The 72,089-nt window shown below is 46.9% G+C and overlaps 3 protein-coding genes across 3 annotated transcripts; 2 read left to right on the top strand and 1 right to left on the bottom strand.

Moving 5' to 3' along the window:
• Positions 1-39,013: 39,013 nt before the first annotated feature.
• On the top strand, positions 39,014-44,797 carry LOC109747804 (uncharacterized). The gene is made up of 2 exons (XM_020306826.4): positions 39,014-41,908; positions 44,065-44,797. The coding sequence occupies exons 1-2, from the start codon at positions 39,262-39,264 to the stop codon at positions 44,463-44,465; spliced, it is 3,048 nt and encodes a 1,015-aa protein (XP_020162415.1). The 5' UTR covers positions 39,014-39,261; the 3' UTR covers positions 44,466-44,797.
• A 3,362-nt stretch (positions 44,798-48,159) lies between these two features.
• LOC109747803 (mitochondrial import inner membrane translocase subunit TIM17-2-like) lies at positions 48,160-48,576 on the bottom strand. The gene has a single exon (XM_020306825.1). The coding sequence runs from the start codon at positions 48,574-48,576 to the stop codon at positions 48,160-48,162; it is 417 nt and encodes a 138-aa protein (XP_020162414.1).
• A 6,928-nt stretch (positions 48,577-55,504) lies between these two features.
• On the top strand, positions 55,505-57,033 carry LOC109747805 (probable carboxylesterase 18). The gene has a single exon (XM_020306827.4). The coding sequence runs from the start codon at positions 55,694-55,696 to the stop codon at positions 56,798-56,800; it is 1,107 nt and encodes a 368-aa protein (XP_020162416.1). The 5' UTR covers positions 55,505-55,693; the 3' UTR covers positions 56,801-57,033.
• Positions 57,034-72,089: the final 15,056 nt, after the last annotated feature.

The following is a 72,089-nucleotide window of genomic DNA, read 5'->3' as shown; positions in this document are numbered from 1 at the left end:
TTTGCTTGGAGCGTCTTGTATGATTTGAGTCTTTGCTTTTTATTTTACCACAATCATCCTTGCTGTACACACCTTTTGGGAGAGACACGCATGAATCCGAATTTATTAGAATACTCTATGTGCTTCACTTATACCTTTTAAGCAAGATAATTTTGCTCTAGTACTTCACTAATATCTTTTTAGAGCACGGTGATGTTTTTATTTTATAGAAATTATTGATCTCTCATTCTTCACTTATATTATTTTGAGAGTCTTTTAGAACAGCATGGTAATTTGCTTTGGCTATAAAACTAGTCCTAATATGATGGGCATCCAAGATGGGTATAATAAAAACTTTCATATAAAGTGCATTGAATACTATGAGAAGTTTGATTCCTTATGATAGTTTTGAGATATGAAGATGGTGATATTAGAGTCATGCTAGTTGAGTAGTTGTGAATTTGAGAGATACTTGTGTTAAAGTTTGTGATTCCCGTAGCATGCACGTATGGTGAACCGTTATGTGATGAAGTCGAAGCATGATTTATTTTTTGATTGTCTTCCTTATGAGTGGCAGTCGGGGACGAGCGATGGTCTTTTCCTACCAATCTATCCCCCTAGGAGCATGTGTGTAGTACTTCATTTTGATAACTAATAGATTTTTGCAATAAGTATGTGATTTCTTTATGACTAATGTTGAGTCCATGGATTATACACACTCTCACCCTTCCACCGTTGCTAGCCTATCTAGTACCGCGCAACTTTCGCCGGTACCATAAACCCACCATTTACCTTCCTCAAAACAGCCACCATACCTACCTATTATGGCATTTCCATAGCCATTCCGAGAGATATTGCCATGCAACTTTCCACCGTTCTATTTATTATGACACGCTTCATCATTGACATATTGCTTTGCGTGATCATGTAGTTGACATCGTATTTGTGGCAAAGCCACAGTTCATAATTTTTCATACATGTCACTCTTGATTCATTGCACATCCCGGTACACCGCCGGAGACATTCACATAGAGTCATATTTTTGTTCTAAGTATTGAGTTGTAAGCAAACAAAAGTGTGATGGTCATCATTATTAGAGCATTGTCCCATGTGAGGAAAGGATGATGGAGACTATGATTCCCCCACAAATCGGGATGAGATTCCGGACGGAAAAAAAAGAGGCCACATATAAAAAAAAGCCCAAACAAAAAAATTTGAGAGAAAAAGAGAGAAGGGGCTATGCTACTATCCTTTTACCACACTTGTGCTTCAAAGTAGCACCATGATCTTCATGATAGAGAGTCTCCTATGTTGTCACTTTCATATACTAGTGGGAATCTTTCATTATAGAACTTGGCTTGTATATTCCAATGATGGGCTTCCTCAAAATTCCCTAGGTTTTCGTGAGCAAGCGAGTTGGATGCACACCCACTTAGTTTCATTTTGAGCTTTCATACACTTATAGCTCTAGTGCATCCGTGCATGGCAATACCTACTCACTCACATAGATATCTATTGATGGGCATCTCCATAGCCCATTGATACGCCTAGTTGATGTGAGACTATCTTCTCCTTTTTGTCTTCTCCACAGCCACCATTCTATTCCACCTATAGTGTTATGTCCATGGCTCACGCTCATGTATTGCGTGAAGATTGAAAAAGTTTGAGAACATTAAAAGTATGAAACAATTGCTTGGCTTGTCATCGGGGTTGTGCATGATTTAAATATTTTGTGTGATGAAGATAGAGTATAGCGAGACTATATGATTTTGTCGGGATAACTTTCTTTGGCCATGTTATTTTGAGAAGACATGATTGCTTTATTAGTATGCTTGAAGTATTATTATTTTTATGTCAATATTAAACTTTTGTTTTGAATCTTTCGGATCTGAACATTCATGCCACAATAAAGAAAATTACATTGATAATTATGATAGGTAGCATTCCACATCGAAAATTCTGTTTTTATCATTTACCTACTCGAGGACGAGCAGGAATTAAGCTTGCGGATGCTTGATACGTCTCCAACGTATCTATAATTTTTTATTGTTCCATGCTATTATATTATCTGTTTTGGATGTTTAATGGGCTTTAATATGCTCTTTTATATTATTTTTGGGACTAACCTATTAACTGGAGGCCCAGTGCCAGTTTCTGTTTTCTTTTGCCTATTTTAGAGTTTCGCAGAAAAGGAATACCAAACAGAGACCAAACGGAAAGAAACCTTCGCGATGATCTTTCTTGGACCGAAAGCAATCCAGAAGACTTGGAGTTGAAGTCTGGAACTCTACGAGGCGGCCACGAGGCAGGAGGGCGCGCCCAGGGGGGTAGGCGTGCCCCCACCCTCGTGGGCCCCTTGTAGATCCACCGACGTACTTCTTTCGCCTATATATACTCTTATACCCTAGAGAGATCAGAGAGAGTCACGAAACCACTTTCTGCAACCTTCTGTACCCGTGAGATCCCATCTTGGGGCCTTTTCCGGCGATCTACTGGAGGGGGAATCAATCACGGAGGGCTTCTACATCAACACCATTGCCTCTCCGATGAAGCGTGAGTAGTTTACCACAGACCTTCGGGTCCATAGTTATTAGCTAGATGGCTTCGTCTCTCTCTTTGATTCTCAATACAAAGTTCTCCTCGATGTTCTTAGAGATCTATTCGATGTAATACTCTTTTTGCGGTGTGTTTGCTGAGATCCGATGAATTGTGGATTTATGAACAAGATTATCTATGAATATTATTTGGTTCTTCTCTGAATTCTTATATGCATGATTTGATATCTTTGCAAGTCTCTTCGAATTATCGGTTTAGTTTGGCCTACTAGATTGATCTTTCTTGCAATGGGAGAAGTGCTTAGCTTTGGGTTCAATCTTGCGGTGTCCTTTCCCAGTGACAGTAGGGGCAGCAAGGCACGTATTGTATTGTTGCCATCGGGGATAAAAAGATCGGGTTTATATCATATTGCTTGAGTTTATCCCTCTACATCATGTCATCTTGCTTAATGCGTTACTCTGTTCTGACGAACTTAATACTCTAGATGCATGCTGGATAGCGGTCGATGTGTGGAGTAATAGTAGTAGATGCAAAATCATTTCAATCTACTTGACACGGACGTGATGCCTATATTCATGATCATTGCCTTAGATATCTTCATAACTATGCGCTTTTCTATCATGCTCGGCAGTAATTTGTTCACCCACTGTAATGCATGCTATCTATAGGGAAGCCACTAGTGAAACCTATGGCCCCCGGGTCTCTTTCTTATTATATTGCATCTCTTTTATTTACATCGCATCTCGTTTACTATTTTGCAATCTTTACTTTCCAATCTATACAACAAAAATACCGAACATATTTACTTTACTATCTTTATTAGATCTCACTTTTGCGAGTGACCGTGAAGGGATTGAAAACCCCTTTATCGCGTTGGTTGCAAGGTTCTTGATTGTTTGTGCAGGTATTAGGTGACTTGTGCGTTGTCTCCTACTGGATTGGTACCTTGGTTCTCAAAACTAAGGGAAATACTTACGCTACTTTGCTGCATCACCCTTTCCTCTTCAAGGGAAAACCAACGCGTGCTCAAGAGGTAGCAATGACTTGTGCTATAATATGTAGAAAATATCGAGTGCCCTGGATTTGTTAGAAAGATAATTAAACGACATTTCGAGTTGACTTTAAGTCTTTCGGGGCTCCATACATGACAGTCAAAAAATCAGTGAGGGAGAGTCTCCACCATATATGAGAGAAGAAGAATGTCGATTGTTGTCGTGGGGGTCGCTTCTCCTTCTTCTCCTTGTGCTAGACCTTTGTTGTGCACTAGGGGAAGGAGGAGTAGCGACCATCATCGACGATCGAAAAATCTGAGAGGGGGTGTCCGCCATATATGAGAGAGGAAGGAGAATCGCGACAGACCAATAATCAACCTGTGATGAATAATAATGATCTAATTTAGTTTTTGTAGTACATATATTGAATTTTAGAAGTTTAATCTTTGCATTATGAACATAGGAAATGTCTGACGACTACAATAGGCTCCCGGAGTGCAACTGGTGCGGCGATGACCGGGGTCTATGCGATAGGCCTCACCTGGTAGAAGGTTGGCGCTTCAGAATTAAGCTCCACGAGACCTTCGATGTTGAAATGGTACGCAACGACGACAAGTGTTTTTTTGTAATTAAGCACGACTTCTGCTTCTTCAACGTGTAATTTTCGTCTTTTACAATTCGACTAGCTTATCCCATGCCATGCAAGATGCTATCTCTTGGAGAGGCTGGATTTTGAAGATCATAAAATTATGGAAACAAAGATAGTTAACCTAAGGACCCATCATGGATATGATTTTGCTATAAATTTATACAATTCTGAGAGCGTATCCCATTTTGGTTGCCCGAATTGGGAAGCACTTTGCAAGACATATGATTTTCATGAGGGTATGCTTGTCACCGTGGATCTTTGTGATCCTGACATCGATGAAGAGAATATGGACATTTGGGTCCTTGTTGATACGCTTTCAATTCTACCGCTATGTGAGTTTCTCAAACATATTTATTAAGCAATTTATATTGTTTATTTCAAAATAGTTAACAGCTTATTTCCATTGACAGCATATTTTCATTCTTCAAAAAATGTAAGGAAGATGGAGAAAGATCATCTTATCTTATTTATTATTGATGTTGAGAATTACAATATCAATTATCAAACTCCTGCACATTATGGTCAATACGTGCCACTAGTGCACGTGCTGACCTACGGTAACATCCATGGAGATGGCATGGTAAGATTTTTTACTATTACGACATCCGTGCATATTTTGCATATATTCTTCTAAAGCTAAACTACATTGCTAACTACGATATTATTATTTTGTTTTTCAACAGAAAATCCCGAAGGATTGTGTGCCTGATCTGATGTTTCCGAAGGTCAGCTTGATGTTATTAGCTTACGGCCATATCTGCCTAGGCCTTGCAACAGTTCATACCGGATTTCTAAAACAGATCAAGACATGACAATCAAAGAATGGAAAAATGTATGAACAATCATAGGGAGCTACTTGGAAGCAACATCGTGTGAAGCGCAAGAATTGGAGACAGGATAGTCTCCATTCTCCATAATGGAGAGTCAGGGCCTATCTTGTTTTATGCTATTTTACCTTAGAGAGGGTAGTAGGTCCTATGAGAGAGGAGTAAGTCGTAGGTACAATGTGTTATCACGTCCTACAATGTGTTAGCGTTGATGATGATGCGGAGGAGGAGTTGTGATTATGACTAGTGACCAAGTTGTTATTCGATGTGCACCACATGTTGCCTCCACTTGAATCTAATCCATGTTCATTTCCCCCACTGATATATATATATATAATAACAAATCATGGTCATAAAATCATATGATGAAAGTACTATATATAAAACCTATACAAATACTGTTGGGGAACGTAGTAATTTCAAAAAAATTCCTACGCACACACAAGATCATGGTGATGCATAGCAACGAGAGAGGAGAGTGTGTCCACGTACCCTCGTAGACCGAAAGCGGAAGCGTTAGCACAACGCGGTTGATGTAGTCGTACGTCCTCACGATTCGACCGATCAAGTACCGAACGCACGGCACCTCCGAGTTCAGCACACGTTCAACTCGATGACGACCCTCGAACTCCGATCCAGCCGAGCTTTGAGGGAGAGTTCCGTCAGCACGACGACGTGGTGGCGATGAAGATGTTCTACCGATGCAGGGCTTCGCCTAAGCACCGCTACGATATGACCGAGGTGGATTATGGTGGAGGGGGGCACCGCACACAGCTAAGAGATCCAAGGGATCAATTGTTCTGTCTACGGGGTGCCCCCCTCCTCCGTATATAAAGGGGGGAGGAGGAGAGGGCCGGCCAAGGGGGTGGCGCGCCCTAGGAGGGGGAAACCTACTCCAAGTAGGTTTGCCCCTCCCTTTCCTAGTCCAAGAAGGAGGGGGGAAGGAAGGAGTGGGAGAGGGGAAAGGCAAGGGGGGCGCCGCCGCCCCCCCCCTTCCTTGTCCTATTCGGACTCAAGGGGAGGGGGCGCGCCTCTTGCCCTGGCTGGCCCCTCTATCTCTCCACAAGGGCCCAACAAGGCCCATTAGTTCCCGGGGGGTTCCGGTAACCCCCGGTACTCCGATAAATGTCTGAAACCTCCCGAAACTTTTCCGGTGTCCAAACATAGTCGTCCAAACTATCGATCTTTACGTCTCGACCATTTTGAGACTCCTCGTCATGTCCGAGATCACATCTGGGACTCCGAACAACCTTCGGTACATCAAAACACATAAACTCATAATATAACCGTCATCGAACTTTAAGCGTAAGGACCCTACGGGTTCGAGAACTATGTAGACATGACCGAGACACGTCTCCGGTCAATAACCAATAGCGGAACCTGGATGCTCATATTGGCTCCCACATATTCTACGAAGATCTTTATCGGTCAAACCGCATAACAACATACGTTGTTCCCTTTGTCATCGGTATGTTACTTGCCCAAGATTCGATCGTCGGTATCTCAATACCTAGTTCAATCTCGTTACCGACAAGTCTCTTTACTCGTTCTGTAATACATCATCCCGCAACTAACTCATTAGTTGCAATGCTTGCAAGGCTTAAGTGATGTGCATTACTGAGTGGGCCTAGAGATACCTCTCCGACAATCGGTGTGACAAATCCTAATCTCGAAATACGCCAACCCAACAAGTACCTTCGGAGACACCTGTAGAGCACCTTTATAATCACCCGGTTACGTTGTGACGTTTGGTAGCACACAGAGTGTTCCTCCGGTAAACGGGAGTTGCATAATCTCATAGTCATAGGAACATGTATAAGTCATGAAGAAAGCAATAGCAACATACTAAACAATCAAGTGCTAAGCTAACGGAATGGGTCAAGTCAATCACATCGTTCTCCTAATGATGTGATCCCGTTAATCAAATGACAACTCTTTGTCTATGGCTAGGAAACATAACCATCTTTGATCAACGAGCTAGTCAAGTAGAGGCATACTAGTGACACTCTGTTTGTCTATGTATTCACACATGTATCATGTTTCCGGTTAATACAATTATAGCATGAATAATAAACATTTATCATGATATAAGGAAATAAATAATAACTTTATTATTGCCTCTAGGGCATATTTCCTTCAATCTCCCACTTGCACTAGAGTCAATAATCTAGTTCATATCACCATGTGATTCAACACCAATAGTTCACATCACCATGTGATGAACACCCATAGTTCACATCGTCATGTGACCAACACCCAAAGGGTTTACTAGAGTCAATAATCTAGTTCACATCGCTATGCGATTAACACCCAAAGAGTACTAAGGTGTGATCATGTTTTGCTTGTGAGAGAAGTTTAGTCAACGGGTCCGCCAAATTCAGATCCGTATGTATCTTGCAAACTTCTATGTCTACAATGCTCTGCACGGAGCTACTTTAGCTAATTGCTCCCACTTTCATATGTATCCAGATTGAGACTTAGAGTCATCTGGATCAGTGTCAAAACTTGCATCGACGTAACCCTTTACGACGAACCTTTTGTCACTTCCATAATCAAGAAACATATCCTTATTCCATTAAGGATAATTTTGACCGTTGTCCAGTGATCTACTCCTAGATCACTATTGTACCCTCTTGCCAAACTCATGGTGAGCTACACAATAGGTCCGGTATACAGCATAGCATACTTTATAGAACCTATGACTGTGGCATAAAGAATGACTTTTCATTCTCTTTCTATTTTCTGCTGTGGTCGGGTTTTGAGTCTTTACTCAATTTCACACCTTGTAACACAGGCAAGAACTCTTTCTTTGACTGTTCCATTTTGAACTACTTCAAAATCTTGTCAAGGTATGTACTCATTGAAAAAAACTATCAAGCGTCTTGATCTATCTCTGTAGATCTTGATGCTCAATATGTAAGCAGCTTCACCGAAGTCTTTATTTGAAAAACTCCTTTCAAATACTCCTTTATGCTTTCCAGAAAATTCTACATTATTTCCGATCAACAATATGTCATTCACATATACTTATCAGAAATGTTTTAGTGCTCCCAGTCACTTTCTTGTAAATACAGGCTTCACCGCAAGTCTGTATAAAACTATATGCTTTGATCAACTCATCAAAGCATATATTCCAACTCCGAGATGCTTGCACCAGTCCATAGATGGAACGCTGGAGGTTGCACATTTTGTTAGCACCTTTAGGATTGACAAAACCTTCTGGTTGCATCATATACAACTCTTCTTTAATAAATCCATTAAGGATTGCAGTTTTGTTATCCATTTGCCAGATTTCATAAAATGCGGCAATTGCCAACATGATTCGGACAGACTTTAAGCATCGCTACGAGTGAGAAAATCTTATTGTAGTCAACACCTTGAACTTTGTCAAAACCTATTTTTCGACTACTCTAGCTTTGTAGACAGTAACATTACCGTCAGCGTTAGTCTTCTTCTTGAAGATCCATTTATTTTCGATGGCCTGCCGATCATCGGGCAAGTCAACCAAAGTCCACACTTTGTTCTGATACATGGATCCCATCTCAGATTTCATGGCCTCAAGCCATTTTGCGGAATCTGGGCTCACCGTCGCTTCTTCATAGTTCGTAGGTTCGTCATGGTCTAGTAACATAACCTCCAGAACAGGATTACCGTACCACTCTGGTGCGGATCTTACTCTGGTTGACCTACGTGGTTCAGTAACAACTTGATCTGAAGTTTCATGATCATCATCGTTAACTTCCTCACTAATTGGTATAGACGTCACAGGAACCGGTATCGGTGATGAACTACTTTCCAATAAGGGAGCAGGTACATTTGCATCATCAAGTTCTACTTTCCTCCCACTCACTTCTTTCGAGAGAAACTCCTTCTCTAGAAAGGATCCATTCTTGGCACCGAATGTCTTGCCTTCGGATCTGTGATAGAAGGTGTACCCAACAGTTTCCTTTGGGTATCCTATGAAGACACATTTCTCTGACTTGGGTTCGAGCTTATCAGGTTGAAGCTTTTTCACATAAGCATCGCAACCCCAAACTTTAAGAAACGACAACTTTGGTTTCTTGCCAAACCACAGTTCATAAGGCGTCGTCTCAACGGATTTTGATGGTGCCCTATTTAACGTGAATGCGGCCGTCTCTAAAGCATAACCCCAAAACGATAGCGGTAAATCAGTAACAGACATCATAGATCGCACCACCATATCAAGTAAAGTACGATTACGACGTTCGGACACACCATTACGTTGTGGTGTTTCGGGTGGCGTGAGTTGCGAAACTATTCCGCATTGTTTCAAATGTAGACCAAACTTAGAAATTTTATTTTCTTGTTACGATGATTTTCAACTTCACTCTAAAATTCTTTGAACTTTTCAAATGTTTTAGACTTATGTTTCATTAAGTAGATATACCCATATCTGCTCAAATCATCTGTGAAGGTCAGAAAATAACGATACCCTCCGCGAGCCTCAACACTCATCGGACCGCATACATCATTATGTATTATTTCCAATAAGGCAGTTGCTCGCTCCATTGTTCCGGAGAACGGAGTCTTAGTCATCTTGCCCATGAGGCATGGTTCGCAAGCATCAACTGATTCATAATCAAGTGATTCCAAAAGCCAATCAGCATGGATTTTCTTCATGCGCTTTACACCAATATGACCTAAACGGCAGTGCCACAAATAAGTTGCACTATCATTATTAACTTTGCATCTTTTGGCTTCAATATTATGAATATGTGTATCACTACGATTGAGATCCAACAAACCATTTTCATTGGGTGTATGACCATAGAAGGTTTCATTCATGTAACAGAACAACAATTATTCTCTAAGTTAAATGAATAACGGTATTGCAATAAACATGATAAAATCATATTCATGCTCAACGCAAACACCAAATAACACTTATTTAGGTTCAACACTAATCCCGAAAGTATAGGGAGTGTGCGATGATGATCATATCAATCTTGGAACTACTTCCAACACACATCGTCACTTCACCCTTAACTAGTTTCTGTTCATTCTGCAACTCCCGTTTCGAGTTACTACTTTTAGCAACTGAACAAGTATCAAATACCGCGGGGTTGCTATAAACACTAGTAAAGTACACATCAATAACATGTATATCAAATATACATTTGTTTACTTTGCCATCCTTCTTATCCGCCAAATATCTAGGGCAGTTCCACTTCTAGTGACCAGTCCCTTTGCAGTAGAAGCACTTAGTCTCAGGCTTAGGTCCAGACTTGGGCTTCTTCGCTTGAGCAGCAACTCGCTTGCCGTTCTTCTTGAAGTTCCCCTTCTTCCCTTTACCCTTTTCTTGAAACTAGTGGTCTTGTCAACCATCAACACTTGATGTTTTTCTTGATTTCTACCTTCGTCGATTTCAGCATCACGAAGAGCTTCGGAATCGTTTCCGTTATCCCTTGCATATTATAGTTCATCACGAAGTTCTAGTAACTTGGTGATGGTGACTAGAGAATTCTGTCAATCACTATTTTATCTGGAAGATTAACTCCCACTTGATTCAAGCGATTGTAGTACCCAGACAATCGGAGCACATGCTCACTGCTTGAGCTATTCTCCTCCATCTTTTAGCTATAGAACTTGTTGGAGACTTCATATCTCTCAACTCGGGTATTTGCTTGAAATATTAACTTCAACTCCTGGAACATCTCATATGGTCCATGACATTCAAAACGTCTTTGAAGTCCCGATTCTAAGCCGTTTAAGCATGGTGCACTAAACTATCAAGTAGTTATCATATTGAGCTAGCCAAACATTCATAACGTCTGCATCTGCTCCTGCAATAGGTCTGTCACCTAGCGGTGCATCAAGGACATAATTCTTCTGTGCAGCAATGAGGATAATCCTCAGATCATGGATCCAATCCGCATCATTGCTACTAACATTTTTCAACATAGTTTTTCTCTAGGAACACAATAAACGGGGGCCAACATCGCGAGCTATTGATCTACAACATAGATATGCTAATACTACCAGGACTAAGTTCATGATAAATTAAAGTTCAATTAATCATATTACTTAAGAACTTCCACTTAGATAGACATCCCTCTAATCATCTAAGTGATCACGTGATCCAAATCAACTAAACCATGTCCGATCATCACGTGAGATGGAGTAGTTTTCAATGGTGAACATCACTATGTTGATCATATCTTCTATATTATTCACGCTCGACCTTTCGGTCTCGGTGTTCCCAGGCCATATTTGCATATGCTAGGCTCGTCAAGTTTAACCTGAGTATTCTGCGCGTGCAAAAACTGGCTTGCACCTGTTGTAGATGGACGTAGAGCTTATCACACCCGATCATCACGTGGTGTCTGGGCACGACGAACTTTGGCAATGGTGCATACTCAGGGAGAACACTTTTATCTTGAAATTTAGTGAGAGGTCATCTTATAATGCTACCGTCAAACTAAGCAAAAAAGATGTATAAGATAAACATCACACGTAATCAAAAAAATATGTGACATGATATGGCCATCATCATCTTGTGCCTTTGATCTCCATCTCCAAAGCATCATCATGATTTACATCGTCATCGGCATGACACCATGATCTCCATCATCTTGATCTATATCAATGTGTTGTCACATGGTCGTCTCGCCAACTATTGCTCTTGCGACTATTGCTATCGCATAGTGATAAAGTCAAGCAATTATTTGGCGCTTGCATCTTATCCAATAAAGAGACAACCATAAGGCTTCTGCCAGTTGCCGATAACTTAAACAAAACATGATCATCTTATACAACAACTTATATCTCATCACATCTTGACCATATCACATCACAACATGCCCTGCAAAAACAAGTTAGACGTCCTCTACTTTGTTGTTGCAAGTTTTACGTGGCTGCTACGGGCTGAGCAAGAACTGTTCTTACCTACGCATCAAAACCACAACGATAGTTCGTCAAGTTAGTGTTGTTTTAACCTTCTCAAGGACCGGGCGTAGCCACACTCGGTTCAACTAAAGTTGGAGAAACTGACACCCGCCAGCCACCTGTGTGCAAAGCACGTCGGTAGAACCAGTCTCGCGTAAGCGTATGCGTAATGTCGGTCCGGGCCGCTTCATCCAACAATACCGCCGAACCAAAGTGTGACATGCTGGTAAGCAGTATGACTTGTATCACCCACAACTCACTTGTGTTCTACTCGTGCATATAACATCTACGCATAAAACCTGGCTCGGATGCCAGTGTTGGGGAACGTAGTAATTTCAAAAAAATTCCTACGCACACGCAAGATCATGGTGATGTATAGCAACGAGAGGGGAGAGTGTGTCCACGTACCCTCGTAGACCGAAAGCGGAAGCGTTAGCACAACGCGGTTGATGTCACTACAAAAAAATACACTTCCGTGATGATACGTGTTTGTCACAGTAGGTCGCATTTTTTGTCATGCATGTACATCCATGATGATTTTATGACAGAATCAAGATAGTCATACATGTGCTGTCGTAGAAGTGTTCCATGACATTACCAAAATTATCATCACGGAAGTGTCCACTTCCATGACGATAAATCGCGCGTCACAGAAGTGCTTTCGTCAAGGGTGACCGACACGTGGCATCTACCGTAACGGAACGTCGTTAAGCTATCGGGTCGGGTTTTGGATCCGATAACCCGTTAACAGCCCCGACCAATGGGGATTTTCCACGTGTAAAATCATCATTGGCTGGAGGAAACACGTGTCGGCTCACCGTTGGGACAGATGTCATCCGCTCATTGGACCGAAGGCGCCTATGATACGGCGACACGTGGCACGGCCCAACAGAGGCCCATTCCTGTGAAAAGGCCGGCCCGCTTGACTTGGTCAAAAGGTGGCGGGCCGGCCCACAGAAAGCCTGTTAACGGCATGTTCGCATATAGCCCATTTACAGCCCGCTAACCCAGGGCCCGTTACGCCCTATCCGAATTAGGCCCAGTAGCGTTATCTGGGCCGTCCAATATGATTCAGCCCGTTTTAACTTCCGGCCCATGTGTGGCCCATGACTTCTTTCGGCCCATATGAGGACCTTTGTAACTCTTGGCCCATTAACGGCCCGTGGTGAAACTGGCCCGTAATGAACAGTGTATCACTTTATACCCATTAACGGCCCATTATTCCATTGGGCCGTTTCCAGCCCAAGTTATCTTTCGGCCTTCTCAGGGCCCATTGATTCTTGGGCTCATTTGCAGCATTCGGTTACATACGGCCCGTTACTGTCATTTTCTGCTTGTGGGCCAAATTCAGCCCGTCGTTGCAGTCGGCCCGTTTGCGGACCGTTAATACGTTGGGCCGTTTTCATGTCAAAAAAAACTTGTTGGGCTGTTTTCATAGAGTTATCAAATACGGCCTATTAACGGCCCATTATGGTCCACGAATAGTATGGCCCATGATTGGCGAAATGATGATACGCCCCGTAGAAGGCCCATGGATCCTACGGCCCGTATGAGGCCCATGGATAGTACGGCCCGTAGAAGGCCCATGGATCGTACGGCCCATAGAAGGCCCATGGACCCTACGGCCCGTAGAAGGCCCATGGACCCTAAGGCCCGTATAGAAGGCCGATGGATCCTACGGCCGGACGAAGGCCCATGGATCATACGGCCTGCAGGAGGCCCATGGTTGCAACAGTCCATGTGTTGCCATGATTATTGTGGCCTAGTTACCAAAAATAGGCTATTGTGGCCACTAGAAAAAAACAGAAAAAGAACTGCAGTGACTACAAGCAAACAACTAAACAAGACAATAAGGAAATAAATAAGCAAGCAATTAACGCTAGCCTATTACCGCTATTACACATATTACATCCACTGGGCATCAAAGTTCGCCACCAGTGCAAATATAGGGAACAAAGCAGCACATTACATACACTGGCCGTCAAAATTGGCCACCAGTGCAAATAAACGCGGCAGCAAAACAAGAGCATAACTGAAACAACTTCAGAACAGCTCAAGAAACGTTATCCTGGGTATCTACCATGCTGGCAATAAGCTTAGCAAGCTGATTAGCTTTGTCCTGTTTGGCGCTAAAATCCTCCAACGCTTGTTGTTGCACCAGAAAGTATGCATCTGAATGCTCCAGGGACTTCCGCAGTCCTTCCGCTTCTTGTCGCAGCACAGCTGATCGATGTCTTTCAGCTTGTAGTTGAGACTCAAGAAACCGAACTGATTCAGACAGTGAGTTTGAATAGCTTGTGCAAGCGGTAGTGGCCAATAACTCGAACACTAAACCAAGACAGGACTTTGGGGTTGTCTCGCTGTCGTCAAGATAGTCTTCCTTAGCTATTTTATTAGCTTTGTTGGAGACCAACAAGGATGTGTCACTATCCTAAACCTTATCTGCATTACTTCCTTTACCATTGCTTAATAAGGCACTCTTCCCCAATATTCTGTCAGCATTCTAAAAGAAGAAACAAGCAGACACATAACAAGTTTAGCATGTACTAGTATATGAAACTCATTTCGGTGAACCAGTTCATTAGTAAGGTGGACAGGATTAAACTACCAAGTCTTCTATTGCCAAGTACTAGTACATAATAAAAGCATCAAACAAACATATATCTATGTCCTATGGTCACTGCATTGTCTTGCCAAATCAAAATAGAGACACGGTTCAAATCATATCAGTTCAAGACAAAGCAGCAGTGAAAGAATACAAAGCATGGGAAACTACATGGCACAACAAGATTTCAGATGGGTACACGGGTCTACATGCACAACAACACTATTGGCTCTGTTGTGATGCTAGTAATGTGCATGATATGAAAGTCAACTGTATACACAATTGAAATTGAAATCAACAGAGCTATTGATAAGAGCAAACCTGTTAAAGAAACATGCGTGAACATACCTGCTGTGCCATTGGAGTTTTGATTGGATCCTTCAATTTAAAAATAAGTTTATATGAGTAAATACAGTGATACAAGAGCAAAGCAATCATAGTTAAAAAAGGCGCGCCTAAGCGCGCCTAGGCTCTAGGCGTTGGCAAAACGCATTGCGCATAACTACGCATAATCTGTGCATAACTGCGCATAAGCATGCGCTTTGGTCAGTAAAGCGCAAGGCGGTGGCAAAACGCACAATTAATGCCTAGCGCTTTTTTGAACTATGATAGCAATGGAATCTTAAATTAGAATAGTTGTTCTTCAGGTTTAGGCACTTGTTCTACATGAACAGAGTACAATAAGACGCAAGAATATAATACTTAAAAATAGAAAATGAGCTCATAGACCTTACCACATTCTTGGTTCGGGACCAGTACAGAACAAGGCGTTCCCAGTCATCGTCCAGTAAATGTGTCTCAGGAGAACGTAAGGGAATTTGATGAGTTTCTTTGCCGGTGAAGTACGTTTTCTTCAGGTAATTCCGATACTGCCACCAAGCATTCTTGAAGATAGCAGAGGTATTAGCACAGGTTACCTCATCATGAGTTTCCAAATCGGTCCTTCTCTATACAGAAAAATGGGAAAATTTGCTGTATTATAACCATCATGGAGGTAGGATGTATGGGACGAAGCAAAGTAATTGCCATGAATAACATTACTTACACATAACTCCTGGACAAACACCTGCAACTGGCATTTTCCTTCATCTTCAGTATAATATTTCCAAGATGGGAAGATACGCACATACGAGTTAACAACATCAAATGCGATAGATGCTAAACTACGACTAGCTGGTTGTGCTTCCTCCACAGGAATAGGCGTACTAACTGGTGGAGTTGGGGTTCGCCGTGATAGTACTGGCCCTTTGGGCACTGGAGCTGCCTTACTAACTGCTCTTGTTTGGGAGCTCTGTGGTGGAGATGGTGTTGTGTCAACAGGAACCGGGTTACTATCGGCTGGGGTTGGGGTTAGATTGGGTGAAGCTGGTTCTCTGTCCATCGCAGTAGGGGTACAATCTGCGAGAGTTTGGGTTATGTGTGGTAGGGCTGGTTCTTGTGCATGTACAATCGGGGTGCTATCTCCACCAAGAGGTAGCATTGTTTTATTAGAAGACCGTGTTTTTAGTTCGCTAGATACTGGCATCACCCGCTCCAATTGAAATGGCTGATAAAGAGGAAACATAGTTGAATGTGCAGACATTGTATGAGAGACAGATGCAATAGATAGTGTGGAAAAAAGAGGGCATGAAATAGTTGACATGTATATTGTTTAACTAAAACGGATAGCATGACATAATTTCACATATATGATGTCTATCTAAACTGGATAGCATAGCATAACATAATTCAAAGATATGATGAATAACTAAACAGGATTGCATGACATAATTCACCTACATGTTATCTAAGTAATCAGGATCGCATCATTTAATTCACATATGTGATTTATATGCTAAACAGAGGGCATTAGATATGATGTCTGAACTAAGAACATGGTGTTGAATATTGTGTATATGATGTCTAAACTATGCAATGCAAGACACCATATGCATGATAGGACTGGTCATCTATCTCTGAATCCATCTCTGAGGAGCTATCAGGACCCAACAAGAGATCTGCTTCGACAGGTAGCACTGTCTGCTCTGAAGGCCTTGTTTTCACTCCAGATTTTTCCATCTCCCACCCAAATGGCTGATTCACAGGAAGAGTAGTTTAATGTACAAACATTGTCGACAAATGGAAATGTAATGAAGAAAAGGATGGGCAAGATATCATTCAAATATATGATGCCTGGTTAAACAGGATGGCATTGCACATTTCACATATATTATGGCTGGCTAAAAGACACGAGACTGCATAATTCCCATATATGATATAGAAACTAAACAGGTGGCATTACAGAACATGTCTAAACTAAGCAGATGACATATATGATGTCAAAAGTAGGCACTGCAAGGCAACATATGCACGATATGACTAACATCATCATGCCAAGGTAGAGCAAACACCTTGGGGGTAACTAGGAGTGGTCAGCGGCGTCTGAATCCGCCTCAGAACAGATATCTTCCTCTGGATTACAATCTGGAGAGGGGTGGGGAGGGTTTGCCATTGAACCCACCATGGAGCAATGTCTGCATGACATTGTATTGCCGTGCAAAACTCTTCTCTTTTTCTCTACATGTTCAGCATGACTGTGTACAATATCTGACATGCATACGAAAAAAATATGGTGAGATTATGTAAGGAGAGCGTGCAGAAATTTAGAGTGATGGTAACAACCAGTGGATCGACGTTTTTCTGTTGAACCAAAATAGCCCTAATGGATCGACGTGAATGTATAGTAATAAGTGATGCAACAAGTGTACAACCTCTTTGCCGTAGCCGTGTCGACCTCAGCATCATTGAGTTGGTCGCTGAAGCAGTTGAGGCAGAGGTGGCTGTCGGAGGTGTGGAGGAAGATCTGAGTAATTTGTAGACGGCGTCCAGGGCACTGCTCTGTTGTGATGGATCGTTCTGTCGTTGGAGCAGCTCCGGTGAGCCGTAAGACGTCAAGGCTGAAGCAGCACAAGACAGACATCGTCAATCTCAAGTGGGATTCTAATAGCATCTCCAATAGATGATGTAAAATGGATGTAAAATTAACATCACCAAAAATCACCTGACTACAACAGATGAGGTAAAAACTGTTGACTGAACTTAACTGTCGAAACTGAAATTTACTGTGGAATCTGAATGCTACTGTCGAAACTGAACGCAATGGTAGCAGAGAGGCACTTGATATGTAGTTTAGGGAGGGCCTGCGGTTCATCTTCAACCTGCACCCCCTAAGCCGCCAGCCACCACTGGCCGAACCCCCGGCCCCAGCGCCGCCTCGCCGCCCTGAAACAACTCACCACCACCACCCCGGCCAGCCCTCTAGGCCCCCCGCCCCCACCCTGAACCCTAAGATAGATAGTGGGGTACCTCTCCGGCGAGCCCCCATCCCCGCTACGGGTGGTTCTTCCTGAACTCCGGCGAGCCCCCCAACCCCTGAAAATCGACTGACCCAAAAGTCGATTCAGTCGACTGAAGTGTGGCTTAATGGGAGCAGAGCAGCAGCACGAGCGAGGGGGAGAGCAGCAGCAGCAGCTGGGCGAGCGAGCGATCGAGCGAGAGCCGGAGCAGCAGCAGTAGATCCGGCTGGTATGGACGCCGCCGCCGAAGGGGCCTCGCACTGGGGGAGAGCCGCCGTGGAGATGTCGCCCGCGGCGCCGGCTTCAAGGTAGCCGCTCCATGGGGGTGCGGGATGGAGCACCGTCGGCGCCGGGAGGTTGAGTTAAGGAGAAGGTGCGATGCGATGAGTGTACAACCTCTTTGGTGGCGTCGAGTAGGCCTCGGCTTCGTCCAAGGAGTCGGTGAGGATGCTGCGGTTCCGGTGGAGCAGGTTAAGGCGGCGCTGTGGGGATGGAGCAGCCGCGATAGACGAGGCGATCGTCGGAGCAGCTCCTTGGAGGTGGAGGACGGGGCGGCTGAACCGGCGGGACAGCGAGATGGACGACGGATCCTCATCCGGGGAGATGGACGAGGGACGTCGAGCTGTTGCGGTGGACGACGTCATCGGGGAAGAGGCTCCGGCTGGGCAGCGGTGACGTGGCGAACAAAGGAGGGTGGGGTTTCGCGGCTGGAGCGGAGAGGTTATGGCGGCCTGGGATTTCGAATGGCGAAAAGGGGGCGATGGGAGGGGGTGAAGCATGACTTAGGGATGCGCTTGTCCAAAATGTAGGGTGTGTTACAAAAGTACCCCCCACCGATTTGAACTAGCAGCCCTTTCGGCTCAGGGTTAGAAGGGGGATTTCGCGTGTCGGGATTTGGCAGCTGGAGGGAGTTTTCGTGCGCGTTGTAATTTCGGGATAGCAAGGCGCGGGTTCTGAAGGCGCGCTAGTTTTGGGAGCACGATATCTGAATTTTCGGGATATAACAAGACGCGGGTTGAATTTTAGGGACAAGCCTAACGTGTAGTAATATTGTACTTGTACGTACCAAATCAATTCACACTTCCCTCAACCAAAAAAAAAACGAAAAAATAAAACTATTCACACCACACAAAGAGAGAGTCTTGCCCCGTTTTACTATACAAATGATATTCAAAGCTACTCCCTCCTTCCATCTATATAGGGCCTAATGCGTTTTTCGATGCTAACTTTGACCAAATATTAGAGCAATGATATATGACATGCAACTTACACAAAGCACACCATTAAATTCGTCTGTGAAAGGTTCTTTCAATGATATAATTTTCACATTGTGCATGTCATGTACTATTAATCTTGTCAATAGTCAAAGGCGGTCTTAAAAATCTCATTACGCCCTATATAGATGGAAGGAGGGAGTATGAATCCATGTTCTGTCCGATTAAATTTTTTCGCTTGCTGTATAATGCATGTAACCTACTCATACCAACATTTTAGTGCATTCCAAATGTCTATACTACCGCTGCAATTCGAACTAAATTTGAATTCGTTTCTGTATTTCAATAAGAATCTACAATCATGATTGTTGCCAACTTCAACCATCATAGTTTCCTTGCTATCCGCCAGATATAAATCGGACGGCCTATAATGCAGGATGGCAGGCACACCATCATCAACAACTCCGTTTTTTATAAGAGTAGAGATAAAATATATTAAATGTAGTATAACATGTTCATAACCACACCATGTGTACCACCGTTATATATATTCACACATGCGTCGGTTTGAAACACTATGATAAATTCTTCAAATATCCGAATTCGCTTTTTATAATGAAGTATATATGATCTCTATTCGTCTTTTACACCCACACAACCCTCTTATCTTTGTAGCTAGCGCTAACTTTCTCTTGTGCATGCACACGCCCGCATCCCTCTCACCCTCCCTCGGCATTCTCTAGCTCCATCGCGCAAATTCGTCTTTTCAATTTAGGTCGTTCACCCACGGTGTGTGTAGGCCCCCCAGCTCCTTCTTTACGGCACACATCGATCCATATGCCTCTCTAGCCAGGTGTGCCTAGCACAAACACAAGCTTCCCCTCTTCTCTTGTCACCGTCCATGCCTCACTCCCACCACTCTTTTCATCGTTCTCGTACTCGCACACTCCTCCCCCTTGATATAGTATGCCTCTCGTACCACCTCCAACATGCATCCCTCTCTCTCTATCCTTCTCCTCGTGCCTCATTTGCTTCTAACACACACATGCATGTATACCGATCGATCTCCCAACATATACCTAGATCAACTTTAACTACCCCCCCCCATCGATCGACATACCTCACAAGTTATGTCTCTCCTTTCTCTAACAAAGGGCGATTGATCTTCCTATGTAGTTACGTCTGCTTACCACAGCCACATCGCCCCCCCCCTCATCATTCGTGCATGCCTCCTGACCCGTCTCTCACACGCACGTGCACAGACAACAAGCAGCCATCTCCTCTCTTATTGATATTGCGGGCGTGCCCTCCATTTGTCTAGCAAGCCTATCCCACCATTTGTTAGAAGCAACTCCACTACCACCCCCTCCAACACTCTAGCTCTGTGTCTCTCCCAACCTTATTCCTCTCCTGCACATATGCATGGATGCCGATCGATCTCCCTTAATACATGAGGCAGATCGATCTCCTTAATACATGAGGTAGGCCTCTCTCCTCCTCCACACATATACCAGCCATTGTACCTCTATAGTTAATTGGGCCTCCCTCTTCCCCCACCACACACCGATAGTCGAGCGCTGCAGGTAGGTATCCATGCCACAGAGACAAACTGCACATGTCCCATCTCACGTTCCAGTAGGCCAGCCACTCTATATCTTTGACGTGGGCACACACAAATTCGATGGCACTCTTTATCGATCGCGCGCACACACACACATCATCCCTCTCTTTGATTCTATGGACACCTCAAGCCGATGATACCTCCACACTCTTCTCGTGGATCGCCCCCTCTATATATATGTTATATCCAGGACTCTATTTCACACACATTGCATATGTTACATTTTTTGATTGACCCCCCCCCCCAAAAAAAACTCTCAAGAACCCACACACTATATTTCTCTAGGTTTGTATCTCTCTCACACAACCCCACGTAGGTGGTGTACGTATACAAGAAGAGAATAGGTGCACCGTGCACGTACTCACGCTTCGTGCCCAGCCACACCCGCGCGGGTACACGGTGGAGCTCATTTCTTTACGAAATGGCAGCCCACGTGCTAATTTGAACGCCTGTAGCGGTTGTTTACCTAGGGAGGTCGTGTACCACGCATGCACGAAAGAAAGTTCGACTTGACGCGTTGCCGCGTTATTTTTAAATAAAGTTATAGCGCTCAATGGCACGTACACAGAATATAAAACAATTTTTATGGAGAAAAAGGTAGTCCGCTCACTATATACAATGGAGCCTGCCTGCCTGGTTTGTCGCTCTTCAGAGTATCTCACAAGGCTGCGGTGGCCTCTCTCTCTCACCGTTGGTCACTGATCCGACCGCATCCCGTCCGCCGGGGGAAAGGGAGTGCGGTGGCCTCTCTCTCTCTCACCGTTGGTCACTGATCCGGCCGCATCCCATCCGCCGGGGGAAAGGGAGGAAGTGCATCGTTTATCCGTTTGACGGCGCCGAGGCAGCACGTCCCGATCTGCGGTACACGCCGTTCTCTCTGACCAAGCTCCGGCGCGGCAGGGCCTACGCCACCTGCTCGCAGATTCCGCCCGCCGCCGCTCACCTAGTTACATCCCGACGACCTCCAGGTATCCCCTCCGGCCTTGCTCCACTGCCCGTCTTCCCACGTCGCTGCATGTGGATCTTCCATAGTTCTTTGCCCAAAACGTAGCTCGTCCGGCGTACTTTCCATATTGCATTCTTGTCCTCTCACCGTTTTAGACAAACACAACCGTGTTGTTATCTTCCCTAAGGACAAGGAATATGCTTCTTTTTTGTCGTCGCATGTGTCATCAACTGTTATTGGCCAGTAATTGTTTCCTTTCTACTCGTTGCTATTGCGACCTTTTGGTGAACTACACAAATCACTTTTTTCTTAGGAGTGTTTTGTGCAGTTTTACTAAAATGTCACACGGGCAACGTCTCTACATTTCAGTGCGACGGCACAAAGGGAGATTGGTTTTGCTCTATCCTCCTCATCCAACTCCGAGCCTAATCTTCTCCAACTAGTTAGTCTTAAGACAGACTGCAAAGGTGACCGGCTTCTATTTGTGTGTTTATTGTCTCATCAGCAGTCCTCTATTATCGTAATCACACTTAATATCTTTGGAACAGGGACGCTCAACTCTATTTTAGTGGAACTGCACAAAATGATCGGAATGTTGCATGCTCCAGACAGCTACTTTTTTCCCAACATGCCTTGTTGATTTAAAAAGAGCTGGGGGGACGTTGCTGCCAATGAAAGCATGGATAAATTTTAATTTAACACCTTCTCACAACTCTGTCTTCAGTTGTGATGTAATTATTAGCTCTGATCTGCTAATAATTGACATGCATTAGCAAGGAAGTTAGTTTTTTATTGTTTCCGAAAGAGCATCGATGGCAAGACACGCGAAACAAAAGCTGAAAGCTCACACCATTGTACAATTTCATGTCGCTGGAAAATTATTTGTATAGTACGTCAATTATGTAAACAAATGATGGAAGCTTGATAGCATTGCCAGAAGCCTCTTCATCATCCGGGTCCATGTGCCATGCACAAAATTATACTCCTTCGTTCCTAAATATTTGTCTTTTTACAAATTTCAAACGGGCATATTTTAGAGTGTAGATTCACTCATTTTGCTTCGTATGTGTACTCCCTCCGTTCCTAAATATTCTATTCGTCTTTCTAGAGATTTCAACAAGTGACTACATACGGAGCAAAAAGAGTGAATCTACACTCTAAAATATGTCTATATACATCCGTATGTGCCAGTCCATTTGAAATCTCTAAAAAGACAAATATTTGAGTAGTCACTCGTTGAAATCTCTAGAAAGACAAATACTCCGGAGTATATTTAAGAACCGAGGGGGTAGTGCACAACCGCATGGGAGACTCAGCCCGGTCGTTGCACCGCATACTAGTGAGTAATGAGCAGTTAAATCATAGGCCCCACCTTTCCCACTGTAAGTTGCTCTGAAGAAGCAACCATCAATACGCTCTTCTTTGAATCTGCTCATACTACTCCATCCGTCACTATTTATACATCGCGCTTCAGAAAAAAAGAAAAAAATCTGTGGGACCAAGGCGACTAGCGATCGGCCTGAAAAATAGCATTGGTAGTTATAGCACGACATCTATTACTAGAGGGAATAATGCGTACACACATGCATGCAGTGCTTCCACCCCGGGTACACACATGCATGCACTTACTCCACTTCGTAGTAGTACAGTACATGGAGAGAAAATTGTGGACTTGATTGCGGTTACCACGCCCTAATTAATTGAGCATTAAACCAAACGCGTCTAAAGTCTCTCTGGTGGTGGACATGCATTGAGAGAAATGCATCATAATGAAGCGCGCCCTGTAAAATGTGACGGAGGGAGGAGTAGTATGAAGGTGCAAAACCAAGTACGCGTATGGCCAGTCGGTCAACGCACCTCCTCTTGGCATATCACTGACATGTGGGACAGGAGTGTGAGCAAACCGATATCAGTTGACGGCAAAGAGCCAACCCGCCATTCCTTGAGAGAGACGACGAGCGAGAACACACAGACGGGCTCGCACGGAGGCCAAGATATATTCGAGCATGGTTGGTTGATCGATATCATTCATTACATGTTGGGCTGTCGTTTTCCGCCCTTCTACGGAATAAACGTGTACTTTATCAGAGATAAAAAATAAGAGTACAGACGCTCCACCATGCGGTTCTAGTAGTAGTACTACTCGTACTACTGCCCTTGGCTCTTCGCCTCTTCGTGAAGTCAAACAATGATGGTACTCCGCATGTTGGGTACTACAGTGTATGCCTCTGACAATCTGACACCGAATGGACTGACGCATGTCCACCGAGGGTAGGTTGCATTAGTCAAAAGGCGTAAGCGAGCTTCACCTTGTCCTGCAAGCTTCTCCTCGTTCTGCGAGTTGACGGGACACACCAAAAAGTAGTGCTAGTCCATACTCCCTCCTTTTCGGTTAATATGGCTTAATCTTTTTTGCGGGTAAATGAGAGAGCTTTATTCATATATAAGCATTCTTAGGACGATCAGCCAAGACACTGGTCACTAGGAAGCGAGGTACCCCGCAAAAAAAGAAGTAGGAAGCGAGGTGTTTCATCAAGCCAGCTCTCGGCCACATTCAAAGTGCAGCAAGCACGGTTCGCACGAAGATGCGCCGCAAGGTTTGCTGACCTGTTTACATGCTGAATAACAAAAAAAGAGGAAATATTACCGAGCGCTACTATTTGTAACAGGATATGAGCCGGAATTAAGCGAGAATTGTGGCGAGTGTTCCATGCAATCAACTTCCATTATCACATGCGAAAACCCTCGAAGAGAACCAAATGTGTTGAAGATTGCTTTATCACATTTTAAAATTATAATAAGAATGCAGACGCTCCTCCATCCGGTTTCTAGTACTAGTATAGTACGTACCTTTATAGACTATAGTAGTAGTACTAGTAAACTTTGCGCTTGGCTGTTCGCCTATTCGGGAAGTCGAACAATAATAGCACTAGTAGTATAGTGTATGCTTCTGGCAATCTGACACCGAATTAACTGTTGCACGTCCACCGCCTGAGCGAGGGAGAGCTTGCATTAGTCAAAAGTTTCTCCTTGTCCTGCGAGCCACCGCGCGCAAGCTTCTCCCGTCCTGCAACCTTCTCCTCGTTCGGCAAGTTGACGGGACACAGCAAAGTAATGCTAGTCCATACTGCCTCCTCTCCGGTTAATATGGCTTAATTTCAAACGAGATAAATACACTGTCTGTCACTGTATATTTGTAAAAATACGGTCAGTGGACTTCATAATACGCTCATTGCGCTCAATATATATTTTTTTCTGGTGTTTATACGGTCACTAGCTCACCCTGACTGAGTATGTGTGTGCATGCACGTGTAGGTTGAGCACTTGAGCATGACCGTGTGTGTTCCGTCGTGTGCTCTGACATGCATGCATTAGGGCGTCGCGCGCGTTTTTGCGTCCATGTGTACGTGTGACTGTTGCATACACGTAGGGGGAGTACGTGTAGGGGCCACTAAGGAGCAGTCAAATCACACAGTAAGTTAGTCGGAAGAAGCAACCATCATTTCACTCTTGAATGACACGTACGCAATATAAAATGGTTGATATGGAGAGAAAAAGAAAACCACTATATATACACTAGCAGGAGCCTAAGCTACAAGCCTGCTTGCTTAGGTTGCTCTCTTCACAAGCATAGAATGACAGGCCTGATCCTGCAGCTGGGGGAAGGGAACAATGTTCTGCATAGACGCGGTCGACATCGGCGAGGGAGAAAACCCACAGTCGGTGCGTCCCAATCGGGGGTCACCGCGGTATGGGTCGATGCCGCGTCCCAACCGCCCTTCTAGCTACAGCCCGACGTCCCAGGTAGTCCATCTTCCTTTTGGAGCCGGCTTGCTCCACTGCCGTAGCTCCATCTCCATGTCAATCTTTCTCTACTTCTACCGGCTTCTACTTGTGATGAGTTTATGTCTCATGAACTAGTGCCAGTACTATTATTCTAATCACACTTCTTCAATATCTTTGCCATCAGGGATGCTCAGGTCGATTTTAGTGGAACTGCACAAAAGCATCGTATGATCCGAGGGTGCCAGCCGTCTTTCCTTCGACAGGTTCTACCTGGCCAGGAAATTAAATCATGTTTAGGGTTTAAGGTTTAAGTCGTAGTGACCCCATCAGTAGTTTTTCTTTCGTACACGCTCTCACAACTTTTTCCTTTAGTTGTGAAGTAAATATTGGCTATTATCTGTGAATCATTGAGATGCATCAGCATGCGTGTTAGTTTTCCTTTGTATTTGATGGAATTTTGTAACGGGGCAACCTTGGAATAGGAATGAAAATGGAGTGTGAAGTTTCCGTTTTTCCGGAGAAAAAATGGAAACGGAGAGAAACCAACGTTTCGTTTCGTTGGATCGCGCCATCGAGCAAAACCAACATTTAAATCACGTCTGTCGTGTTCGTGTCTCACCCTCCTCCACGGCTCGACCCCACACGGTCGCTCGGCATGCCACTCACTGCAAACCGAGTATACGATAACTTTCCCGCCTGCTTGTCGATGGATCGCGCCATGGAGTACTAGCACTACTGGAAGAGATTGACGAGTTGGGGGACGACAGCTAGCTATAGCACGGACTCCCAAGAACTTTTTACATGCATGTTGTAGCCGGCTATTGCGACCTTTGAACGCAGAGCAGCCGCGTGCACCCGAAAGCGGCGCGGGCGACGCTCTCTCGGCCGGCGCGCCGCTTCAATGCCGGCGCCAGGGAGAGGTCGCGTCCGCTCTGGCCGGGCATGAATGCGGCACTGACCGTTTCAGGTGGGAAGCACACGCGGGTGATGAAGAGGGTTCGGGTTGGTCAGGACCGGCCGTGGTAGCGGTCCGGACGTGCGCAAACAAGAGATGTTGTACGTTAATATTGTTGCGTATATAATTAACAACGTAAATAATGTGCCAGTTGGATGATGGGAGATGGAGATGGAAATGGAATTTTACGTAAACACAGATATGCATGATTATGTCTATGTGTGTGTGCGCGACGACTCTCGCGACCTGGAAGCGGGGGCGTGTTTTTGATCGAGTTTTCTTTCTTGGTACGTTAGAAAATCAGTTTGTCTAATTCACATCTAGATGTTATTTAAGGATATCACATCTAAGCTCCCACAAGTATATAATGTAGCAACAAGAAACAAAAAAAACTAGGAAAAAAAATAGACCACAAACAGAGTGGACATCAACTTAGATGTGACATAACTATGTCACATCTAGATGTGTCCTAGATAGACCCTTAAAAAATGGTCCGCCAGTTTTCGTTTCTTTTTTCTGGGAACGCGCGTATTCTATTTAAAACCACTGCTATGGAGAGATTTTTTTACTCCATTATAGCCTCTTGTTTGATAGAGTTTCTCGCGTCTCACTCTCTCACCCTCTCCATATATGTTACACGCTGGAGGCTCAGCGTTCATTTGCTAGGGTTTGCTATATTCGCAGTCTCTCACCCTCTCTTCACCAGATCTAAACAAGACTGCGTTGGCCTCTTGTCTCTCTCTCCCCCCTCACAACTGGTGAAGGAGGCGTCCGTATCCCGTCGCACCGGGAAGGGGAGGAGGTGCAGCGTTCACTCTATCGCCTTCGGCGAGGGAGGCAATCCACTGCCGGCTGCGATGTTCTCTTTCACCCAGCGCCTGTGCGGGAGGGCCACCGACCCCTTCTTCCTCGCTGCCGGTGGGCAGATCCGGCCTCCCACTGCACGCCTTGCCACATCCCGACGACCCTAAGGTATAAGTTTCTTTGAAACCGTCGTTGCTCTAGCTGCATGTGGATCTTTTTCGATCTGTAGTCGAATCTAGGTCTTGGTTCAAAGAGGAAAGAAGGGTGCGGTGGGCTGGAGCAAGAATCTAGGACGTGCTTCAATGAGGAAAGGAGGGGCGGAAAGTAGTATAGACTGGCTATCCAGTCGCTTTGTAGGTCGAAAAGGGAAAAAGGGGGTAACCCACTACACACATCTGTAAGGAACCGATCTCTTTGTTGAAAAGGGAAAGAAACTTGGGGGTCGGGTAGTTTGTGCAGGACTAGATTTGCTGCCCTCACATAGGAAGAAGGTTCAAAGAGAACAAATATGGGACCAGCGCATATATGTTGCTTGGCTACATACTCTGCATCACCCATTTATACGTGTGGACGCACATGGTGCTGGCATGTCCCATACAACTATTTTGCTGTTGTTAATCTAAGAATGCCGCCGGAAAATTGAAGCAATGCCACTGTTAAAAGTAAATTACATTTTTTTAACGAATGTTGTTTCAAGAGAATGTCTCTGTTAATATGAATCAATGCAACCGTTTTAGAAATGCTACTGTCCTACTTTGTTTTCCATCCAAGATAAGTTAGATGCTTCTTTCTGTCACCGTTTGTTTCATCCTCCTTTATCGGCAAGTAATTGTTTCCTTTTTGCCTTTGTTAAAACAGGGTTATCGATTCAACTTGTTGCTATTGCAACATTTTGCTTCACTACTCGAAACACTTATGTTTTAAGAGTGTTTTGTGCAGTTCAACTTGAATGTCACACCGGTGACTTTGCTTAATTTTGGTGGAACTGCACAAAAGGAGATCGAGATTTGTTCCAGTCTTCGTGGCGAGTTGTTTCAAATCTTGGTCTCAACCACATGATGTGCAGTGTGCTTTGAGATGTTGTGCTACTTGTTTTGGTACTGTTTTAAATAAATGTTGAATTGAAGCTATTGTATTGCTGTCTTTTCCCATTAAGTAGTGAACAAAAATGGGAACAACCCAGACATGATGCTTGTTGCTTTGTTACAACAAATTCAGCATCACCCCCTTTATAAGCCAGTAATTGATGCCACTCTCAGAATTAACTACTAAATCTTATTTCAAAACTGCAACACTTGTTAGGGATTGGCGGGATTACCATTTTTGTGGCCGCATGTTTCATCCTCCTTTATTAGCCAGTAATTGATTCCTTTTTTGCCTCTGTTTAAACAGGGATATCTATTCAACTTGTTGCTATTGCGACATTTTGCTTCGCTACGCGAAACACTTTGCTTGATTTCAGTGCAACTGCACAAAACGAGATTGGATTTCCTATTCGTGTTGGCAGATTCGTATTTTATCTTGTCCGTCTCATGAAAGGTCAGTACAGGCCTTCATCCACATGATTGTGCAGTGTGCTTTGAGATGTTGTGCTAATTGTATTGGTACTGTTTTAAATAAATGTTGAATTGAAGCTATTGTATTGCTGTCTTTTCCCATTAAGTAGTGAACAAAAATGGGACCAACCCAGACATGATGCTTGTTGCTTTGTTACAACAAACTCTGCATCACCCCCTTTATAAGTAGATGGAAGCACATACTGTTGTTGGGGCCACTCTCCCCTGGAACTGTTTATGCTTTTCGTTAATCTAATGCCGCTGGTAAAATTAAGCAATGCCACTCTCAGAATTAATTAACTACTGAATCTTAGTTCAAAACTGCAACACTTGCTAGGAATGGTACTATCCTGCTTTGTAGTTCTTTCTACATGTTTAACCAAGGTATTGTTAAGATAATGTCTCTGTTAAAATGAATCAGTTGCATTGTTTTAGGAATGGTACTTTTCTGCTTTGTCGTTCTTTATACATGTTGAAACAAGGCATTGTTAAGATAATGTCTCAGTCAATATGAATGAATCACACTGATGGAGAATTGCTACTCTCCTGCTTTGTTTCCCATTAAGATATAGTAGATCAGTAGATGCTTTTCTTCTGGGGGTACAAGTCATCAACTGTTATTTCTCAGTAATTGTTTCCCTTATACCTATTGTTGCTTACAAGGATATCAAAATTAAAGCTCGGTTTTATTCCGACTTCGATTTTAGTTGAACTGCACAAAAGGAGCCAATGTGTCCAAGGCAAACTGCTGCATTACTGGGTCGAGTTGGTCGTTCCACTTTGCAGAAAGAAGCAGTCACTGTTTGCGCTACATTACAGAAGGAATGACCGAGAAGCTTTACAGAGTATTATTAGACAACGGTGACATGACTAGTCTGCAGAGACCATTGGCAATTTAACAACACGTGGAGTGCCCTGGGCAAAAAGTGCCCAAACAAGTACAAGAAGCTACGACAGGACTCCACGATCATAGGCATTACATATTTTGAATGGGAAAAGCTTGTCAAAGTTTAATCATTGATGTTAGCAAGAAGACGTTAGTTTAATATATTGGAATTGGAAAACCTTGTCAAAATTTGGTCATTGATGTTAGCCAGAAGACATGCATTTGATATTTTTGAGTGGGACGCCCTTGCTGTGAGCAGCGTCGAGTGTTTTTTCCTATTCCTGTGTTTAGTTTAGAAGTAAATAGTTACTCTGCTGAGATATTCCTGTGTTAAGAGTTTGTTCTGAATATTTTCTATGTAATGCCAGGCCTTGTGTTTGATTGCAAAGTTGAGCTTGGAATGTTGTGGCATACGGCATCACGAGCTGTTCACCGTGCCTCCTGAGAATAATGCTTCCTATTGTTTTGCATGTCGATCTAATGCCAGTGATTTGCTTGTTAAGAAGATCATCCTCTTCTGTTGTTTCCGTGCTTAAGAAGTTCATCGTCTGATGTTTCATTCATAGCCTATACGACAAGTCGAGTAGGTTAGACGTGAAACCATATGATCTTCCGACCAACTCATGATATTAGGCCGTGATTGGATCATCGTTTTCCAACCAAAACCGCTTGTAAAACTGACGCTTGTAAATTAAAGCAGATGGTCTCAGGCGAAGGCACTTGGTTGGTCAATTTCGACTAGTAAAATATCAGAAGTACTTCACACACGATAAAAACGCTAAACGACACTCGGACGATTGCTAATCCAGCCGTTAGCTGCTGTTTCAGCCTTGCCCATGGATGGCATGATACGCACGTCATGCATGTATCGTCTAGTAATGTCGTCCATATAGCAGTGCTCGTAAAATATACACTAGTCTCTCAAATTACACGCGTAACCCGCCGGTTTTACTTACAGACCTCGGGCCCTCGGTTTCATTACGCCTGTATTTTACGCGTTGTTTCCGATGACGAGTAAATTACACTTGTATGTTAATACAGGTTTGAAATAAACCAGACCTCCCAAGCGCGGCCTTACCGTTTCATGCCGTCTTAGTTTCTCGAAGGTGCTCATAGGTGTCCGATGATCCTGGCTTCCTGAATGAGCAGCGGGCGCTGTACCAGACCATCCGTAGGGCCCGCGAGGCCTTCTCCGTTGTCCTTCGAGTTGTTGCGCTCGCCGTGGCGCCGAGCATTATTAACATCGTCAATGAACATGAGGATTCAGGAGATGGCTTTATTTTGACTGGATGACACTAGGGAGCCACTAGGGTCATAGCCGTGCGTACGCAAGTGCCTCCTTATTATGTACAACTATATTTTTTTTTGCTTTCTCCTGGTTTCCTGACGTCACGGTCCCACACCATTGTCAACCTATGTAGTCAATATAAACGAGAGAATTGCACAAGGTGCGGCCGACAGCTGGACCAAGCAGCTCGAGCAGTATTTGTGTTTTTGAGGCGTGAGCACTGCAGAGTTTTTCTTGGCGATGATTTCGTTGTTGTTCAGAGGAGAGCATGGTATTAACTGGGCGGGCTGTGGCCCGTCTAGCCCAGGCCAGATATCCAGCCCAGATACTAATTTTTTCAAGATGAAAATGGCTAGCCCAGCTATACGTCTTTTTGAGGAATACCCAGGCAAGGTCAACTTGTTATTCTCCGCCCCGCTGGGCTGCAAATCTTTCCTAGCAGGGTTGCATTAGGCTTAACAGGAAAATGGGTTTTAAAAAATAATAAATGGGATGTAATTATAAAAACTGGGCAGTAACTATAAAAAATGCACCAAACACGAAATTAGTTTATAAAATATTATTTATGGATTTTGAAAATCTTAAATTTTCATTGTTGCGCGTGCAATGTTTCGTTGGGTTTTTACGTAATACAAATTTATATTTAATCTGACTAGAAATTTCGGGATAAAAATATTTCGGATCCCATCAAAATGTGGGAAATTTTATTGAATTCTGTCTTCAACGGTTGGTTGAAATTATTAATCGTTGTCCTAGCTAGAAAATGGGTTGTACTTTTAACAAACTGTAAATGGGTTGTTGTAAATTCCATTATAATTCAAAAATGGGCTGTACATTCTTACAAAACGCAAATGGGCTATAAGTTCTCTGCCACGCACTTGTGGGCCTACTAAGTGACGCGTCCCTAAAAAAAATAAGTTGACCCGTATGCAAGGCTTTGTCAACTTATTATAGTCAACACACGGTTCTAGCAGCAGTGGCCATTGGATGTCTATCCAACGGATGTCGTGCTTCTTCTTCAATCTCGGACATTCTTAGCTTCGGCCGCCCAAAAAATGATTCCTCCCCCTGACATCTGGGGCGCACCGTTTCGGAGGCTGACCTGTGGGCCTACTAAGTTGGAGCGTACCAAGGGCTTTGTCAACTTAGTCAATATAAACGATTCTAGCTTCAGTGACCGTACGATGTCCATCCAACGGTCGTAGTGCTTCTTCAACCTCTCGTCTTCTTGGTCCAGCCGCCCAAAGCAGCGTCGGTCGTGCCGCCTGCTCCTGCCTCCCGTGGCCGGCTGTGCTGCCACGGAGGCCTCACCGCCCCCATACTACTCCCACCGCTGGCCAGGCCATCCCTCCACTCACCCACACCCCCTGTTATTCTGCGGCGACGGCAACCTCACACCGCAGCCGAACCAGTGAACCCTCATACTCCTCTCCGCGCGGGCTTCCACTGTTGTGTCTTCCCCGGCTCTGCGTCGTCCCCTTCCTAGGCCTCGCCATCGTCCACCGCCCTGCTGCTCTCGGCACGGCGTGGTCAACATGGTCAACGACCGACTTCCATCGGAAGAGTACTGTACGTGCAGAGGCTGACAGCTGGGTCCACGGCGGCCGCAAGGAAGTGCCTCCTTATTACGCGCAAAATAATTATTCCTCCACCTGACAGCGGGGCCCACTGGACGGGCCACCTTATTTCGCAAAAAAAACGTTTCCCCCCTGACTGCTGGGACCCACCGGACGGGCCACCGTATTTCGCGAAAAAACGTTCCCCCCGCTGTCAGCTCGGACCCACCGGAAGTGCCTCCTTATTACGCACAAAAAAATGAATACTCCCCCTGCTAGCTGGGACCCACCTTGGTGGGAGGCTGACTTGTGGGCCTACTAAGTTGACGGGGACGGAGGGCTTTGTCAACTTAGTCAATATGAACGATTCTAGCTCCAGTGACCGTACGATGTCCATCCAACGGCCGTAGTGCTTCTTCAACCTCTGGTCTTCTTGCTCCAGCCGCCCAAAGCAGCGCCGGTCGTGCCGCCTGCTCCTGCCTCCCGTGGTTGGCTGTGCTGCCGCGGAGGCCTCACCGCCCCCTACTATTCCCACTGCTGGACAGGCCCTGCGGCGACGACAGCCTCACACCGCAGCCGAACAAGTGAACCCTCATACTCCTCTCCACATGGGCATCCACTGCCGCGTCTTTACCGGCTCCGCGTCGTCCCCTTCCTAGGCCTCGCCGTCGTCCACCGCCCTGGTGCTCTCGGCGCGGCGTGGTCAACGTGGTCAAGGAACGACTTCCATCGGACGTGGACTGTACGTGGAGAGGCTGACAGCTGGGTCCACGGCGGCAGCAAGGAAGTGCCTCCTTATTACGCGGAAAATAATGATTCCTCCACCTGACTGCAGGGACCCACCGGACGGGCCACCGTATTTTGCGAAATAAACGTTTCCCCCTGACTGCTGGGACCCACCAGCTACACCTTCGCACGCAAGGAAGTGCGTCCGAAAAAAAAAACGATTCACCCCCCTGACTGCTGGGACCCACCAGCTACATCTTCGCACGCAAGGAAGTGCGTCCGGGCAAAAAAACCAAAACGATTCGCCCCCCTGACTGCTGGGACCCACCAGCTACATCTTCACAGGCAAGGAAATGCCTGACAGTCGGGACCCACCTGGTCGAAGCGTACGTAGCATTGTCATTCTGGTCGCGAACGTGTACATACATATATACTGGTCGATGTAGAGGCGCGCACGTGTCGTAGTAGAGGCGCGCACGTAGCATGTACACGTACGTACAGCGGCCAGGGTGCAAGAAAGAAAATACGGCGACGTACGTACATACGGGCAGGGTCTCGAACGCCTACTCACGCATACGTACGGCGAGGGCTCGTGTACATGGCTGGGTCGGAACGGAGAAACAGCGTCGTTGTCGTGTCCATGGGGAGGCAACGGAATGTGTCGTGTTCATGGGGAGGCAACGGAATGCATCGTGTTCATGGGGAGGGGTGTGGCGTACCGCAAAACGGAGGAAACGGACCTCCTACGGTCGAAACGGAGGTCCTGTTGATCGGGAGGAGTGTGGCGTACCGCAAAACGGAGGAAACGGACCTCCTATGGTCGAAACGGGGGTCCTGTGATCGGGAGGGGTGTGGCGTACCGCAAAACGGAGGAAACGGACCTCCTACGGTCGAAACGGGGGTCCTGTTGACCGGGAGGGGTGCGGCGTACCGCAAAACGGACGAAACGGATCTCCTAGTCGAAACGGGGGTCCTGTTGATCGGGAGGGGTGTGGCGTACCGCAAAACGGACGAAACGGACCTCCTACGGTCGAAACGGGGGTCCTGTTCATCGGGAGGGGTGTGGCGTACCGCAAAACGGGACTCGACAGGATATTGTTCATCTCCACCGTCGACCTCCTCCAGCCTCCACGGGCTACCGTCGACCTCCTCCAGCCTCCACGGGCTCCTGTTCATCCAGCCTCCACCGCGCGCTACTCCACCGGCTACTGTTCAACCACCCCGCCACGGGCACCCCTCCATCGTCTACTATTCATCCAGCCCTCCACACCACGGGGTCCTGTTCAACCACCCCTCCACGGGCACCCCTCCATGGTCTACTGTTCATCCAGCCCTCCACACACGGGGTCCTGTTCATCAAGAGGCAACGCCACCGCTCACTGTTCATCCAACCCCCCCCCCCCCCCCGCAACGCTCACTGTTCATCCAATCGATCGGCTTCAGTTAGCAGCAGTAGCGAAGGAATCGCTCAATCCGGTTCAGTTAATAGCCATCGATCGATCGCTCGGGTTCAGTAACGCGTAGTCTGCAGTGCAATCACTCGGGTTCAGTTAGAGCCCAACGCCTCGCTCGGGTTCAGTTAGAGCCAACGCCTCGCACACACGCGCGTACGTGTACGAGAGAAACACGCATCGCTCGGCCCCCGACCTCCCACCGTAACCGGGAACTCCCCGAAATTTTCCTCCCCCTCGCTTCTACCACGGCTTTTTCCGTCATGGACGGCCCAAAGAATGTCATGCAGCTGCGTCTCCGGCCCGCCCAGGACGAAAAGCCCATTTGCTGTCATGATTTTTTGTCATAGAAGTAGGAGCCCACCACATCTATGATGATACCGGGTTTTGTCACAATTATTGTCATAGAAGTGTCATATGTATGACAGAAAAAAAATTCGTTCGGCCCAAAATGTCACGGATGTGTCTTTTTTTTTTGTAGTGTGTAGTCGTACGTCTTCACGATCCGCCCGATCAAGTACCGAACGCACGACACCTCCGATTTCAGCACACGTTCAACTCGATGACGTCCCTCGGACTCCGATCCAGCCGAGCTTTGAGGGAGAGTTCCGTCAGCACGACGGCGTGGTGATGATGATGATGTTCTACCGACGCAGGGCTTCGCCTAAGCACCGCTACGATATGACCGAGGTGGATTATGGTGGAGGGGGGCACCGCACACGGCTAAGAGTTCCAAGGGATCAATTGTTGTGTCTATGGGGTGCCCCCCTCCTCCATATATAAAGGGGGGAGGAGGAGAGGGCCGGCCAAGGGGGTGGCGCGCCCTAGGAGGGGGAAACCTACTCCAAGTAGGTTTTCCCCTCCCTTTCCTAGTCCAAGAAGGAGGGGGGAGGATGGAGTGGGAGAGGGGAAAGGCAAGGGGGCACCGCCCCCCCCCCTTCCTTGTTCTATTCGGACTCAAGGGGAGGGGGCGCGCCTCTTGCGCTAGCCAGCCCCTCTCTCTCCACTAGGGCCCAACAAGGCCCATTAGTTCCCCCCGGAGGGGGTCCGGTAACCCCCAGTACTCCGATAAATGTCCGAAACCTTCCGGAACTTTTCCGGTGTCCAAACATAGTTGTCCAATATATCGATCTTTACGTCTCGACCATTTCGAGACTCCTCGTCATGTCCGAGATCACATCCGGGACTCCGAACAACCTTCGGTACATCAAAACACATAAACTCATAATATAACCATCATCGAACTTTAAGCGTGCGGACCCTACTGGTTCGAGAACTATGTAGACATGACCGAGACACGTCTCCGGTCAATAACCAATAACGGAACCTGGATGCTCATATTGGCTCCCACATATTCTACGAAGATCTTTATCGGTCAAACCGCATAACAACATACGTTGTTCCCTTTGTCATCGGTATGTTACTTGCCCGAGATTCGATCATCGGTATCTCAATACCTAATTCAATCTCGTTACCGGCAAGTCCCTTTACTCGTTTTGTAATACATCATCCCGCAACTAACTCATTAGTTGCAATGCTTGCAAGGCTTAAGTGATGTGCATTACCGAGTGGGCCCAAAGATACCTCTCCGACAATCGGAGTGACAAATCCTAATCTCGAAATACGCCAACCCAACAAGTACCTTCGGAGACACCTATAGAGCACCTTTATAATCACCCAGTTACGTTGTGACATTTGGTAGCACACAAAGTGTTCCTCCGGTAAACGGGAGTTGCATAATCTCATAGTCATAGGAACATGTATAAGTCATGAAGAAAGCAACAGCAACATACTAAACGATCAAGTGCTAAGCTAACGGAATGGGTCAAGTCAATCACATCATTCTCCTAATGATGTGATCTCGTTAATCAAATGGCAACTCTTTGTGTATGGCTAGGAAACATAACCATCTTTGATCAACGAGCTAGTCAAGTAGAGGCATACAAGTGACACTCTGTTTGTCTATGTATTCACACATGTATCATGTTTTCGGTTAATACAATTCTAGCATGAATAATAAACATTTATCATGATATAAGGAAATAAATAATAACTTTATTATTGCCTCTAGGGCATATTTCCTTCAAATACAGCGACAATAAGCTGCATTTTTAAAAATATAGGAAAATTTAGCAGTAGCGCTTTTCATAAGAAACACTACTGCTACTTACTATTATGAGTAGCGTTGGTTCCATTCGAGCGCTACTAGGGATGGCAATGGGACAATCCCCTATGGGGATACCTACAACATACCCATCCCCATGTATTCCCTATCATCCCATCCCCATCCCATTTACATGACTGAGGATGAAATTTCCCCATACCCATGCCTCACTGGGGAACGGGGCCCCATTAGGTTCCCCATCCGCATAAACAAATACTCATATACATAATATGACACCCTATAATCAACATACAGAAATGGTGTTTCCATGTCCTGCTAATGCATATCTAGGTCGTACTGACTTCTTGGTTATGGTGGCAGCTGAGGTGAGGACGTGAGATAGGTTTAAGGTTTTTTTCAGAGTTTTTTTTGTTTTCGCAAGTTTGTTTGTGAATATTTTAAGGTTGACCGCAGTGTCACAGCTACTAACCGGGTCCCCGATGGGTATTGGGTCTGGGGAATAGGATATCGGCCCCATCCCCGTTGTACCCTATGGGGAATAAATTAGTTTGGTAAATATCCCCATGGGGATGTTTTTCGTCCATCCCCACCCCCTAATAGATGAAATCCCCATGGGTTTGGCGGGTATGGGGCCCCGTTGCCATCCCTAAGCGCTACTGCTAATTAGGTAAAGCAAGTTGGCTGTAGCGCCTTAGTGGTAGCGCTTGTACAAGCGCTACTGATAGGTATATATCCAGCGCTACTGCTAAGGTTTTCCCTACTAGTGTTGAGGCCTAAAGAGCCGGTTTTCAATGGTTTTTCAGGGTTTTTTTTTCTTTTTCTTTTTTTTTCTCATTCTCTTTTTTTCATTCTTCATATTCGTCTGTGTTATTCGGTTTTCTTCCTTTTTTATTTTTCTTTTTTCTTCTCCATTTTTTGTTTTTCTCATTCTTTTTTGTTTGTTTCTACGGTTTTCAAATTTTTTTGTTTTCTTTTCTTTTTTCGTACATGTCAAAAACATTTTTTGTAACAAGTGATCAACATTATTTGTATACACATTCAGTATTGTCCGAACGCTATTTCAACAGTTTTTTAAATACTTGTTCACTATTTTAATAGTTATTCAACTTTTTTTCAAATACTTGTTCAACATTTTTAATACTCGTTCAACATTTTTCATATACTCGTTAAACATTTTTGAAGTACCTATTTAACATTTTCAAATTTTTGTTCAATATTTTTCATATACTCGTTCAACCTTTTTTAATATCTATTCAACATATTATAATATTTGTTCAACATTTTTAATACTTATTCAACATTTTTCAAATTCTAGTTTAATATTTTTTTTAATACTTATTCAACATTTTTTAAAATGTGTTTTAAGAGTGTTTTTTGTAATATATGCATATATATGTAGAATATTTTGAAGTGTATAAAGGGTACAAAAAATGAGAACAGAAAAAAAAAACAGGTTGTGGCTCCCGCACGGCTGGGCCGACTCATCCGGGGCTCGCCCCGACGCAAGCGCACCCCGTTGTCTCGCTTAAAACAAGACACAGGGGCGCCCTTAGATTCCGCTCTCATAATACATATGATATTGTAGGTATTTAAACTTCAAGAGTGGGTTTTCGGGGGTTAAGTTGTGGGAACGAGATAGAGTTGCTCTCAATTACAACCAAGAACCACATGGCATATGTGGTAAGCTATCATGAAAGAACACCTAAAAAATGACTTGCCCAAAACCTTCTTTCCTTGTACTGCTCCGGATCCTACTTCTTTTATATGAAACTCCGGAACCTATTGGCTGGCACAAATACACATATTGGACACACTGGAGTAGTTTGATTGCTCTCTTTCATCATTGCCCAAATTCAATCACGGGCCCTGTAGTCGGACGGAGACCAGAGTGCATTTCCCTTTTTCTGTCGGGCGCCATGCCATAATTGCCCGAAACCTTTCTAAATACTCCCCAAAGCTAATGGAATAATTTGTTGGGATTTGTTGATAAAAACGCCAAAGCTGGAAACTCCCCATCACTTGCCACGGCTGCTTCCTCGCCCACTACAAGCCTTTAACAGTTAGTTTCTCTGCTCCGAAAGATAAAGCAAAAAGAGAAGCAAGAGAGGGATGCACAGGACCAGAGAGATGAGGAGAAGATAGAACACAGAGACACCCAAAGCAGGGCCCGATGCACTGGACACCCTTCTCCCACAAGGCATAAATAGCTCAAAAGACAAAGCCATTCTTGACACACAGAGAACATATTCCCCTCCCCTTCAGTGTGAAGCTCACGCCTCTCGCCTCCATTTTCATGTGAAGCTTCTCAAGATTCTTGCATGCCTTTGCCGTTCCCTCTATCTACCCATCTACCACCTCTCTATCTCTGCATCCACCCGTTTATCTGTCTCTCCAAGTCTCTATAAGCTCACTGAAACAGCAGCAATGGCATTGCCAATGGCTGCGTATTCTAGCTAGTTCCTCACCACATTTCGCAAGCTGCAAGAATTGTAGGCCAGATGAAGGCTCTTCATCCTTTTGCCTTGCTCCCCTTCTTGATTTTTCTTCTACTATCCACCGATAATGCCAGTGGCTATGGACATGGCGAGGCGTTGCATGGAGATGCGCTGGCCTTGCTCTCCCTCAAGGCCTCCCTCAGCTGCCGCCCCCACGTGCTGCGCTCGTGGCTGCCGGGCAATGTCGCCTCGGTGTGCGAGTGGACCGGCGTCCGCTGCGCCGGCGGCAGAGTGGTCTCCGTCGACATCGCCAACATGAACGTGTCCACTGGCGCGCCCGTGACGGCCGAGGTGACTGGGCTCGCCGCGCTTGCGAACCTCTCCCTCGCCGGGAACGGCATCGTGGGCGCGGTGGTCGTGTCCGCCCTCCCGGAGCTCCGCTACGTCAATGTCTCCGGCAACCAGCTCGGCGGCGGCCTCGACGGCTGGGACTTCCCGTCGCTCCCCAGCCTCGAGGTGTTCGACGCCTACGACAACAACTTCTCCTCCTCGCTCCCGCCCGGCGTGACGGCGCTGGCGCGGCTCCGGTACCTTGACCTTGGCGGCAATTACTTCTCCGGGGTGATACCCGCGTCGTACGGCGGGATGCTGGCTCTGGAGTACCTGTCCCTCAACGGCAACAACCTGCAGGGCGCCATCCCGCCGGAGCTCGGCAACCTGACGAGCCTCAGGGAGCTCTACCTCGGGTACTACAACGCATTCGACGGCGGCATCCCGGCGGAGCTCGGCCGGCTGCGCAACCTCACCATGCTGGACGTCTCCAACTGCGGCCTCACCGGGAGCATCCCGTCGGAGCTCGGCGGGCTCGCCTCTCTCGACACGCTGTTCCTCCACACCAACCAGCTGACGGGCGAAATCCCGCCGGAGCTCGGCCACCTCACGGCGCTCACCAGGCTGGACCTGTCCAACAACGCGCTCACCGGCGAGGTGCCGAGCACCCTGGCGTCCCTCACCTCGCTCCGGCTGCTCAACCTGTTCCTCAACCGGCTCCACGGCCCGGTCCCTGACTTCGTGGCCGCGCTGCCGCTGCTGGAGACGCTGCAGCTCTTCATGAACAACTTCACCGGCCGCGTCCCGGCGGGCCTCGGCGCCAACGCGGCGCTCCGGCTCGTCGACCTGTCATCGAACCGGCTCACCGGCATGATCCCCGAGATGCTGTGCTCCTCCGGCGAGCTGCACACCGCCATCCTCATGAACAACTTCCTCTTCGGCCCCATCCCCGGGCCGCTCGGCTCGTGCGCGAGCCTCACCCGGGTCCGGTTCGGCCACAACTACCTCAACGGCACCATTCCCGCCGGCTTCCTCTACCTCCCGCGGCTCAACCTGCTGGAGCTGCAGAACAACCTGCTCTCCGGTCCGGTCCCGTCGAACCCGAGCCCGACCCTAGCCGGTTCGCAGCTGGCTCAGCTCAACCTGTCCAACAACCTGCTGTCCGGGCCGCTGCCTGCCGCGCTGGCCAACCTCTCCGCGCTGCAGACGCTGCTGGTCAGCAACAACCGTCTCGCCGGCGCCGTGCCGCCGGAGGTGGGCGAGCTCCGGCTGCTCGTGAAGCTCGACCTCAGCGGCAATGAGCTGTCCGGGCCGATACCGGAGGCCATCGGCCGGTGTGGGCAGCTCACGTACATTGACCTCAGCACCAACAACCTGTCTGGTCCTATCCCAGAGGCCATCGCCGGGATAAGAGTGCTGAATTACCTCAACCTGTCGAGGAACCAGCTCGAGGAGTCCATCCCCGCGGCGATCGGGGCGATGAGCAGCCTCACGGCGGCCGACTTCTCCTACAACGACCTGTCCGGCCAGCTGCCGGACACGGGCCAGCTGAGGTACCTGAACGAGACGGCGTTCGCGGGCAACCCGAGGCTGTGCGGGCCGGTGCTGAACCGGCCCTGCAACATCAGCAGCGACACCGGCGGGTCGACGGCCGTCAGCCCGCGGCGGGCGACGGCGGGGGACTACAAGCTGGTGTTCGCGCTGGGGCTGCTGGCGTGCTCGGTGGTATTCGCCGTGGCGGCCGTGCTGCGCGCGAGGTCGTACCGCGGCGGGCCGGACGGCGCGTGGCGGTTCACGGCGTTCCACAAGGTGGACTTCGGCATCGCTGAGGTGATCGAGTGCATGAAGGACGGGAACGTGGTGGGCCGCGGCGGCGCCGGCGTGGTGTACGCGGGGCGGGCGCGGTCGGGCGGCGCGATCGCGGTGAAGCGGCTGAACGGCGGCGGGCGGCACGACCACGGGTTCCGCGCGGAGATCCGGACGCTGGGCAGCATCCGGCACCGGAACATCGTGCGGCTGCTGGCCTTCTGCACCAACGACCGGGAGGCGAACGTGCTGGTGTACGAGTACATGGGCGGCGGCAGCCTCGGCGAGGTGCTCCACGGCAAGGGCGGCGGGTTCCTGGCGTGGGACCGGCGGTACCGGATCGCGCTGGAGGCGGCGCGCGGGCTCTGCTACCTGCACCACGACTGCAGCCCGATGATCGTGCACCGCGACGTCAAGTCCAACAACATCCTCCTCGGCGACGACCTGGAGGCCCACGTGGCGGACTTCGGGCTGGCCAAGTTCCTCCGCTCCGGCTCCGGCGGCGGCGCGGCCAACGCCGGCGCCTCCGAGTGCATGTCCGCCGTCGCCGGGTCGTACGGCTACATCGCGCCAGGTACGTTACATCCGTCCACACTGATTGCCAGCATTTCACGTCTCGTTACATACACATGTGATTGTTTTTGTCTCTAGTCGCATATCGCCTTGCCTGCCTATGAGGGGTCAATCAGATTTGGTTTAGGATCCATCGGTTTTTCGAGCTCGTCTGCTTGTCGCCATCTTGCACGGTGGGCATGGGGGCTGGCCCCTCTCTCTGGGCAATGGGACCTGCTGCTCCGAAGTCAATAGCCAGTAGTACGACATAAGGACAAGTGAACGTCTGATTAGGTTTGTCGCGAGTTAAAACCTTCACGTACGATTGACCACATGCACGCAGATAGATAGTGATAGTGGTTAGTACTAGTATGTCTCATTGTCTGCCTCACTGTTTCAGATCAATCCGCACGGGAACTTTTGGTCCCAGTACGTTTACGCTTCGAAATTAAGCTTTATACTAGGATGTTTTTTCTTTCAAATCCTTAGTAGGAGTACGTCTTCTTGGGCGTTTTCCTCTTCTTTTCTTTTTTGAGAAAATATGTCAGCTCGGGTGTGTAGTTTTGAAATGGGGAGACGAGAGGGTATGGCCGAGGGCTACTTTGAGCCGCGGCTGTCCGTCCGGTCCGGTCCGGTCCGACTCTGTGTATGCACATGACACGCAGTAGCAGTACAAGGCCATCCGATCCGGTCTGACTTTACACCACATCAGCAGCGGCAGCACTGCGCGCGCCGGTGGGCCCTCGGCGAAAGCGGCCGAAAAGGGGTCCTCTGCTCAGGCTCGCACTCGAGCACCCAATTATTTTCTCGCGGGACCCCGCGCGATTGCGACCACACGATGCCGCCTTGTGGGCGCGTCCGGACACCGTCTGGCCAACACAAGTCGCAAACCCGACACGCCCATCCCATGCATCGTGTATGCCAAAAAACTCCGTGCCATCCCGAGACGCCCACCGCCCCAGGACGCGGCCGGACGACGGCCGGCCGGCCTGCGTGCACTCTCCCGTGTACCACAGCGCGTAGCGTAGCGGGCGAACGTACGTGTGTGGACCGCTCGTGTCAGGCCGTGCCAGTGCGCCAGAGTAGCAGCATCGGGCATGGCAAAAGGGAGTTTGAGTTTGAGCCCGCCCGATCTTCTCGTCACCCGTATCCCTCTGACACGGTAATTTTCTCGTAGTAGTACGAGACTTCGTCAGCCTGGTGAGGTCTGGAGCAGTAGGATACGGACCCCATATGACACGGCAGGTTTTTTTTTGAGAAAAACATGACACGGTAGGTATTATTGGGTACCAGCACCAGCACCGGCTGGTCCAGCACGGCCCTTTAGGTCAGGATCGACTTGGTTGCGCTGCTATATCTTTGACCGGCATGGGACATACTCACTCCGGTAAAAAGCCTCGTCATCCTCCTGCTCCTGCTCCTGGGGCCTCGCCAAAGCAGCCTCCCGCTTTGCCGCTGTTACGTCGCCAAAGCCAAAGCCGGAGCCCCCCAACGGGACGGCACGGCACGCTGTTCCTACGCTTTCGAACGGCACGGGCGCCCTCACTGTTACGGTCACGAAGTTTGTATAGGTTTTCATCTCTCCCACTCTCTCTGCTTTTCCTTTTTGCTCTTCCGGGTTTGGGATTTGGCAAGATCTCAGGGCAGGCATGGGCTGGATTAACTGACAGAACTCCTCTTCTTGATCCCGGCGAAGAATTTTCCTTGGATTTGACGAACTTGGTGGAATATACTATGTGCATATGTATGGGAGAGATTCCGGTGGATCTGCAAAGGGCAGGGCAGGCGGTTCCTCTTGGGATTCGTCGCAGAATGTTGTACGCACTTGCCTCTGTCCTAGGCGCACATAGCCAGTTTCTGTGCTATTCAAATCAGCAGCGTAGCACAGGCTCACTTTTCCTAGCATGCCATGCTCACTATTCCAGAATAAGCTAGTTCTTGAACATAATTTACAACCATCGCGCTTAGATTTGAGATCAGACTGGTAGTATTATCTTATATGATCAGTGCGCTGGTGCACGTTGAGAACAGTCCTCCTAGGTTTACGTTCCTAGCTTTCTCCTTTACCCATTGATTTAATCATTGTGTTCTTTGACGAGAAGAGAAGTTACACTGCTTGAAATATTGCCATAATAATGTGATTAGCAGGCTTGCTAAGTGTGATCGTGTTTGTTGCAGAGTACGCGTACACCTTGAGAGTGGACGAGAAGAGCGACGTGTACAGCTTCGGCGTCGTCCTGCTGGAGCTCGTCACCGGCAGGCGGCCGGTGGGGGACTTCGGCGAAGGGGTGGACATCGTGCAGTGGGCGAAGCGGGTCACCGACGGCCGGCGGGAGAGCGTGCCCAAGGTCGTCGACCGCCGGCTGAGCACGGTGCCCATGGACGAGGTGTCCCACCTCTTCTTCGTGTCCATGCTCTGCGTCCAGGAGAACAGCGTGGAGCGCCCGACGATGAGGGAGGTGGTGCAGATGCTGTCCGAGTTCCCCCGCCACGCCTCCAGCCAGCCCTCGCCGTCGTCGGCGCCGGAGCCGGAGAAGGAGCCCAACTGCTACAAGCTGTTCCCGGATCTGCTGAACTAAGTCCGGCAGAATAAATCAAGCAGCAAATTGACGTTGCTACTACAGAGTACTCAGGGCTGAATTACAGCACTACTAATTGGGGCTAGCATTCTACAGTTCTTGGGTAGATCGACAGTGAGGGTGACAGGAGACGGGGAAGAGCAATAAACATGTAACTTTGTTTTTCCCCTTCTCATCTTCTTTTCTACTATATCTTCTTTTCTTTTCATCAAAGGTGTATAGGGTGTGATCATATGCTACTACCATCTAGGGGTTTGTGCTGTCCAATGTAATAGTCATCTCCATCATGGCTTTGGCCCTTTGTAATCTCCTGGTAATCTTCAGCCACCATCCATTGTCATCTCCTTTACTCCAGTTCTTGTTTATGCTGAAATGTGTACTACCAGTACTACTCCACAGCTTTTTGTATTACTTGAGGCAATTTTGTCATGTGAGGGTCTAGTAATCATCTGTTCGAAGATTCTTGACTGAACCTTTGGTTTCATGAAAAGTAAGAAACGAAAAGGGGGGAAAATAGTAGCTTGACAGTCTTTGAAAACATTTCGATTCCCAAAGCTTAAAGCATCCAGATAGGGACTTGAATAGCACAGCTTTATGGAAATAAAGGGGGGTCAAAAATATGGCGAAAAAGAATTTTCAAGAGCATCATGGGTCGATGATGCATGGTTTCAGGGCTTACAGTGTCAGTAGCAAGAAGTCATGAAAGTAACAATTGCACTGATCACATATACCTTTAATCATTTAGAACATAGTACAAGGCAAAGATGCATAATATAATGTTCCAGATGTTAGCCAATTGTTGTAGCACCAATCTGTGTCTTGAGAAATAGCAAAGCTGCATTTAGCTAAGAAGTACTCCCTCTGTTGCAGCAGAGGTGTATTGTAGTACCAATTGTTTGTCCATTTACAGTAGCAGTAGCAGTAGGAGTAGTAGTTGTAGGAGTAATTTACTGTACTGTATACTGAACTTGCAGTACACTCCTGTTGGAAATTACTGGAACTTGCAGTACACTCCTGTTGGAAATTACTGGAACTTGCAGTACTCTAGTGTTACCGTAATGGAACTGGAGCAATTTACTGGCATACTCCAAGTATATTACTCTAAGTGGCTTTAGAGCATCTCCAACGGCCGCGCTAAACAAGCGTCGCGTCGCAAATTTGACCATTTTAGTGCGCGCGCAACCGGTAGAGTGGTTCCAGTGGGCGCGCAATAACCGCGCGCGCGGCATATGAAGTTGGGCGCGCGGTCCGAATCGCCAACTCGCGCTGTGTATTTGGGGCGCCCGCTTTCGCGCGCGGCATACACGAGCGCTCGCGCCGCACTCTCTCCTCCCCGCCACCTTTGCCCCGCGCGCGCCGGCGCCGGCGAACTGCACCCGATGGACGCACGCGCCGGCACCCGCTCACCCCATCCTACAGCCGCGACCCCTGCACCGCCGCCGCCGCCGCAAACCCTAGCGCGGGGAGCGTTGGCCTCGCCTCCGCCGGAGCTCCTCTGAGCATCGGCCTCGCGCGCGGCCTCTTCATGCCGCCGCGGATAACCTCGGCGGCATGATTTTGAACTTGTGGGCATGAACTTTTATTCATCAACTTGTTTGTGTGAAATTTATATGCCATGTTCATTGTATTTTGAATGTTTGAAATTCATTTGTGTCCAAAATGCAATATATGGCAATGCCCCGGCGAGTCGCGCGCGCTGCATTTTAGCGCGGCTGTTGGAGTCAGCGCTGCCGGCCGCGCAAATCCAGGTGAAGGGCGCGCGGAAAAGTGGTTTTTAGTGCGCGGCGCGTTGGGCGGCCGTTGGAGATGCTCTTACTGTATGTGCAATATCCTCGGGTATAGTGCAAGTTACTCCAATACCAAAATACTCTTGATTAGTTACTTTAAGTGCAATATGCTGGAGTAGCATATTTGTTTAACTGTAAGTGCAATATCTATTGTGGCTTTACTTGTACTGACATTCCTAGCTTTACTTGCAAGTTCGCAACAAGTTTGTACTCCTGGAGTATGTGCAAATTTATAAGTGCTCAGCTAAATTTTGGAGTATTTGTTCAGTTCTGGAAGTAATGTTCTCTAAATTCAGTTTACAGAAACTGTAGTTCACTATTGAAAATACTTGCTGCCTCCCATGATATGTTTATTTGGAGTACCAAAACTTGCAAAGAAGAAACTTGAAACTTGCTAAACCTGGAGTACTTGCTGTAGTAACTGAATAAATTATGGTGCATAATTACTGCAGGATATGTTAGGTTTACTGTATTTCAGTCCCCTGGGAATAATCTGGGAATGCACTTTATTTGGAGCACTGATGATCATGTTTACATTAGGATATTTTTATTTGGAGTATATGTGCAGATCGATCTCTCTCTCTCTCTCCCTCCCTCCCTCCCTCTATCTCTCTCTCTCTCTCTCTCTCTCTCTCCCTCCCTCCCCCTCTCTCTCTCTCTCTCTCTCTCTCTCTCTCGTGGAACTTAGTCTCCCCTACTCGTGGATGTGCAATTTTCCTTGCTGGCACCCCTGTCAAGTACTATACCAGTGAAATGTGTACCTTCTTCTGCTGCTACGACCAACTATACCTAATAGTTGACATGCAACTTTCTCCAACTGTCGGCACCCTGCCGCAACTATCACGACCAATTACTTAGCGGTCAATGTGCAATTTTGGTTGCTGCCTCGAGCAAACGCATAAATATATGCTGGACTAAATCCAAAACAGACTCGTGTCATCTCTAGAACTAGTCTTTTTCCTGATGGCAACTTAATAAATGAGCAAAGAGTACATAAAAAGCACAATTATCTAAAAATTGTTTGTCCTTTTTAAGAACAAAACAAGCATAAAAGGGTGCAAATTTAGCAATTACAAAAAGGATTGGTGATCATGTTCAATTCACTAGTGAGCAAAAAATGATGTTATTAATATTAGACTTTTGAATGATGTACCGGCAAAATGAGGTTGTTAATTTATGACATGTAAAGCACAAAACAGGAAGTTGATAGTACTGTATGTGAATCCATGAATGTGTCTAGTGGCAGATCTGAATGATTTGGGTTCTTTGCAGCTAGGCATCTTGAAGGAGTGTGCAGCTCCGGACCTCATTCTCCTACGTTGGTGATATACACTTCAACATCTCCCACACCCATCATTCATGCATCTTCACTCTCCTACCATGGAGGATCTTATTGGTGATGTTGTAAGGAGAATGTGTTGGGCGCTCCTTCACGCCACCGCTGGTTAAACCAGCTCTGGGTCCGCCACCGCCACGAAGCTCATACCCTCCCCGACCCGTCTCAATCGTGGTTGTGGTAATGGTGGCTTCAATGGGCGCCGCTGCTTGGGAGTTGGTTGCCTGAGGGCGACGCAAAGACAGCCTGATCAAGGGGATGGCCTTCGATGAGCCGCACAGGAAGGTGGATGAGTGAGATTTGGGAATCGAGTCTTTGAGTTGAGTGGAGACAGAAGATCATACTAGCTCAAATCCAACGGTCGGCCGTTAGGAGAGGCCAAATCGTGTGTGCACCCCTTTCTAACATTTAAAATATTTTTATTATTGCACCAAATTTTTCATTGGAACAGCCACTTAAGCCGCCTTGTACGCCTTGTAACAGTAACAATACTCGAGTATTTGTTTTACACTCTAATTGATAGATGAAAAACTATAGTTCATCAAGAAAAGTAAACAGAGGCTGACATCAATCAAACGCGACGTTGGGTGGCCGGGATCCCAGGTGCGCAAGCAGAGCGTTTTAGGCTATACATGACCATGTCAAGGACACCGCCTATGGCTGCATATCTCAGCCCGTTGCGGAGGGCCACGCGTGGCCCGTGATGCATGGAGAAGAGGGTGTCGGTGACTCCCAAGGCGACCGTGCTTTCAAAGGGGTAACCCGGGGACACATGCTGCACGGTGCACCTAGTCGCCTTGACAACGCCAAACCAGGCTGCCCAACGGCCAACGGCGAGCGCGTTCTCGGGGACCGCCAGAAAGCCGCCGGCGAGGCGGCTCCCGTTTGGAGAGGTGCAGACGCCCTTGACGAAGTGGGCGACGGAGACGAAAATGGCGCCAATGATGGCATCCTCGCGCATCTGGTCGATGACGTTCGGTGCCGGCATCTCCCCGCTCGTCGGTCTCGTCGTGCCCATGGATCGATCGGCTTCTTGGTAGGTTTCCGGCGGCGGAGGTGGGGTGGCTGTGGCTTGGATTACAAGTTGGCGAAGCGATCTAGATCGGGTGTTTGTAGAAGTAGTTTGGACGTCTCGACTCGAGTCTAGGGCAGTTGGCAATATATGGAGTACGTACCTACTACATGTACGTCCCGTATTTTATTTTATTTTCATTTATTTTTGCCCGTATATGAGTTGGTCGCTGCGGCTGTTTCCAAGCCCTTGCGTCGCTGATTACCAATACGTGTAGATAGAGTTTGCCTTGTTCATGTCATATATCTGAATGAATCGACAAAAAGGCAAGGACTTTGTACAAAGAACGTTCCGGCGTCGCTCCGTGCAGGGCTCAATCTAGTATAGTTTGAGGGACAATGTAGTACAGAATTTCAATAGGTTATTTCCTCAAAAATGGAAAAAAAAAATTGAATAGGTTATAAAAAGCTGGACATGATGAGCGTCTAGTCTTTCCATATACGCACGGTACAGCCTTTCCTTACCCCGTTGATTAAACTCCTCGGGGAGAATGGCGGCGGCGGCGTCGTTGCCTTCGCCGTTCAGGAACATGCCGTCCCGGGCCGCGGAGTGCCACATCCGCGGCGAAGCCACTGTCAGTAGGCTGCTCAATCCCCACGAAAACAAGCGGTGCGTCGTGAAACTGCTCGGTGACTTGTTCGCGAGCTATGAGCTGCGCAAGCCGGGCTCCCAGGCAAGAGGAAGCGTCCGGCAGGAGGCGCCCCAGGGGATCTACGAGGTGTTCCCGATCTGCGACCCCAAGACCACCTTCGGGAGCCGCCGGGCCTGCAGCGACGCCGTCCACAGGATGTTGAAGGAGACGCCGGTCATCGGGGATTTCGATCTCGCCCGCGCCAACTGGGACAGGTTCCTGCCCGACGATGTCACCGGGCTCGTCCTTCCTGGACTCGGCGACCAGGCTGGTTGCTATGACATTGACATATCTCTTAAGATCTGGGTGAAGGTCGTCGATGATATGGCGGCCGTCGAGGATATGGCGGAGTGTTGTATCTGCCTGTCGGACCTGGTGGAGGATCGAGACGCTGTGAGGCTGCCTGGTTGCTCCCACGCTTTCCACCGCTCCTGTCTTACGCCATGGCTGCACAGAGCGAAGACGTGCCCAATGTGTCGCGCCGTTATGCCCAGCCACGTGCTTTACAGCCTCATGCATCCCCCAAAGCGTCAATGAATACAAGGTTTCTCATCCGATTGATGTGATGCGTACGTCCTACAGGCATGCAGTATGTTTTTTTAACTTATATATTATTAAATCAGATAGGTCTTCGTTGGAAAGGACATTGGTTATTTGGTTACAAAAATTCGTATCGTTACATGCTGTTATCTTGAATGCAAGTATGATTTCAAGAGTTTTTTCCAGGTAAAGTACAGTTCTTACTAACTCATAATATCACATCAAGGATATACAACCATCATGAATACACATATGGCATCTACATGATTAGAATGCATGCAACCGACATCAACAGACCCGGTGCACGAGTAGGTCGATGCTCTCCCTGGCAAAAAATGCTACACCTACGAACTACTATGTAAATCACTTACGAAAAGAGAATTCCCCGCTGTCTTCAGGGATACCTTGCGCCAGCATGTCAACCTGCAGAAATCGAGTTTCCCTGATCAGGTGCGATGATGTTGCCCTTGACGACTTGCTCCATATTTTTTGTGGCGGAAGGTCCACAATCAAGTGGATCAGGCAGGTCCAACTCTAGTTCATTCTTGACCACATCGTGCTCATCTCACCGGCTTGAAGATTAGACTAATGCCCGTGGCAAGGCGACATATATATGCTCGTGTGTTCTGTGATCGACGCCATGCCAACCTTTGCCCTAACCTTTCTGCAGGCGCCAAAGAAATTCTTCAAGGGATCAACAAGATTACGCGTTGTTTTCTTTGGGCGCATGACAGTGAGCTCTCTGGTGGCAAATGCAAGATGGCGTGGAAGAACGTCTGCTCACCGCTCAACTTGGGTGGCCTAGCATTGCAAGACCACAAAAGATTCTGGCGTGCGCTATGCCTTAGATTGCTCTAGTACGCTTGGTGTCACCCGGAGCGCCATTGGGTTGGCATGGAGCTACCATGGGATCACCATGATAGCTAGGGACCTCTTCTCTTTCGCGACACGATGGTGTGGGTGGGGTGGGTGATGGCAAGCAGGGCGCCTTCTAGGAATCGGTCTGGTTGTTCATTGTGTCAGTACGCATGGCCACGCAAGCGTTGTTCCTCGTTCTGGAAAAAAAAGAGAAAAGTCAGAGATGCTTATGGAGCATAACTATATTAAAGATATGTGTGGCCGCCTGAATGATGAATTGATATCCGAGTTCTTGATGTTTTCGTTATCCCTAGTTAGTGTGGTGTTAAGTTATTATGACAATACCCTAAAAAAGTTATTATGATCATCCAAGACCTGATTTAGTTGATATTCAACAATGTATGACCATTTATTATTTATTATTTTTGTATGTATATTATTTAAATGTTGAACTTGAATCAAATTCATTTTCAATGATTTTTTGCATGTCTAATGTTGAGTTGAATAATTTTCTGATGAATGATGATTACTTTTGTAAATCAATATCAAGTTTTTAAGTTTTCGTCAGGATGTTCTATACGTGTGAGTTTCTTCTACTTTGTTTCTTCATTTTCTTTGTTCATGATGGTTGCCATTTTGTATCTAATTTATTTATTTTTAATTTCTTGCGGGTATTTTGGTGGTTTTATTTGGTGTTGCAAGTCATATTACCGAATATGTAAGGTGCTTGTTTCTGCTAGCCCATGATAGTTGTTCAATGTAAAAAAGTGTTTGCACTTGAGAATATTTAATTATAGAGCTCCAAGTAAACAACTTACACTGAAAATAAACAAAAGTAGTGCATAGTATAATAAATAAACTACAACCATCGGTATCACACTTTAGTCACTCTGTGTATGTAGATAAGTCTGCGCCTTGGGCCTTGTCACCGTCTGACCCGCCCGCCGGGTTACCAGTGAATCATAATGTTTAGTCAGGTTGCTTGTAAACCGTCTGGTCTGTGCGGGTCGCCGGTGAATCGCCAAGTCCGGCCGGGTTACGCCGCGGGGTATATCCCCGACAATCGGTACCACACTTTAGTCTCTCTATGTATGTAGATAAGTCTGAGCTTCTGTAGACTTTGTATAACTGGTGCTTGTTTGCTTCTAATGTTGGAGAGGTTGACTTCACAGATCTGGTGTCTTTTGATTGTGTTTGTTTTTGTTCTGCCTAGGCTTTGCTTGTCTGATGACTTTGCTTGTCTCCTTGTTCACCACCTTTTAAACTTTCTCACCTGCACAAGTATGACAATAAAACTTTATTTATTGTAATAATTTTTTTCCAAATTATAATCTAATGTAATAGTATTTGAATTTCTTGTGTTTTCTGTATTTATTTCATTCCATTGCTTGATATTTGTGCATGTTTCGATATTGTGTACTTTCAAACCACAAGCTGAGCAACTTATTCGGGTTTTTGATATCAATTCCCTCTACTAATCCTTTCTGACTCCCTGTTGTCTTTGTCTTGCACTTAGGTTTTATATAATCAGGATCAAGAATTACTATTATAGTACCATCTGACTGCACATCGGATTGTCTTGAGATTGTGCCATTTGAAATTCTAGTACCTTCATCATAAGGTATTTCTAGCACCAACTTTTCTACCCTGTCAATCTAAACCTCAATGACATCATATCTCTATGTGTTATTTGCAGCTTCTGATGATAGTTCTATCAACCTTCTTGATAATGATAAGAAACTTGATTGTGTACTTGATTGTCGCACTAAGAAAGTTGTTAGAGATACGACAGGCAATAGAGAACGAAGAAGAACGAATCAACACAGAGAGACCGATGATTTTAACATGGAAAACCCCTTTGGTGAGAAGAGGAAAAAACAATGGGCTCCAGCCAGCGAAACTTCACTATATCGGGAGAGGTTACAAATGTCGGGGATTTACAACGATGGTCTTATCCAGGCGGCTGTTATAAAGAATATATATAGTAGAGGTGACCTAGCTCGATACTGATGCGCTAGGGCCGAAGCCTCCCGGCGACGGGCCTCCGCTCCACTTCGTCAAAATTTAGCCTTTATACTTTATATGAATTTGTGTCACATCTTAAAAATAAGGTTCTAGAGTTGTAATCATATTGGGAATGTAGTGGTGCCTTTTATACATTGTGTGCCTTCTACCTTTCGATTCCATTCAGGTGGTTCTTTGTAATTTTCATCAGTTCGTCCTGGAATTTGTAGAATATTCTTATGTTGTATAGTCTGCCTGTTTGTCGTTCTAGTGCCTAGTCTGACCACCAAGTGGGCATGTGTTTCTAGTAACCGAGTCATTTTTTCCTTTTGTTTCCCTTCATAGGTGTGACTCTTTTGAATTCTGACATGAAGCTTATAACACTGAATGTTGATCCAACATTTGCTCCGAACATTGAGTTAGTTCCTTCACTTCTTGCAGTTGTCTGAATAAATAAATATGAAGCACCCTGTAGTACATATACATGTTCAAATCTTCTCCTAATTTTCCACATTGCTTTGAAATACTTTTCTTCTTGCACTTGGATATTTCTCTATCATTTGGGGTTAGCAAATTTCAAACTTTGCAACTGTTTGAGAGTTTATTATGGTGTCAAAAAATTCAGCATGTAGCCCTTGTCTTGTTGCAAATATTCTCCTTGCCTTATCCTTTTCTTTTCTTAGAATGTGCAATAAACTATTTGTGTTTTTTATAAGAGGAAAATTTGTATCACTGTTGCTTTCATTGCTCTATCTTGGCCTCTAATAACCGAAATTGCTGCCTTTTCGGACATGCATAACATAAATTTCTCAAACAACAACTTGAATGTTCCTATCTTTTCATTCCGCGACCACATGCAAATAGGCAGTTGTCCCCATGTCCATTATGCCTGCAAATGGACCAAATTTGAACTCGTATTTGTTTGTCTTGTACATTGTATTAAGCTCACACGGACTCCATATTGTTGATAATTATTCATGTTCCATCTGCCAAAAATATGTTTCTTGCCTTGCCATCTTCATCCATATCATATGTGTAATAGAACATAGGGTCTTTTGTCGGTTTATGTTAAAAGTATTGTTGAACCTCCATCATGTCATCCATGCCTAATTTTCTTCTTATCTTTGTTCTTCTGTTAATGATATGTTTAGATGTGTCTGGTAGATCCTTCAGTGATCCCCTCATGAGTGACAGTACTACCATTATCTATCTGTTTGGGATATTTAAAGAGTTGCACGTCCTTATCATTGATTTCTCGTCTGATGTCATGAACTCATGTGACCTTAGATATCTCCTTTCTCCAGGTGAACTCAACTAATGGTTGTGACTAGTATGATTCTGTTTCATTCCCAACCCCATTTATTCTTGTAATTATCATCTCTGCTCTGCGGTTTATCCTTGTTAGTATGTTTCTTCTTCTTCCTTTTGTCATTGCATTGTCCCTATGTACTTTTATGTCCTTTTTGTATTTTCCTCTCTTTACTCCAACATATGTTGGCTTATTCTCACCTCTGTTCTGATTCTTTTGCTCTCGTGGTTGGCCTGATTTGTTGCACTTAAGCGTTATTCTTTAGGCTGAGTGGCCACCTCCTATTGTCCTTGGTCGGTAGTTTACTTGCTTAATGCTTGGAAATCTTGTTATACTTGCAAATACATTATAGAACCTGTGTGCTTCAGTCTCACTTTGGAAGGTCATTCCCAACATAGCCACATGATTACTATCTGCTTCTTTACTTAATCTCAGATCTTTCTGTATAGAACCATTTTGATGTATGTAGCAGTGTCAACATCAGTTAATTCTTCGTCATCCTCTTTTCCTTCTTCGGTTTCAATTGTTTTCATTGATAATGTAGCAGTGTCAGCATCTGGCTTTATTAGTCACAGCCAAAAGTGGATTTTTTTTAGTCACACTAAAATTGGGCCAAACTGGGCTTTTAGCTTTTCTTTTATATTTTCACAGCAAACATGCCTATAGGTCCCCTCGTGAGGGTGTTCGATCCCGGGCTCTTGTCATGCCAAACAATTTCGTTCGATCGAACCCCCACAGGACCGAACGATTTTCGTTTGGTACGCTGGTCCTCCTGCCACACATGTGGGCAGGTTTAATGTTTGCCAACATGGGCTGTCTTCTGGGTACGACCACATGAGTCGTGTGATCGGGTATCCATTGTGCCACATGTGTGGCGGTTATCGACGTCCAAATATAAAGGGTATTAGTTTTTTGGAAATTTAACTTTGACCAAGTTCAGAGAAAAAATATCAACATCCACAATATTAAACAAAAAGGTATAAAAACCCATTTCATAATGAATCTATCATGTCAATTTGATATTATGGATTTTGATATATTTCTTTACAAATTCGATCAAACTTAAATAGTTGGACTTTTAAAAAAAGTTATGTACTTTATATTTTAAAACAGAGTGCGTTTTTTAAAGAAAACCAACACCACCACCGGCGTAACAAAGCGCGCCCAATCCTTCTAGTAAAGATAAAAGCCGAATTCAGTCATCTTTTCTTCCACCTTTCCTTTTGTTTTCTTTCCTGACCCTTGGTTGCTGATGGGACGAATCAAATTTAGTGTGACTGAAATTAAAGAACATTTTCAGATACCTGACGCATAGGTGCTCTCTCTTTTTTTGAACTTATTCTCCGAGAGTAGATTAGCTCGGGCTCCAATAGCAATTTTCGTTCAACCTCCTAATATCAGGATGTGATGATGGCCAGAGGCTCGCTGCAAAGTTGCCTTTCTATCTGCCCGGACATAAGAAATCACAAAAAAGTTCATCGACACACCTAACCTAGTAAAGTAAGAACCTCATTATCACTGCAGATCATGAAAACCAGAGCTCACTCGAGCGACAACCCACACTCTCAAACAAGTCTCCGCCAGAGAGGCAGAGAGTACCCGTTACCCCAACCACTACAAATCAAATCCTACTGAAACCAGGCAGCAACGCAAATACACTTCGAGAACCAGAGGACGCGCGCAGCACGACAATGGCAGAGGAGCCCCCGCCGGGGAGTAGGCCGAAGCCGCCGATGTCGCGCATCATGCGTCTCTCCCTCAGGGCCGTCGACTACGTCGCCGACGCCACCCGCCGCGCCGACGGCACCGTGAACCGCCGCGTGCTCTCCCTCCTAGACCCGCGCGTCCCGGCCTTCTCCTCCCCGTGCCGCGGCGTCGCCTCACGCGACGTCGTCATCGACCCGACCCTCCGCGTTCGCGCCCGCCTCTTCCACCCAGCGAGACCCGGCGACGCCAAGGGAGCGCCTCTCCCCGTGATCGTGTTCTTCCACGGCGGTGGGTTCGCGTTCCTCTCCGCGGCGTCACTGGCCTACGACGCCGCGTGCCGACGCATCGCGAGGTACGCCTCCGCGGCCGTGCTCTCCGTCGACTACCGCCGCGCCCCGGAGCACCGGTTCCCCGCGCCCTACGACGACGGCCTCGCCGCGCTCCGCTTCCTCGACGACCCGAATAACCACCCGGCGGACGCCCCGCTCGCGACCTCCCGCTGCTTCCTCGCCGGGGACAGCGCGGGCGGCAACATCGCGCACCACGTCGCCAGGCGCTACGCCGCGGACGTGCCTGCGTTCAAGAACGTCCGTCTCGCCGGCGTCATCGCCATCCAGCCCTTCTTCGGCGGCGAGGAGCGCACGCCCTCCGAGCTCCGCCTTGACGGGGCGCCGATCGTGTCCGTCTCCCGCACCGACTGGATGTGGCGCGCGTTCCTCCCGGACGGCGCTGACCGCACTCACGAGGCTGCGTGCTTCACCTCCCCTGGGGCAGCCGCTGGCATGGACAGCCCGGCGTTCCCGCCGGTGCTGCTCGTCATCGGCGGTTATGACCCGCTGCAGGACTGGCAGAGGCGGTACTGCGAGGTGCTGAAGGACAGCGGCAAGGACGTGAGGGTGTTGGAGTACCCGGACGGCATTCACGCGTTCTTCCTCTTCCCTGGGTTCGACGACGCGCGCAACCTCATGACACGCATCGCCGAGTTCGTCGGCGAGAGCGACGATGATGGCGGCAGCGAGGAACCCTTATTCCACGCCTGCTTGCTTGGTTGGTTGGGACTTGCGAACCTGGATGCCGTGTCGGATGCGTAGTTTGGTACTTCTGGTTGCGACATTCTTTTGGTTTTGCTGTGGTCGCGTGGTTGGTTAAGTATGGCATGTGTAACGCCTCAGAATTCAACATTTGCCAGCCACGTTACCACACTACTCTAATTAATACCTAGAAGCAAAAACTCTAAATTCCGGCCGCATTTCCTTTGTTTATAAAAGCATCCACAATGAGAATATGACAATATCACATATGAATAACTACCGGAGATATTCACGGATAGACATCCACACAGTTCACCTAATGAATTTTAAACTCCGACAAACAAATGAAAACTAAAGCAACCAAGGCTCACAAAGTTTGCAAAGAATTTTCATACTAAGATGTCTAACAAGGAAGTTCTTAAGAATTATGTGACACGTCGGCAGGGCGAACCCTAGCCGCCGCCGGCCAGCGGCCCTCCCCAACCCTTCCTCCCCAAAGGCGTCAATGAATACAAGGTTTCTCATCCAGTCGATGTGATGCGTACGCCCTACAGGCATGCAATGTTTTTTTTAAAACTTCTTATTAAATTAGTTAGGTTTTTGTTGGTGTCAGAGTATCGTGATTAGTTAGGAAATATGAGATAGACTAGAATTTTTTCTCACTACATCCGGTTTCCTTCTCTAATCTGGACCTAGCCAAACTCTAAAGGTTTTTCCCCCACAAACAAGGACAACCATTTTTTGATCAACACCCCAAAAGGTTTTGTTTCCTTACAAACAAGGACAAAATTTGAACAAGTCAGAGAATTTTTCACTTGAAATTTCGGCAGCATAACGCGTCGTCAAGTAGAAATTTTCACTTGAGAAGCAATGAAATTATATATCACATGTAGAAATTTTCCCTCGTCGTCCTATGCCATCCATCATACCATTACCAGGATTGATGATATCTAAGAGCTACTACCTACCTACTCCAATGCACCCATCCTACCAACATGACACAACACAACACAATAGTTCTCAAGAGAACTACAATAACTAATCTTGACAAACAACAACCAACGGGTCCATCCATCATCATGGCGGCCTCAAACTTCACCACCCCGACGTCTGTCTCCTTCGCTTCTTCAGTGACACCACAAGCTAAGGAGAGCCAACCACCATCAGTAGCAATCAAAAACCATACGACAGGCTTAGATTTACACCATCCATCCATCTCCGCGCCCTCGCCCTCCTGTGGTTGTGGCTCCAGGCCCCTACATAGGCAAAGAGACAAAGAGAGAACAAGATCAATTAATTAATCAGTGGCCAAGTTACCAGCTCTCCACATCACAATGGCAAGAAAGCATATCTTACAGAATCAACACTACGAACAAAACACAACCAAACAACTACGGGAAGAAGCTAGCCCAGTCAAAGTTCCTCAATCAACTTTGCTTTTCTGACCCCCTATTGTTCTCGACATTACAGGAAAAAGCTACAACCACAAGAAGCCTATTCTTCTCTGTGCTACGGGAAGAAGCTAGCCCAGTCATATTTCAAATCAAGCTTTTGGCATAGAAAGTTGACACATTTTGTGCATCCAATTTAGTAGTAGCGGTAACTAAACAATGGCTATCCAGTAGCAATTCTAGGTGATATACCCGTGAGCTTGATCTCCCTCAGAAATAGGTGCAAATAAAAACACCATTCAGTAGCAAAACACCACAAACGCGTCATGCAGGACCAAAATATGATATGAACTAGAACCAAAGTTCAACTAACTGCCTCATCCAGACCTCAACATGAACCAAAGATATCACCCAACTAGCCTACACAAATTACGAAATTTCTCTTACTTTTGCACAAGCATGAACCTAGCTAGGAGTCCAGCGGCATCAATCAAGCAGCAAAGCAAGCCCAGGGCAGACATCACCCAACCCAGCCCTGCGCCGATAATATACAAACCAGGCAGGCAGCCCAGCCCAACCCAGCCCTGACCGAGCTGCTTATTGTTATGTAACATACATACATAGGCAGTACAAGAAGAAACGTTGATGAATGCAAGCAGAGAAGGAGGTGAACCTTGTGCAAGGCGTCGTCCAGGTCAAAGTCGAACACGATGATGTCCTCCTCGCCACCTTGGGCATGGGGTCCCGGTCATCGTCCATGGACTCGAGCGCATGCTGCTCCAAATCAAACAAACAAGTAAGTTTAGCACATCAAGAACGGGACGGGAGCACTAGCCAAACAATGTCTATACTGAATAAAGGCACAAGTACCATAGTCGTCCATCCATGATTAATCAAGCCAACAAAATGAAACCTATATAGCTAGGAGTACATTGTCCGAGCAATCAAAAAAATCCTCATCTAGCATTTACTCTGCTTGATCAAATCTCACTCAGCCGAGCAAGCAAAAAAAAGGAGTATTTAAGTTATTCAAGTCATCAAGCGAATCGTCAATTTGGCATCTCCTATGTACACAGTACCAACCAAATTAATTGTCCGGATTATGTTTATTCTAGTTGTACAACATAAAAGAGCTCACCTATGCATGCAAGTTGTAGTCGAGGCCGAACATCAACACCGCCATGGTTGCGGCGTGGTGAGCGAAATCACAAAAAGCACCACGGGTCCTGTCCACCTTCGTTGTTATCTTGGATATGATGGGGCCAACCCTCAGGTTGGCCCAATGCTTGGCGAAGTTGCTCACCGATCTCAATCACTGCAGCAAACACAGATTTTTTTTCCAAAAAACAAAGGGTCAGTACCATGTATAAGTTCATGTAGTGGTGCTTATCATGAAATAAAATGCTTAATCATACTACTATACTACACAAGTTAGTGAGATGAGAGAGGTGTGGTAGTGGGTGACAAACTAACTAAAAATAGTGTGTACTAGAAAGCATTTTATTCACCTACTTGTTTTTTTTGGAAACTCAAGGACAAACGATAAATTTTAAGACTACCAGGTTCAGGTACATTATATTATGTTGAGTTGACAGATAATAAACATTTGGAAGGAACCTAGGTAAGTTGCATAGCAGAAAGCTGTAATGTTGCACAAGGTCCAATCATAGCAGAAATATATGCAGCCAGAGACAGCATCTCTAGCTAGCTACTTTAAAACAGAGCAAGTTTACATACAATCCGCAGGTCAGCGACAAGTAAACCTCACCATATACCTAATAATGAATCATGGAGCTCTCATAGATAGAACTGAACAAATTAAAGCAATTCGTCACCGCCGGGAAAGACACAAATAATCTATGCGAGGAAACAGTGCATATCAAGATAAACATAGTGCTCCTACTGCTCCACTTGTCAAAGATTGAAACTATTAACAACACACATATGCTTTGGCCATTGACAAGTAACCAAGCAAGTTGAGGTTTCCACTTCCTGAGGAGATTGAGAAATATGATTCTAAATTAACATGTCGAGTGATTTACTTGATAATTACACAAGTCAGTTTTCACACAAGCACCTGACAGGAAGTGGAAGGAAGTAGTTATACGGACGAAAAGTTAGCACACTGAATTGGCCAAGATAGCACTAACACTTGTTAGACAGAAGGATTATCCAACAAAAAAAAACCCTGCAACACTAGCTCCATAACAAGGACAAGCCCACATAATTAAGAAAGATTAACTTTGACATGAAATCCAGCTAAGCAGATAGGCATCCCAGGAGCAATAGATGATCAACAACACTAGAGAGTACTGATGCAACAATGGATCATTAGATCAACAAACACCTGGATTGCACAATAGTGCACAATAAGCTAGGATCAGAGCTTCCGATCAAACCAACCAACAACAGCAAAGGAATGATTAAGCCATCAAGGTAATAGTCATTGCAGAAAATAAAGTCCCACATATTCCAGAAACAGGGCAAGTATTATTCCGTTGTAGAAAATAGGATAGGCTCGAGTTCCTGCTGAAAGGGGAACAAGTCCCAAGTATGTAGCCACCCAGCTACTTAACAGGATAAATGCAAAGAACATCCTAGCTACTCGACAGCCAAAAGGGGGAACAAGTCTCAATTTTGATAGAAATTTAGCCAAAATTATGACAACATGACATCACAAAATTAACATGAAAGTTAACATATAACACAGATTACTTGACCATAACTTCAACCTTCAGGTTACTAAACAAGTTTGGAACAACAAGTAGTGTACGCAAAGACACATTGGAGAAAATAGCAGCAGCCAGCAGCCTCGCACATAGAGACGCACGCACACATACAAACATACTGTAGGCTGAAGGCAAGAGCACAACAAGCAGTAGCAGTAGCAGCTAGCAGCGAACTTAGCACGGTAAGCACCCAAGTAGTGTAGCACACTAGCACTAGCAACACGCACCACTCTCCACACAAGCAGGCAAGAAAATTGGATGAGAACATCATCCATGTGCTACTCGGGACATACCTCAGCCGCAAGGAGAAGAAGAGAGACTCGGGAGGACTCACCTTTAATGTTTTGTAGCGGTCGCCTTCGCACGGTGAAGGTGGAGAGCTGGGCGAAGACGATGAAACTGAGCCCAACCTGCACAGCCAGTGGATGCACATGCATGAGGCAAGACATCCCAATTTCATACAGCAAAAAAGGTTCAGTTTTCTTGTTACATCAAGCAAGAAAATTAGGCAGGAAAGAAGCTTGCAAACCATTAAATTTATCTATCCACACATATCAGAAAATCATATGTGGATTGCACAATAATGTACAGTAAGATAGGAACGGGGCTTCCGATCAAACCAACAAACACCAGCAAATAAATGATTAAGCCAGCAGGGTAATAGCCATTCCGAAGCCCACATTTGTTAGCCAACAAAAAGAAATCCTACAACACTAGATCCATATCAAGTAAAAGCCCACAAAATTAAGAAAGATTAACTTTCACATGAAATTTAGCTAATCTGAGAATTTCCATAATGCTAATTATTCTAGCCACTTGTCAATGCTAAGTAGACATTGGCATTTTTCACATGAAAATAAAGTCACTAGACATGAGGTTCTGATCTCTCCAGAATGAACTTGCCCTTTATGTTCTGGAGAAGGCAACATTCCGCATCATCTAAGAATCCAATACACGTTGCACAACACCTCACTAGACATGCCTTGGTAAAAACAGCTCTAAATCAAATGTCATCTAGTCTAGTACTCCCTCTATCCAGAATTACTTGATGAACGAAGATGATGAGACCAAGCCCAACCTACCATAGTGCCCAGTAAGCTAGGATCGGAGCTTCCGACCAAGCCCAACCTACCATAGTGCTCAGTAAGCTAGGATTGGAGCTTCCGACCAAACCAACCAACACCAGCAAAGAAATGATGCCAACAAGGTTACAGTCATTGTAGAAAATAAAGTCCCACATATTCCAGCAACATGACAAGTATTGTTCCATTGTAGAAAATGGGTAAGCTCAAGTTCCTGTCGAAAGGGGAACAAGTCCCAAGTATGTAGCCACACAACTACTTAACAGGGTAAGCGCAAAGCACATCCTAGCTACTCGACATCAGAAAGGAGAACAAGTCTCGATTTTGATAGAAATTTAGCCAAAATTATGACAACGTGACATAACAAAATTAACACGAAAGTTTAACATATGACACAGATTGCTTGACCATAACTTCAACCTTTAGGTTACTAAACAAGTTTGGAACAACAAGTAGTGTACGCAAAGACACATTGCAGAAAATAGCAGCAACCAGCAGCCTCGCACATAAGAGACGCACACGCACATGCAGACATACTGTAGACTGTAGTCAAGAGCACAACAAGCAGTAGCAGGTAGCAGCAAACTCAGCACGGCAAGTAGCCTAGTGTAGCATACTAGCACCAGCAACACGCACCACTCTCCACACAAGCAGGCAAGAAAAATGGGAAGAAAACAACAGGCATGTGCTACTCGGGAGTCGGGACATACCTCGGCTCATGAAGAAAGATCCAGCTCCCCACTTGGCCATTTTCATGAGAAACTCTAGCCACGCAATCTGTCTACACATCATAGCTTTGAGTGCTGAGAGTTGCAGTTCGAAATATTCTAACATATTCATAGGAAGTTCACATTGCCGTCGCAGAGCAAGGGGAAGAAGAGAGACTTGGGAGGACTCACCTTTAATGTTTTGTAGCCGTCGCTGTCGCACGGTGACGGTGGAGATCTGAGTGAAGACAATAGACTGAGCCAAACCTACACGGTCGGTGGATGCACGCGCAGGAGGCAAGACATCCCAATCAACTGCCCCAACTTCATACAGCAAAAAAGTTCAGTTATTTCTCGATACATCCAGAAAGAAAATGAGGCAGGATAAAGAATTGCAAACCATTAAATTTATGTGTACACACAGATCAGAAAAATTATAAGTGGATTGCACAATAGTGTCCAATAAGATAGGAACGGGGCTTCCGATCAAATCAACAAACACCAGCAAATAAATGATTAAGCCAGCAAGGTAATAGCCATTCCGAAGCCCCCCACTTTGTTAGACAACGAAAAGAAATCCTACAACACCAGCTCCATATCAAGGAAAAGCCCACAAAATTAAGATTAACTTTCACATGAAATCCAGGTAATATGAGACTTTCCATAATGCTAATTATTCTAGCCACTTGTCAATGCTAACTAGGCATTGCCATTTTTCACATGAAAATAAAGTCACTAGACATGAGGTTCTGATCACTCCAGAATGAACTTGCCCTCTATGTTCTGGAGAAGACAACATTCCTCATGATATAAGAATCCAATTTAGCCAGCAGAAAGGGGAACAAGTCTCGATTTTGACAGGAATTTAGCCAAAATTATGACAACATAACATAACAAAACTAAAACGAAAGTTAACATATCACACAGATTACTTGACCATTACTTCAACCTTCAGGTTACTAAACAAGTTTGGAACAACTAGTGTACGCAAAGACACATTGCAGAAAATAGCAGCCCAGCCCGGACTAGGGGCTGAGAGCGGGGAATTTTACGTCCCACCCACCACCCACTTCATAGCCACTGTCGAAGATTTAACCGACATGCTGGACTACGCCTCCGAAGACATCGACGGCATGGACGATGATGCCAGAGACGAACAAGGCCAAGACCCGCCATTTACCGGATGTCGGACGGCCACCTCCACATATGATGTGTATATGGTGGACACACCCAAAGAGGATGACGGGGACGGCAAGAAGGATCCGGTTGAGGATAATCCTGCTGAAGCACCTCCAAAGCGTCGACATCAGCGGTGCCGCTCAAAATCTCATCGCGAAAAAGACAACAATACCGGCACCGGAGACAATAACACTCTGGAGAATGCCGAAGACCCCGAAGACCCTGTCGAGCCAACATCCGAACAGGATGATTGGGAGGATGGGCAAGTTAACCCCGACGATCCGGTCAGGAACGAGGACTCGGAGGATAGTAACTACCTACCAATCTCCAAAGAGGATGTGAGCCTCGGCGACGAAGACTTCATCGTGCCAGAGGAACCCCTCAAACAAGAGCGCTTTAAGCGCCAGCTAATGGCCACTGCGAGAAGCCTAAAAAAGAAGCAGCAGCAACTTCAAGCCGAACAGGATACGCCCAGTGACAGATGGACTAAAGTCCTGGTAGCCGAGGAATATGGCCTCGAACGCCCAACCAAGAGCTACCCGAAGCACAAGCTGCTACCACAATTTGACGACGAGGCCCTTGTGTCGGTGTCAAAACCGGCGGATCTCGGGTAGGGGGTCCCAAACTGTGCGTCTAAGGCGGATGGTAACAGGAGGCGGGGGACACAATGTTTACCCAGGTTCGGGCCCTCTCGATGGAGGTAATACCCTACTTCCTGCTTGATTCATCTTGATGATATGAGTATTACAAGAGTTGTTCTACCACGAGATCGAAGAGGCTAAACCTTAGAAGCTAGCCTATGGTTATGATTGTTGTTGTCCTACGGACTAAACCCTCCGGTTTATATAGACACCGGAGGGGGCTAGGGTTACACAGAGTCAGTTACAAGGGAGGAGATCTACATATCCGAATTGCCAAGCTTGCCTTCCACGCAAAGGAGAGTCCCATCCGGACACGGGACGAAGTCTTCAATCTTGTATCTTCATAGTCCAACAGTCCAGCTGTCCGAGGAACCCCTAGTCCTGGACTCCCTCAGTAGCCCTTGAACCAGGCTTCAATGATGATGAGTCCGGCGCGCAGATTGTCTTCGGCATTGCAAGGCGGGTTCCTCCTCCGAATACTCCATAGAAGATTTTGAACACAAGGATAGTGTCCGGCTCTGCAAAATTCCACATACCACCGTAGAGAGTATAATATTCCACAAGTCTAATCTGCTGACAAGTTTCACAGCGTGACATCACGCCATGGCTCGGTCATTATTCGAACCGTTTTTCCCAACCAGCTACTGCACATATTGCGAGGCGGTTTTCTTGGCATGTCCTGTCGAAGCAGAGACCGTGTCCCCTTATTACGGGATTCTCATCAATACGGGTGTGGGTAACCCAATCGTGCCCGTGGGTATGACTCCTCGATTTTAGGCAAGTTCCAAACGGCCACGCGGAGGACGCTTGATATTCACCCTCTTTATAAAGGGGCCAAGGCCTGTCCTTTTCTTCTCGCGCTCGATCCTTCCCTTCCCCCACCCCGAATTCCAACACCCGAGGCTCCGGCTAAGCGCTTCGGACCTTCAATCATGTCTGGATCCAACCTTCAAGGCCGGTGGATAGCCTCCTCTGTAACAGAGGAGGGCATCAAGAAGCTAAGAGAAGCCAGGTATCTGGCCGCCGAAATCTCGCACATGCTGCCTGCTCCAGGGCAGGTCATCCCTACTCCCGAACCCAACGAGAGCGTCGTATTTGTTTCCCACTTCCTCCGAGGGCTAGGTTTTATTCTTGATCCCTTTGTTAGAGGGCTTATGTTCTATTACGGGCTCGATTTCCATGATCTGGCTCCGGATTCCATCCTTCACATCTCGCCGTTCATCGTCGTGTGTGAGGCCTTCCTCCGCATCACCCCACACTTCGGCTTATGGCTCAAGACCTTCAATGTGAAGCCCAAGATGATCGATGGGCGACACGCAGAATGCGGAGGTGCCATAATAAGCAAGGCGCCGATGCTCCATGGCCAAAGGGTTCCTTCCCGGAGGTGTCCAACTTATGGCAGCGGGAGTGGTTTTACATCACGGCTCCCCGAAGTACTAAGTGGGCAGCTGCCCCCGCCTTCCGTTCGGGCCTACCCGCCACAACTGGCGTCATGGGTCAACAAGGGGCTGGACTGGGGGCCAGTTAATGACGTGCCGACATTGCAGAGTCGCATCCGAGATCTCCTCAAGAGAGATGTCGGCCTTGTCAAGGTAATGCAAGTCATGCTAGTTCATCGGGTCCTGCCATGCCAACGTCGACCTCGTCGTATGGGGGAGTTCAACCCGGAAGGACCGCAAACTATTCAGCAATTCTTCAGCGTGACGCTCGAAGAGATGTATGGATTGTTCTTCGGATCACGAATAAAGGGTCCGGACACCACCGAGGATGCGGGTCTAAACTGCAATTGTCCAGATACCCACGTAAGTAATTCTGCGGCTGAACACGCTGTCTTTTAATTTGTCACAACATCATTCTGAAAAATCGCTCTTTGACCAGGATTGGATAAAAAAGGCGAAGATGATCAGGTGTTTGGCCCCCCTTCCCGAGGGCTCAAAGGATCCTGTACTAGCCAGGATGCTTGAGCTCGCACCTTATCAAGCGCCATCAGGGGAAGATAAAGGGAGGAATAAAGAAGCCGAAAGCGGGCCTCACTCATTACTCATCCAAACCGGGGGAATTAGTGTCTCCGCGAAGGAGGATAACCAGGGAGAAGAATATGAAATTCCCTCTCCCCAAGGAAGGAAAAGGACCGCCTCTAAAGACTTGGAAACAAGAGTTTCCAAACGAGGGAAGAAACCTTCACCAGAGGGCCCTGCCCAGGAGGGCATCCTTACCGCACAGTGCCCGCGAGGGGATCAGCCCTCCACCGAGCTGTAAGTGAACAAGAGTACTATTGGTAAATATATCCTGCTTCATCTTCGAGGACAATAATCGAGACGCATGTCTTGCAGTTCGGATCGTAGCCCTTCACGACAGAGTTCGTCTTCGGGGGATCTTCTTTCGGAGATGATGGAGAGCGAAACGCCTCCCCCCTGTCTCCCCGCCTCATGAGGCGGATGACCCTGAGGTGTCGTCACGGAGGATTTCTCCCGATCTGCCAAGGCCGGAAGGTAACCCTTCGGCCACCCGAAGTCCGGAGGATTCGGCTCCTAAGGAGAGCAACAGAAAGAGTCCGGGACTGTCCGGTGCACAACCGGACGTACTGATGGGTCTTCTGGAGCAAGCGGCTATCTCATAGGCGCATCGTACTTTAATGGGTACGGTGGTTGAGAGGATTTCATCCGCCAAAAGTGGGTTGCATGAAGCTTTTATGAGCCTGCTAAAAGGCTTTGAGGTATGCAAAGTAATATATATTTTGACGGTACCGCACACGCTAGGTGTGCCCTATACAGATAGTAGCCCCTGAGAGTCTGGTTGCCGTCCTAAAGGCGGCAAACAGAGGATCATAGTCCCAGGTGATGATCATGATGTTTTCATGTGCAGGCGGCTGAGGGTCCGGTGGCTAGCCGGACTGGTGAGTTTGCCGAACTGAAGCGGCAACTTGATGCGGCAGATGCCGACATCGTGCTTGTAAACAAGCGGCTTGACGAGGCACTGGGTATGTATTCTCCGGTGGTTAACAAATATTGAAGAGGAGCATGATGCTAGTATCTATAAGCTGCTGTGACTGCAGATGGAGCTGCCGCCGTGGAGACCCTTCGGGCGGAGCTTGCCCGAGCCAAGGAACAAGCCAGGAGAAGTGAAGCGGCCGCCCTAAAGGCGGTCGAAGAATTAAGAGCCGAACAGGCTGCTCATCACCAGAGCGAAGATAAAATAGCCAAGATGGCTGTTGAGCTGAAGGATGCCGCCGACCGGTATGAGCTTCTTGAAAAGGAAAGCCAAGCAAAAGCGGCGGACCTGAAGAAAGCCATGGTGGCAGCCAAGGAGACCCGCTCAGAAATTAGAGCGGCGAAGGAGGAGCTTCATCAAGCCGGAGATATCACGGCTGGGAAGCCCATTTTGTTGCGGACGAAGTTCGGAGATCCGAAGTATGCCCCTCTGGACCAATTATGGAATGCTGCAGACACGTACTTGGACTTGGCAGCGACTGCTGCTGATGCGACTGAGTATTTCAAAGATAAAAAATATCATGAAGTGGAAAAGTTGCTCTGAGTGCTCCAACACGTTTGCTGCTGTTAAATGAGCAAATGGCCGAGTGGGCTGAGCTCCATAGGTTGTCCGGGCTTGCCATGAGGTCTTTCGTGGATCATCTTTGGCCGGAAGGACCAAGGCCGAATAGTTATTTTGGTTTAGTGCAACGATTCCTTGGTGCTGTGCCACATATCGATGCTGCAAAGAGGTCGGCTTGCATAGAGGGTGCGCGGATGGCTCTTGCCCGTGTTAAGACATACTGGGCAGAGATGGAGGCCACCACTATTGCGACCCAGAGTTCGGCCGTAGGCCAGGTATCGGCCGAGCACTATTTTGAAGAAGTCCTAGGAGGCGCTCGTTTAATAGAAGCTCAGTGCTCGAAGAGTATCATGTTCTAGTGACATGTAACCCGATTGTAAAAACAATGCTATTAGGATTATAAAGGCTGTGTTTATACTTTTGCCTGAAAGTATTATGATGCCTCCTGTGCGGCCATTTATGTATGTATATAACCTGAAAGTTTGCAGTCGTCGGCTTCAGCCCCCACGCATATAATGCGGGGGTGTTCGGAAAAGCGCGTATTCACACTTGATCCAATGTCTTGGTCCATTAAGGAGGTGATAGCGCGGCGAACAAGGCAATCGGACTATATTGCTTTAACACTTTCACTTAGCCATAGGAGTTTGACGGTGGGGCTACTATATAGCCCCTGGTACTTCCGCGTCTAGCCGGATACGGTGCGCATACATACATGACCGGGAAACCGGTCCTTCGTTAATGCGGAGGAATCGCGAGGATTCCGATGAGTCATCGAGTGGTTGACCAGTCTCGCGCTTTATCATGACAGTCAATTTTCGGCTTTCTCTACTGAGGTGCTTGTACGGATGAACCAGGGCACAATCACAGTAGTTCTCCCGGTGCCGCCTTAGCCGATAGAGCAGAACGTAAGGTAGCAAAACACGGGAGCCGGGCAAACCCAACTATTGACCAAAGACATGATTCGGAGCTGATGCATATAAGGCCAAACTCACGACGCCGAACACTCCCTAAGGTATTCGGTCTTTACAACATATATCGGGCTGAGTAACGCCCTTGATAATGAACCCTTAATTTCCAGGTACGTGCATTAGTCTGGCATGGAGAAATGCCAATAACGCCAGCATCCCTCTCGGTTGTGTTTAGTATCCGGAGGGTGTGAAGCAACAAGAGACAGTAAGAAAGGTTTACACAGGGTCTTAATCTAAAAAGAAACCTTTGAGCGGGGCCCTGCTGCACGTCTGCGCCCGTGTCTCCGTTGTGCCGTATCCTGGAAGGGTGTAGCACGATTATCATCTGTAAAAGAGAAAAACTCAGGTGAAAGTATTCGTGCGAAAAATTGGTTATTCTTAATAAACCATTAAAATTTAATCTAAATAAGGTCAACCCGAACTGTAGTTCTTTTTACATGCGGGAAGCCCCTAGCGCCACTTATGGGGATATATCCATCAACCCAATCTCAGGTTTATCTGAGCTGTTACAGCCAGTGTTGCACCGGACTCGTCTAGCCATGTCCGCGGTCTTGATGACAGATCATTTATTCTGGTTGGAGAGGCCAGTCAGTGTTCGGCTGCTAAGGCCGCCACACATTCTTCCGTACACAAGGAGCGCTCTGTGTTTCCGCTAACTATGATGGTGCCATGTGGACCGGGCATCTTAAGCATAAGATAAGCGTAATGCGGTATGGCGTTAAAACGAGCGAAGGCCGTTCTTCCGAGTAGTGCTTGATAGCCGCTTCGGAATGGAGCGATGTCGAAGGTTAACTTTTCACTTCGGAAGTTGTCGGGAGAACCGAATACAACCTCTAGTACTAGAGAGCCCGTGCAGCGGGCCTCTGGGCCTGGTATTACCCCTTTAAAGGTAGTATTGCTTTGGTTAATTCTTGTCGGGTCTATCCCCATTTTGCGGACTGTGTCCTGATATATCAGATTGAGACTACTGCCACCGTCCATAAGGACTCGGGTGAGATGGCATCCGTTAATTATTGGGTCCAGCACCAAGGCAACAGATCCTCTGTGCCGGATACTAGTCGGGTGATCCCTACGATCGAAAGTGATCGGGCAGGCTGACCAAGGGTTGAACTTGGGGGTGACGGGCTCCATGGCGCATACGTCTCGGAGTGTGCGTTTGCTCCTCCTCTTCGTTACGTGAATCATGTTCACTATTTTGACCTCTGGTGGGAATTTTTTCTGTCCCCCAGTGTTTTGCTGGTGAGGCTCATCCTCGTCTTCACTTGGTGTCTCCCTCCCCTTGTGCTCGGCGTTTAGCTTGCCGGCTTGCTTGAAGACCCAGCATTCTCTGTTGGTGTGATTTGCAGGTTTGTTGGAGGTGCCATGAATCTGACATAATCGGTCTAGAATCTTGTTTAGGCTGGACGGTCCATCTCGGTTGCCTTTAAATGGCTTTTCCGTTGACCGGGTTGAGAGCCCCTGAATCCGGCGTTTACCGCCGTGTTGTCTGGGCTGTCTTCATTGCTTCGACGTTTGCTTTTATGGCGGCGCGGTTTCCCATTACCATCCCTGACTTCGGATGTGCCTGGGTCGCTCGTGCCGCTACGGGCCAGCCAACTATCTTCGCCCGCGCAAAAGCGGGTCATAAGGCTTGTCAAGGTTGCCATTGTCCTCGGTTTTTCCTGACCAGGTGTCTGGCGAGCCATTCGTCCCGGACACTGTGTTTGAAAGCCACTAAGGCTTCGGCGTCTGGGCAGTCGACAATTTGATTCTTCTTAGTGAGGAATCTGTTCCAATGCTTTCGGGCTGACTCTCCGGGCTGTTGAATTATATGACTTAAATCGTCTGCATCCGGAGGCCGGACATAGGTCCCTTGAAAATTAGCCCGAAAAGCATCTTCAAGCTCTTCCCAACTTCCAATTGAGTTTTCGGGGAGGCTCTCCAGCCAATGCCGAGCTGGTCCTTTCAACTTGAGGGGCAAGTATTTGATGGCGTGGAGATCATCTCCATGAGCCATATGTATATGAAGGATAAAGTCCTCGATCCAGACCCCAGGGTCTGTCGTTCCATCGTACGCATCTATGTTCATGGGTTTGAATCCCTCTAGAAATTCGTGATCCAGCACCTCATCGGTGAAGCATAGGGGGTGCGCGGCACCCCTGTACTTGGATGTATCATGACGTTCTGACGGTTGTAGTGTTCGGTTTTGATTCTGTGCCGGAGCGCACTTCCTAGATCCGTAGATGGACCTGGTCATACCGACATCGTTAGCCACCCTATCGCGGCCACGGGGTGGTCGATCCGGCTGATTGGCCGTTTTATTTTTAAGCTGTATGGGCTCTAAAGCCTCGTCATCAAATTCAGGCAGCAGCTTGCGCTTTGGATAGCTCTTTGTGTGGCGACTGCCACCGTACTTTTCTGCAGTGTCGAGCACTTTGTTCCATCTACCGTTGAGTTTATTTTGCGTGGCCCTGAGCCTTTGCTTCTGCTTCTTTAGACTCCTCGCGGTGGCAAGAAGCCTTCTATGGAGGTTCTCTTGCTCCAAGTGCCTTTCCGGGATGATGTGTGCATCGTCGTCCGGACTGTTCTCCTCTCCGGAGACAGGTTGATTAGCTTTACCCTTGGCGTCACCGTTGTCGGACAGCGGCTTCGTACTGTGTTCGCCGTCCGCTGGTTCATCCTGCTCTGTCACTGGGTCCATGTGGTCGTCGTTTCCTCTGGAGTCGTCCAGGGTATTATTCTTTCTTGCGCTGTTACCGCTGTTTTTGCCGAGGCGGGGTTTGGAGCGGCGCCTACACCGTCGCTTTGGTTGCTTCTCGAGGGAATTGTCCTTCGCTGTTTCTTCCCGTTCCTCGTCGTTGTTTTCTTTGGGGGTGTCCACCATGTATATATCATATGATGAGGTGGCAATCCAGCGCCCTGTGGGCGGCGGTTCCTGTTCTTCTCCTACATCGTCGTCCATACCGTCGATGTCTTCGGAGCCGAAATCGAGCATGTCGGTTAAGTCGTCGACAGTGGCTACCAAGTGGGTGGTGGGTTGGGAACGAATTTGTTCGTCGTCCGCCTCCCACTCAAGCCAGACATAGTTCGGCCAAGGGTCTCCAGACAAGGACAGAGACCT

Source organism: Aegilops tauschii, chromosome 4 (assembly GCF_002575655.3).
Source record: "Aegilops tauschii subsp. strangulata cultivar AL8/78 chromosome 4, Aet v6.0, whole genome shotgun sequence".
In the NCBI taxonomy this organism is placed as follows: Eukaryota; Viridiplantae; Streptophyta; class Magnoliopsida; order Poales; family Poaceae; genus Aegilops; species Aegilops tauschii.
Note: the sequence above shows the minus strand (reverse complement) of the source record. Positions and strands in the feature narration are given on the sequence as shown.

Excerpts from the sequence above, each read along its gene's own strand:
- LOC109747804 (XM_020306826.4), top strand. The coding sequence starts at position 39,262 with ATGAAGGCTCTTCATCCTTTTGCCTTGCTCCCCTTCTTGATTTTTCTT. Across the intron at positions 41,909-44,064 it reads GTACGGCTACATCGCGCCAG|AGTACGCGTACACCTTGAGA; the intron begins GTACGTTACATC and ends TGTTTGTTGCAG.
- LOC109747803 (XM_020306825.1), bottom strand. The coding sequence starts at position 48,576 with ATGCCGGCACCGAACGTCATCGACCAGATGCGCGAGGATGCCATCATT.
- LOC109747805 (XM_020306827.4), top strand. The coding sequence starts at position 55,694 with ATGGCAGAGGAGCCCCCGCCGGGGAGTAGGCCGAAGCCGCCGATGTCG.